This window comes from Gouania willdenowi, unplaced genomic scaffold (genome assembly GCF_900634775.1).
Source record: "Gouania willdenowi unplaced genomic scaffold, fGouWil2.1 scaffold_346_arrow_ctg1, whole genome shotgun sequence".
NCBI lineage: Eukaryota > Metazoa > Chordata > Actinopteri > Blenniiformes > Gobiesocidae > Gouania > Gouania willdenowi.
The window spans coordinates 3,869-75,957 of record NW_021145109.1 but is presented as its reverse complement, the minus strand read 5'-3'; the positions used below and the strand labels follow the sequence as shown (position 1 = coordinate 75,957).

Below are 72,089 nucleotides of genomic sequence, written 5' to 3'. Positions count from 1 at the left end.
AGCTTAGCCTCTGCTAACTAGATTTGTTTCTGCTAACTAGCTTTGCCTCTGCAAACTAGCTTAGTATCTGCTAACTAGCTTAGCCTCTGCTAACTAGCTTAGTCTCTGCTAACTAGCTTAGCCTCTGCTAAATAGCTTAGTCTCTGCTAACTAGCTTAATCTCTGCTAAATGGCTTAGCTTCTGCTAGCTACCTTAGTCTCTGTTAACTAGCGTAGGCTCTGCTAATTAGCTTAGTCTCTGCTAACTAGCTTAGTCTATGCTAAATAACTTAGCCTCTGCTAACTAGATTTGTCTCTGCTAACTAGCTTTGCCTCTGCAAACTAGCTTAGCCTCTGCTAACTAGCTTAGCCTCTGCTAACTAGCTTAGTCTTTGCTAACTAGCTTAGTCTCTGCTAAATAGCTTAGTCTCTGCTAACTAGCTTAAGTTCTGCTAAATGGCTTAGCTTCTGCTAACTAGCTTAGTCTCTGTTAACTAGCTTAGCCTCTGCTAAATAGATTAGTCTCTGCTAACTAGCTTAGTCTCTGTTAACTAGCGTAGGCTCTGCTAATTAGCTTAATCTCTGCTAACTAGCTTAGTCTATGCTAAATAGCTTAACCTCTGCTAACTAGATTTGTTTCTGCTAAATGGCTTAGCTTCTGCTAACTAGCTTAGTCTCTGCTAACTAGCTTAGCTTCTGCTAACTAGCTTAGCCTCTGCTAACTACCTTAGCCTCTGCTAACTAGCTTAATCTCTGCTAACTAGTTTAGCCTTTGATAACTAGCTTAGTCTCTGCTAAATAGCTTAGCCTCATAGTTGTCTTTGTCACATTTTATTTGACATTAATAATTAATTATGCACATTGATAAATATTGTACATGATTTGAGTGATAACACGTGTTATACAATAGATGTACCTTAATATTTTTACATGTCCTTTGGTGTACCATGGGTACATAAAGTTAGTGAACCACTGTCCTAAGGTACCGAGGTTTCATTTTTAGAATTAATGTAAAATTAATGGTTCTCACACAAACTACATTATGTTCTGGGTTTTTATAATTTCAATTAAACATTTATTTTGTGTTTTTCTATGTAATAAGTAAAGTGATTAACTATAAAATAAATAGTTTTTATAAAACTTTTTCCTGTTTCACTTTGCACAGTTTAGACGTTTTCTAACATAATGTCACTAATTAGTGAGGATGCAATGGCATCATCACTATTGTATTCCGTGACCTTTATTATTCTTATATGTTTTTCTTCTTCCGTCAGAAGCTTCTACTCCTACACTGTTTTTCCGATTTTGACATGTAAGATGTCAAACTGTTCAGAAAATTCCGGACTCGTATGCTATCGCTTTTATAATTTGTAACTTGTCAACTTTTTGAGTTATTGCCCTGGCAACTTTTTGCTCCCATCCACTTACATTGGAAATGTCCCTCACCAGCCATTCTTTAACTGATCCAAACCATTCAACCTTTAACATGTTCAGCTTCTCCCTCCAACCCATTTACACTTCTTTCAACCTTTTCAACCCATTTTAACTTTTTCAACCCATTTTAACTTTTTTCAACCTTTTCAACCCATTTTAACTTTTTCAACCCATTTGAACTTTTTCAACCCATTTTAACTTTTTTCAACATTTTCAACCCATTTTAACTTTTTTCAACATTTTCAAGCCATTTTAACTTTTTCAAGCCATTTTAACTTTTTCAACCCATTTCAACCTTTTCAGCCCATTTTAACTTTTTTCAACCTTTTCAACCCATTTCAACCTTTTCAACCCATTTTAACTTTTTTCAACCTTTTCAACCCATTTTAACTTTTTCAACCCATTTCAACCTTTTCAACCCATTGCAACCTTTTCAACCCATTAAAACTTTTTTCAACCTTTTCAACCCATTTTAACTTTTTCAACCCATTTCAACTTTTTCAACCTTTTCAACCCATTTTAACTTTTTTCAACCCATTTTAACTTTTTCAACCCATTTCAACCTTTTCAACCTTTTCAACCTTTTCAACCCATTTTAACTTTTTTCAACCTTTTCAACCTTTTCAACCTTTTTCAAACTTTTCAACCTTTTCAACCTTTTTCAAATTTTTTCAAACTTTTCAACTAATGTTAGCACAATGTTAATGCGAGTGAAATGCTAATGCTAGCGAAATGCTAATGCTAGCACAATGTTAATGCTACCCAAACGGGAATGCTAGCACAATGTTAATGCTACCCAAACGGTAATGCTAGCACAATGTTAATGTTAGCGCAATGCTAACACAATGCTTATGCTAGCGCAATGCTATTGCTAGCGCAATGCTATTGCTAGCGCAATGCTAATGCTACCCAAACGGTAATGCTAGCACAATGTTAATGTTAGCGCAATGCTAACACAATGCTTATGCTAGCGCAATGCTATTGCTAGCGCAATGCTAATGCTACCGCAATGCTAATGCTAGCACAATGCTACTGCTAGTGCAATGCTAATGCTAGCACAATGTTAAGGCTAGCGTAATAATAATGCTAACACAATGCTATTGTTAGCACAATGCTAATGCTAACACAATGCTTATGCTAGCGCAATGTTATTGCTAGCGCAATGCTAATGCTACCGCAATGCTAATGCTAGCGCAATGTTAATGCTAGCATAATGCTAATGCTAGCACAATGCTACTGCTAGTGCAATGCTAATGCTAGGACAATGTTAATGCTAGCGCAATAACAATGCTAACACAATGCTATTGTTAGCACAATGCTAATGCTAACACAATAATAATTCTAATCCTAATGCTAATACTAATGCTAATGCTAATGCTAACGCAATGCCAATGCTAACTTTTTTCAACCTTTTTAACCTTTTTAACCTTGTTAACCTTTTCAACCTTTTTCAACTTTTTCAACCCATTTCAACTTTTTCAACCTATTTCAACTCATTTCAATTTTTTTCATATTTTCAGCAAATTCAACTTTTTTTCAAATTGCGGTGCGACGGGGGCAAGCACATGCATCCTCACTTGCATTTTCTGCAGGAAATGCAAATATTCTAGTTTAATGTTGTCTTTCTATTATTACACTTACAGCCAATACATGTTGTTCTCTAACTAACGTGCTATTGTTAACAGATTGTGCTCAGGGATTCAAACCAGTGAAGATTCAGAGATACCAGTACACCTGTGTAGCAGGTACAGCCTTGTGCAACCACGTGGCAGCTCTACCGTACCAGACGGCCCACTACTCCCAGCTGAGGATTACATCTGTTCTCCCAGTGTTCAGCTGTACACAGACTGAACAGAAGTGGTACAAAGCAGTTACCATGGTAACCAACCTTTTAATGACACGTGTTTATTATTTATGACATGACTTGTTTGTGTGTTGTTTGTTGTTTTTCACAGAACTAACTTGTATAAAGGCATCAACTACACTCTACCAGACATCTCTACGCTGAAAGTTCAGGACGTGTATCATGGACTCACTGCTGATGAAGCTCCATGATCACTACGATGGACGTCTCCAGTGATGTTCTTCTGGTATAATCCATGTTTGGTCAGGTGTAAGAGGTAAGTGTGCTGTCATACCAGCTGCCAACAAGGACAGTCCCCAGGACCCGCCCACATACAGTAGCCCCTCCTCTCCCACAGCTGCCACTCTCTGATTATAGGCTGGGACCCTCTACCTGTGCATTCATCTGCTCTGAACATCAACACCATCATATGGCGTCTCTTGAAACATCTTTGGTGACATCACACAAAACTGAGAACATCACACTAGAGCAGAGTTCCAGTGCTGAGTGGCACCAACTAAGGAGGTGCTGCATTACCCCCACCATATTCAGAGAGGTCTGTCACACCAGGGGGGAAAGCTCTGCTGAAAACCTCACCAAAAGGCTTCTGAGACCATCCAGTCAGACTGCTGACGTGTGGTGGGGGCTTGACCTGGAGCCTATAGCAGTAGAGGAGTACTGTGGGGTAAGGGAGGTCAATCATGTATGTAATGTTTTACCAACATGTATAAATAAATGATTAGGATCAAAGTATTATGGTGTTCTGTACAGCTTAAGTCATTAGTTTTAAAAGGGAATTGACAGGAACTAAAAAATCAGTGACCAAACAAAAGCAGAGCACGACTTAAATTAACACAACAAACATTTTAATAAGGTAGCATTCAAAGGCTTGAACTGTATGTAAACATATTTCATACAATTATAAACACTGATAATATTTAGAATAAAGGGGTTGTGAAAGTGGACAGATGAATGTTGACTACTGCTACAATTTAACTATTTTTAAAAGTGATTTAGATTTAAAGTACAAACAAAAACAGGTTTAATGCACACTTAGATCTGAGCAACTCTTTTTATATTCACCAAGGTTTCGGTCCGACAACTTTCATCAGGTCATTGCAAAGAACATACACACAGTGGAGGCCGACCAATAGAGGGCGGTAGTGCGCCGCCCGCCCCCCATCTTTTTTTAAAAATAATTATTATTTTTTTAAATACATAATCAATTATTTTAAACACAATGTGTTTTTATATTTGCAATGTAATGTCATATACAAGATATAAAAGATCATTTTCAGGGGAAATGGTTTCCTCAGTGCAGCAGCTTCCTGCTAATGGCTGCCTGGAGACGATCAGACACGTATAGAGAGAGAGGTGTGTCCTCCTATCTCCTTTCCTATCCACTTTTCCTTAACCCTCATAGATGTTGTCACAGGGTTAAGGAAAGGTGTTAGGAGAGGAGTTAGGAAAAGGCCATCACGTTTGTTTTGACAATCAGACACACTTCTACTAGGTGACGTAATAATCTGACGGTGGTGAAGGTTAGTGACGTCTGTCGCGGTGAAAAAACTACACATTTCCTAAAATGGACTAAAAGCTCATTTCTAACACTTTTCACTGATATAATGTCATAAATCACAGGTTTGAATGTAAATCAAAGGAAAAGAGGTTACCATGGCTACGAGGAACTAAAGGTAAACTAAAGAACGTCACATTGAGAATAGTTGATCACACTCACCTTCTACTCACTAATATGAATTATGTTGAATAAAACATCATGTGGATAAAAATGTCTCTGATCCTTTTTCTAGAACCACAGAGTGTCTGTTTTATGTCAGTTATAATCTGATAACATGTCTACATATAATAATATATGGGATTTAGATGATTTATTTAAAGTTGTTCATATTATTGCATTCGTAACTTACATGATCTATGTTACTTTTCGGTCATCGTGAGTTTCCGTAAACGCCCTGGTGTGTGTTTCTTTTTTCCTGAGCTTAAAGAGAACTTGGAAGCTCTTTATCATGGCCACGACTTAAACACTTCCAGGGGTGAAGGAACAGTGGATAGGAAAGGAGATAGGAAAGGAGATAGGAGGAAACACTAGGACACAACCAGAGAGTAGCAACAACTTCGTTCACTCCAATGGTTGTTTTATTTACAGCAATGGCGGCTCATTGAGCCTCACATTTAGTCCCTGAAGTGATCAGTTTATCATTGTAGCACATTGAAGCTACAGTAGATTAGACAGTCTGTGATGCACTTTAGAACTTTTGAGATTGAAATCACACAGAAGTTTAAAATAGAACAACAATGTTGAAATTAAATTATACTAAACTTAACGAGGAACTATACTTAATACTATAAGTAATATAGGCTATTACTGTATTATACAAGTTGTTATACTAATCATGTAATATTGTTAGAGTGTAAGTGACCTACTGTAGGAGCACAGGGAGCAGTGATGTCACAGGACTGGTTTCATATGATGGAGCATCAACAGACCATGATGAGTCATGAATACATGACATGGTGTGTTTCAAATGTGTATTATACTGTGATATTACATTAGATATCATACTAATCATTTTATATGAATTATATTAGTAATCACACCTATTCTATGTAATAATTTCACACTACTACTGTTGTGATGCTGCATGGTGAGGACCAATGATGCTGCACGATGAGGACCTATGATGCTGCATGATGAGGACCAATGATGCTGCATGGTGAGGACCAATGATGCTGCATAGTGAGGACCAATGCTGCTGCATGGTGAGGACCAATGATGCTGCACGGTGAGGACCAATGATGCTGCACGGTGAGGACCAATGATGCTGCACGGTGAGGACCAATGCTGCTGCATGGTGAGGACCAATGATGCTGCACGGTGAGGACCAATGATGCTGCACGGTGAGGACCAATGATGCTGCACGGTGAGGACCAATGATGCTGCATGATGAGGACCAATTATGCTGTGTGTGTCCTGTCTGGATGTGATGTTTTTTAATGACCCCTTATTTAAAGAAAATTAAAGAAAATTCAAAGCAATACATACTGTACACAATACAAATAAACATACTTTTTAACATTTTTTTCATTAATACAAATTTACATTTGGGAAAAAACCTGTTTAGGGAACTACATAAACATCTATATATATATATATATATATATATATATACACATACATATGACGGTGTACAGTATAAATATTGTCAATTAATGCAGTTATTGATGACAGATTACCAAAACTCCCAGTTATGTCAATGTATTTCAATTACCCGCCACTAACTTCCAGATCAAACTGAGTTTACATGAATCATGTGATGGTCAAGCATTTTGGACTTTGTCGTACCAAAGTAGTGACCTTCAACAGAATATGTATCCCCTGCTGTGGGAGCACGCATGAAGGGCGGAGCTACAATTCTATGTTTAGCTTATTATAAAACTAAATGTGGATTGTTACAATCATGCTTTGATTGTCAAGAAGATGGATTATTATTCATGGTTTCTTTTTCAACATACAATAATTAAATTTTATTTTCAGAACATCTAATTTCATCTTAATCTAAATCTAACAATAAAACCATGTGCGTAAGCAGAGACAAAACTGATATAATTCAGACAGTAAGATTAACATTAAAAAGACAGTTTGAGCTAAATACACACAATAATAATAATAATAATAATAATAATAATAATAATAATAATAATAATAATAATGCTATTCTGTACATTACGTGTTGCTCAAGTTAATAGTAATCATAGCTCTGCTTGACAATATATTCTCCATTTTCTATGACAGTGTAATGTTGCTAGGCGACCAGCCTGCTAACTAAACGTTAGCTAAATACTCTCTGGGTTCTAGACTCAAACACGCTGTAATTCAGTCTTTAGATCAATGTGTCCAACTTGTGATACAGTAAAATCAACACCACTGTGAACATTTGAACACACTGTCAGACTCAGATCCACCTTTTTCACTCAATGACGTTCTGATGAACTTACTGCAGCACTGCCAACAGTAGTTGTTGATGTAACTCACTTTCCTTTACAAAGGAGATCTGATCTTTACATATTGGTGTATTTTTTTATTCAGCCTCTGTTGATCATCATAACTTCATAGCATTTATTCAGACATTCTCAACACAGACACATGGTGATACAGGACTGTGGACCAGAACATGTTATCAGGAGATACAAATGATTTCAGCCTGTCTCACTGTGCCTGATAGAAAATGTATCCCCTCTATAATCCTCAGGTGATGGACTAACATCATCTGCTTTATTCTGTACACATTTATCATCATTCATAAAAAAACTTGTGAATTAGGAACAGTTTCACTTTTGTGGAGAAGAAGAACATGAGACAGATGTGACCTCATGCTTTGTGTTCTCAGAGGGTTCCACTTTTAGTAGCGTCTGACGCTAACAGCTCTAGCAGAAAGACAATATGTCATGTTGACTTCAAAATAGTGTTGGATGAATCTTATAAGATGGGTGATGAAGAAAAAACAGGCTGTGATCAGTGGGAGGGGCCTATAATGTCACTGGAAATTCCTTCACAATCTAAATGCTGTATCTTGGCTAATTTTCAGTTGATTCACATCAAATTTACATGTATTATTGACCCCAAGATGACCAAAAAGTTACTTTATGACCACGCCCAAAACCAAACAGGAAGTCAGTCATCTAGTCTGTCAGTCTCACAGAGGACTCATAGACATGTCTGTCTGTCTCTTTGTCTGTGTGTCTGTCTGTTTTGGCTGTGTGTCTGTGTGTGTCTGTTTGTGTAGCTGTGTGTGTGTCTGTCTGTCTGTATTTGTGTGTGTGTGTGTGTGTGTGTGTGTGTGTGTGTGTGTGTGTGTGTGTGTGTGTGTGTGTGTGTGTGTGTGTGTGTGTGTGTGTTTGTCTGTCTGTCTTTGTAGCTGAGTCTGGCTGCCTGCCTGTCTGTCTGTGGTTGTCTGCCTGTCTGTCTGTCAGCCTGCCTGTCTTTCTGTGTAGCTGTGTGTGTGTGTCTGTATGTCTGTCTGTCTGTGTCTGTCAGTATGTGTGACTGTATGTCTGTGTAGCTGTGTGTGTCTGTCTGTTTGTCGATGTCTTTGTGTGTGAGTGTGTGTGTGAGTGTGTGTGTGAGTGTGTGTGTGTGTGTGTGTGTGTGTGTGTGTGTCTGTCTGTCTGTCTGTCTGTCTGTCTGTCTGTCTGTCTGTTTATCTGTCTGCGTGTCTGTCTGTGTGTCTGTTTGTTTGTCTAAGTGTCTGTCTGTCTGTCTGTCTGTCTGTAGCTGTGTCTTTCTGTCTGCCTGTCTGTCTCTGTGTCTGTCAGTCTATGTTGTATGTGTTGTCTGTGTGTCTGTTTGTCTGCGTTTCTGTCTGTGTAGCTGTCTGTCTGTCTGTGTGGCTGTCTGTCTGTCTGTCTGTCGGTGTGTGTGTCTGTCTGTGTAGCTGTGTTTGTCTGTCTGTGTTTGTCTGTCTCTGTGTGTGTGGGTGTGTGTTTGTCTGTCTGTCTGTCCATGTGTGTGTCTGTTTGTCTGTCTAAGTGTATGTCTGTCTGTCTGTCTGTGTGTGTAGCTGTGTCTGTCTGTCTTCTGTCTGTCTGTCTGTCTGTCTGTCTGTCTGCCTGTGTGTCTCTGTGTCTGTCAGTCTATGTGTCTGACTGTTTGTCTGTCTGTCTGTCTGCGTGTCTGTCTGTGTAGCTGTCTGTCTGTCTGTCTGTCTCTCTGTCTGTGTGGCTGTGTCTGTCTGTCTGTTTGTCTGTCTGTCGGTGTGTCTGTGTTTGAATGTCTGTCTTTCTCTGTGTGTTTGTCTGTCTGTCTGTCCATGTGTCTGTCTAAGTGTATGTCTATCTGTGTGTCTGTCTGTCTATGTGTCTGTCTGTGTGTTTGTTTGTCTAAGTGTCTGTCTGTATGTCTATGTGGCTGTGTCTGTCTGTCTGTGTTTGTCTGTCTGTCTGTCTGCCTGTGTTTGTCTGCCTGTCTGCCTGTCTGTCTGTCTGTCTGTCTGTCTGTGTGTGTAGCTGTGTCTGTCTGTCTGTCTGTCTGTCTGCCTGTGTGTCTCTGTGTCTGTCAGTCTATGTGTCTGACTGTTTGTCTGTCTGTCTGTGTGTCTGTCTGTGTAGCTGTCTGTCTGTCTGTCTGTCTGTCTGTCTGTCTGGCTGTGTCTGTCTGTCTGTTTGTCTGTCTGTCGGTGTGTCTGTCTGTCTGTGTAGCTGTGTTTGAATGTCTGTCTTTCTCTGTGTGTTTGTCTGTCTGTCTGTCCATGTGTCTGTCTAAGTGTATGTCTATCTGTGTGTCTGTCTGTCTATGTGTCTGTCTGTGTGTTTGTTTGTCTAAGTGTCTGTCTGTATGTTTATGTGGCTGTGTCTGTCTGTCTGTGTTTGTCTGTCTGTCTGTCTGTCTGCCTGTGTTTGTCTGCCTGTCTGTCTGTCTGTTTGTCTGGCTGTGTCTGTCTGTGTGTTTGTTTGTCTAAGTGTCTGTCTGTCTGTCTGTCTGTCTGTCTGTCTGTCTGTCTGTCTGTCTGTCTGTCTGTCTGTCTGTCTGTCTGTCTGTCTGTCTGTCTCTCTGTCTGTGTGGCTGTCTGTTTGTCTGTCTGTCTGTGTAGCTGTGTTTGAATGTCTGTCTTTCTCTGTGTGTTTGTCTGTCTGTCTGTCCATGTGTCTGTCTAAGTGTATGTCTATCTGTGTGTCTGTCTGTCTATGTGTCTGTCTGTGTGTTTGTTTGTCTAAGTGTCTGTCTGTATGTCTGTGTGTTTGTTTGTCTAAGTGTCTGTCTGTATGTCTGAGTGTGTGTCTGTCTGTCTGTCTGTCTGCCTGTTTATCTGTCTGCGTGTCTGTCTGTGTGTCTGTTTGTTTGTCTAAGTGTCTGTCTGTCTCTGTGTGTTTGTCTGTCTGCCTGCCTGTCTGTCTGTCTGTAGCTGTGTCTTTCTGTCTGCCTGTCTGTCTCTGTGTCTGTCAGTCTATGTTGTATGTGTTGTCTGTGTGTCTGTGTAGCTGTCTGTCTGTCTGTGTAGCTGTCTGTCTGTCTGTGTGGCTGTCTGTCTGTGTAGCTGTGTTTGTCTGTCTGTGTTTGTCTGTCTCTGTGTGTGTGGGTGTGTGTTTGTCTGTCTGTCTGTCCATGTGTGTGTCTGTTTGTCTGTCTGTCTGTGTGTGTAGCTGTGTCTGTGTGTCTCTGTGTCTGTCAGTCTGCGTGTCTGACTGTTTGTCTGTCAGTCTGCGTGTCTGTCTGTGTAGCTGTCAGTCTGCGTGTCTGTCTGTGTAGCTGTCAGTCTGCGTGTCTGTCTGTGTAGCTGTCAGTCTGCGTGTCTGTCTGTGTAGCTGTCAGTCTATGTGTCTGTCTGTCTGTCTGTGTCTGTCTGTCTGTGTCTGTCTGGCTGTGTCTGTCTGGCTGTGTCTGTCTGGCTGTGTCTGTCTGGCTGTGTCTGTCTGTCTGTCTGTCTGTCTGTCTGTCTGTCTGTCTGTCTGTCTGTCTGTCTGTCTGTCTGTCTGTCTGTCTGTCTGTCTGTCTGTCTGTCTGTCTGTCTGTCTGTCTGTCTGTCTGTCTGTCTGTCTGTCTGTCTGTCTGTCTGTCTGTCTGTCTGTCTGTCTGTCTGTCTGTCTGTCTGTCTGTCTGTCTGTCTGTCTGTCTGTCTGTCTGTCTGTCTGTCTGTCTGTCTGTCTGTCTGTCTGTCTGTCTGTCTGTCTGTCTGTCTGTCTGTCTGTCTGTCTGTCTGTCTGTCTGTCTGTCTGTCTGTCTGTCTGTCTGTCTGTCTGTCTGTGTGTGTAGCTGTGTCTGTCTGTCTTCTGTCTGTCTGTCTGTCTGCCTGTGTGTCTCTGTGTCTGTCAGTCTATGTGTCTGACTGTTTGTCTGTCTGTCTGTCTGTGTGTCTGTCTGTGTAGCTGTCTGTCTGTCTGTCTGTCTGTCTGTCTGTCTGTCTGTCTGTCTGTCTGTGTGGCTGTGTCTGTCTGTCTGTTTGTCTGTCTGTCGGTGTGTCTGTCTGTCTGTGTAGCTGTGTTTGAATGTCTGTCTTTCTCTGTGTGTTTGTCTGTCTGTCTGTCCATGTGTCTGTCTAAGTGTATGTCTATCTGTGTGTCTGTCTGTCTATGTGTCTGTCTGTGTGTTTGTTTGTCTAAGTGTCTGTCTGTATGTTTATGTGGCTGTGTCTGTCTGTCTGTGTTTGTCTGTCTGTCTGTCTGCCTGTGTTTGTCTGCCTGTCTGTCTGTCTGTCTGTCTGTCTGGCTGTGTCTGTCTGTGTGTTTGTTTGTCTAAGTGTCTGTCTGTCTGTCTGTCTGTCTCTCTGTCTGTGTGGCTGTCTGTCTGTCTGTTTGTCTGTCTGTCGGTGTGTCTGTCTGTCTGTGTAGCTGTGTTTGAATGTCTGTCTTTCTCTGTGTGTTTGTCTGTCTGTCTGTCCATGTGTCTGTCTAAGTGTATGTCTATCTGTGTGTCTGTCTGTCTATGTGTCTGTCTGTGTGTTTGTTTGTCTAAGTGTCTGTCTGTATGTCTGTGTGGCTGTGTCTGTCGGTGTGTCTGTCTGTCTGTCTGTCTGTCTGTCTGCCTGTGTTTGTCTGCCTGTCTGTCTGTCTGTCTGTCTGTCTGTTTGTGTGTCTGTGTTTGTCGGTGTGTCTGACTGTCTGTCGTTGTAGCTGTGTCTGTCTGTCCGTCTGTCTGTCTGTCTTCTGTCTGTCTGTCTCTGTGTCTGTTAGTCTATGTGTCTGACTGTCTGTCTGTGTTGTCTGTGTGTCTGTCGGTCTGTCTGTTTGTCTGTGTAGCTGTGTCTGTCTGTCTCTGTGTCCGTCAGTCTATGTGTCTGTCTGTCTGTGTGACTGTCTCTCTGTCTGTCTGTATATCTGTGTCTGTCTGTCTGTCTGTCTGTCTGTCTGTCTGTCTCACAGAGGACTCAGAGACACTGAGGAACCAAACCAAAACCCAAACCCAGGATACAGAGTGTCAGTGAAGGAGGTACAGACGGTGTGGATGAGTGTCAGAGAGTCAGAGGAGACTTCATAGAAGGACAGACGTCCATCAGGACAGTCCACATACACTCCTACTCTACCAGAGGAACCACAGGGACAGGAGGTACGTGTGATTATGTTATTGTGTCTGAAGATGTAAAAACCTCTGAAACATTCCAGACTCCAGGACTGATTATTAAATCCAAACACACAATCATAACTCTTTCCTTTCCTACTGATTCCTCTGTAACTCACTGCTATAGAAACATTTCCATTCCACTCCACCTCCCAGTAACAGCGACCAGTCAGACCAGTACTACACAGAACCTGACAGTGATCAAATCTGTCCTGATGATCAGGATAAAGCTCCTCCTCCTCCTTCACACATGTCACCATCCTGTTGTTGTCAGACAGTCTGAGGTTTCTGTTGATGGAGTTTGTGTCGAGGTGAATGTGACAGAAATCTGATGAGACACAAAGAAACAACAGTTGATCATGTGATGCTTCATTCTCTCTGTATCACTGACATGTTCATTCACTCAGAGCTTCATGAGGACACTTTGAATGAACACACACACACACACTTACACTTCCTCACACCAGCTTTGATCCACTGCTCTCCTCCATGGTCCGCCCTGCAGGAGCAAACACAGGCAGTGATTTACACACCTAAAGAGTCCAAAGTGCTGCTCAGAAACCTGATGCCATCTCCATCAAGCTCTCCATGTTTCTACTGGTTTGTCTTCAACAGCTTCACCTTCTTCATCTCCTTCAAAGTGTTCCTCTCTTCATCCTCACTGATTGGTTCCACCTCCTCTGATCTTAACTATACACTATTATATATATGTATATATACACTATTTGGTCACCTAGGCTGAAATCCAATCAGAACTCATGTGATCATGTGATCTAACGTATTGATCACATCTAATCTGTCTGTGTTTACAAACATTAATACCATCATAAATCAGGTTGATCAACAGTAACTGAATATTCAGCAGGGCCACAGGAAGTAGGGGTGCTGGGGGTGCTGCAGCTCCCCCTATTGGTGAGAATGTAGGTGTTTAAATGTAGTCTATGAAAAATATTTAGCACAATTTATAAATTCATTATGAATATTTAGGGAATGATTTTGACACACGTAGGCTATTACGTGTATTTTGTATTTGAATATAATTATTTTTAGGCCTAATCAACACAGGTTCACGTTGACTTTTGAAGACATGGGTACGCAGCACCATGACCCAGAAAAGACTCACACACCATTCTCTGATACACACCCACACACAGATTCTGAACTCTCTGAACATTCGTCCCCTCATGAGAGACTTTATCTCCACGCCCCCAGAGCACACCTCCACATCTGGACACCTGTAACCATGGCAACCCTCCCTGCAGCTCAAAGTAAGAGCATGTGCCACCGTACACTTTCATATCTATTCAGACAGTTTAACGTCACACTACAGTATTTTTACAAGGTGGTGGTGATGGAGATGGAGTGTGTTATTATGATTGTGTGTTCTGTGTGTAATGGATGTGGAGAGTTGTTAAATAATGTTTAAATAGTCAGATTATTTCCTTGTGGTGTGCATAAAAGGATTTTGGAGTCACGTGACATAAACATAGATGGTGCAGTGACTCAGGTTCATGTCAGCTGATCTAATCTATTGCATTGTTATAGTGTTATTGTGAAGTTTAGCTAATAGTGCATACAGTATATTCATCTGAGAACTGATGATGTCTGTGCGTTACAGACCCTGGCTGTGAGTGTGCACCAGGGGCGTAGCACCACATTTTGGGCCCTGGGTACAAACCATCTTGTTGGGCCCCTCCTGTAACTTTTAATATCTACACTTTTTTTCACCTAGTATTCTGATAAAAACTTTATTTTTTTTGAATTTTATTTGAACTAGATTTATATATTTCAGAAAGTTAAAGTATAAGATACAGTTATTTGATATTTATTGTATTTGTAATGTGTATTTGAAAAACAATAATTCCAAAAACTTTAAAAAATAGAATTTTAATCAGTTTTTACCTACTTTTTAACCAATTACGAGACATTTAAACCCCGTTTTAGTTCCAGGCTGACCCCACATGGGTTAAACAAGTACTTAAATAACTCAATAAAAAAATAAATAAATAAGTTGATCTCCAAAGCCTCCAAATATGACAACACAAAATACTTTTGTTTTAATGATAATTTACCAAAAACCTCTTGGGTAATGCTAAAATAAAATAAAAAATCAGGACAACTTTGTTTTTTGAAAATAGCCAAACACAGACACATTATAAAAACATATAGACACAAGCACCAAAACATCAGCCTATTGCAAAAGAGAAATACAACAATAATAATAATATGAATAATAATATAACAATAAACATAAAAATAAGAGTAAGAAAAATGAAAATATTAACAACAATAATAATATCAATATAAATTTGAAATAAGAATAATAAGAAAAATGATAATCTAAATGAGAATGATCTGGGACATGTCATCTACCAGTGGCTGTTAGTGATTGGTAGATGACCGTTGCTATGGATACTATGGACAAATACAGAATGAACTCTCCCTCAAAAGGAAACACTCTGAAAAAACTCTGCTGCTGGGAAAAGACTAAACTAAAGTGTTCTAATCATTCCCTCCTGATAAAACAAGTAAAGACTGAAGGACACGTCACAGAAAACAATAATGCTGATGCTGCTAAAATATGTTGGTGTATGTTAACATGAAACACATCAGTTTAGAAATCATTAAATCAAAACTATATGTTCAATCCCATAAGGTTTTATAGATAACGCTAATAATTCTGTAATTTGTCTCATGTTTAATTAAAAAACGAAAACATTAATGAAATAAGATAAAAATACTAATTATTGAACAAACTAAAAAACTGTTGTAAAATTGTAAAATCAAATTAGGAAAATAAACTAAAATACATTTTGGTTAAGAAAGTTTTTTATAAAAGTTCAGCCTTTGTTTCAAAGTTAGATTTGAAACATTTCACATATAAACATCTCCTCCATAGACCAGTAATTATTTTATTTTTAAACCTAAAATATATAAAGACTAAGAAAAAAATAGGAACCACAACAATATTTATGTTTTAGTTTGATTTTGAATATTTCATTTAAAATCACTAATGTCCTAAAAAGTCACAACTTTCACATTATTCCATTATTTAATAATAATAAACATAGAAACAAAACACACATCAAACAAATGTTTTTCTAATCTTAAATCAGAAATGTCCAAATCAACATATATTAAATTAAAACAGCTTTAATAGATAAACCAGTAATCAATTTCTCTTCTTTTTGACATGAATGAAATGAATGATTATGAAACTATATCTTGTGTGAACTGCAGTGAACTGGTAGAAAGAACATTAGATAACACACAACACAACTTGTTCACAACTGATACAGAAAGATTATAAAAATAACATTGTTTGACCTAGAAAATAAACACTTACACAACAGAATAATTACAACATATAAACATTGATTAAATAAGATATTTTGGAAACAACACACACACACACACACACACACACACACACAGATATATATGTATGTGTGGGTGAATGAATAAGGATGATGTCATGCTGTATGCATGGGAGAAACGTGTTGTGAGTGTGAGTGTGCTAGTGGGCGTGTCATAGAGTGATTGATTGATGGATGATGACACTTTATGTATGTCTGAGAGAAACGTGTTGTGAGTGAAAAATGTACCAGGGCGTGTCTTTGAGTGAGTGATCATGTGATAGAAGGATAGCTGTTTGCACACATATATACATACACACATATATACAGACTTACACACATACCATTTTTTGTTTAATTCTTTAAATATTTATAATTTAAGATGGGTTAGGATCTTTTTTTTTAAGGAATTACTAAAAACTTTTTCTTGTTGATCATACGTTGATATTTTTGAAATGACAAGTAGAATAACTTTTGGATATCATATTTATAGATTTCATACTGTTTTCTTTCTCTTGATGAATAGAGAAAGACTTTTATTTTTTTGTAACACTCCCCAACACTTTACAGTTGTAGCTTGAATAAAAGTCATATTTTTTAGTTAAAAGGTAAATAAACAAATTATCTTAATAACAGACATGGATAACATTATTTCATATATTGAGGAATCATATATACTGTATAGACCCTGGCCCAGAATGCAGAACAGTGGCTGATCACCTGAGGTTATAAAAACAACCTCACCACCTAAAACGTCTAATCAAAGGTGGGGGGGCTGAACTGTACATGGTACGTGGTCCATAGATTTAACTAGGACTCTTTAGAGAGATAATAAAGACATAAATACAATCAAAAATCTGTTCCCTTGTAATCTATATAAATATTAGTAGAGGCATAAATTAATATAACACCTGGTTACATTTGTGTTTTGTTCTAATTACTGTTTTATTCTAATGATTTGATTTACTTTACAGTTCTTTGAGTTATTTTCTTACTTATTTCTTTAATAATCTCTGTCAGTTTGAATATTCTGTTACAACTGTGTAAAATATTGTCATTTACCTCTATTTATGTTCTAAAAATCTCACAATGATGATCATGTATTCCAGTTATTGTTTGTACGGATAAATATAAGTGGCTAATTTCAAGTTTACTATGTATATTCAATTTAAACACAAATCATGTTTGTATTCTGTTCTGTTCTACTTATCACTTTTTTCTTATATTAAAACATAGTCTAACAGTAAATCCAAATAAATGTAATAAAGTTAAATGAAAGTTTTTGGCCCATTTTAACAATGGTAAACAAAATAGGAATATAACTTGAAATAAAATTAAAGGAAAAATTACTTTAAAATAAATTAACAACCTTACTTTAAGAAACCTGATAACATAATTTCCAAATAAAGTTAATATAACATATTAAACATAGTCTGAATTAAATATTTTGTCTTATTCATAATTTTACATAGTCACACTGTTAAACAGTGTGAAGAGAGGAAATGTTAGAATGGATTATTATTCATTGTTTCTTTTTGTGTGTAATACTATAATTATATATCTTTATACTCAATAAATCTATTCATAAAATATATTCAGATCAACTTGTTAGCTGTCATTTTCAGAACAAGGACAGTTTCAGAACATCTGATTTTAACTTAATCTAAATCTAAAAATAACACAACCATGTAAGTAAACGAAGAGACAAATCAGATATAAACAAGACAATCAGATTAACACTAAAATGTCAGTTTGACCCGAAATGCACAAAGTCTAAATCATTAACAAATAAGAATAATTATATTTTAAAATTAAACTTAATACACATTAAACAACTTATGTTCTATATATCTAAATAAATTAAATAAACAGACACCATCGACCCCTAAATGATCAATAATAATGAATAAATCAATAAATCTTAAACATAATTTGTATTGCTTTAAATCACCAGTAAATGACATCTTTAACTAATTACAAGGAGCTGATCATTTGATTTCTAAATGTATAAAAACACTGATAAATCTATGTTTGGGGCCCAGGGAGTGAGCAGACCCTGAGGACCACAGCTGTGTTTTAGATGAGTGTCTGTTCTTCTATTGACTTGTTATGACTTGTTGATTCATTTTCTGTTCATCTCTAATACATTGATTGATTGATTCAGCAAAACCTCTGACTATGTCTCTCTGTATGAAATCTCAGGTACTGAACACCAGAGTTAGCTCGAAAACTCTAACAATTGTTAAACAATAATATTTGTAACATAAGTCTACAGTTTGAAATAAATGTAAAATGTTTTAAAAACATACATATTTCTGTTTTGATAATTGTATGAATGGGTCAAGTTAAACATTTTATTATTTTATTTTATATTATGCATTGTTGGAATGTCTGTGGTAAATAAATATTTTCATATTTTAAAGGCAGGTTTGGTGATTTTTGAAAGCTAGCATGATTTTGAATGTAGCTTACCCCCCTCCCCTCTGTGCTCCGTCTCACTGACATGCATTAGCACTGCTGCTGCAGAGGTGGATCTAAGCTCATCGTTTGTATTGTGTAGAAACTACGTCGTCTCATTCAGCAGTAAGTTAACACTAAACTTTATCATTATATACTGTATGTTAAAAAACGTGACTAAAAACTCTGTTGTAAGTCCGTCACTAATGACGCACTTTGAGTGTGGGCTCGTGCACGTGAGGGGTGGAGAACGAGCAGGGACACAGAGAGACGTGATTGGTTAATAAAAAAAACAAACCGTCTTTTTTCTATGGTCAAAGTTTTTACAGGTTTACAGCTGCTACACATGATGGATTTTCTTTGTTTCTTTTTTCAGAGCACATAAGATCTTAATTTCTGTCAGAACATTAAGACAATTTCAATCAAAAAAAATCCCCCACCCTTCTTTTAATTGATTGATTATTTGAATCATTGGTTTTGATTTATACATTTGCAATGTTTGAATTTTAGTAGTTTGTAACATTCAGAGCTAGAAATGCAATAATTTATTTCGGTTTTCGGCTAGTAATTTACATTTCGGTTCATCCCTAATTTTTTGACTTGATAACTTGTGTCAGAAAAAATATTAAAATATAATTTCACAAGATATATTTATATTTTGTATGAACACAATCCTCACTGATTGGTTCCACCTCCTCTGATCTTCTCTCTCTTATTCCTTCATCAGCTCCTCATAGTTCTCCATCAGCCTCTCCTCACTCCTCACTACCTTCTTATCTCTGTCCTTCATCCCTCTAACCTGTCCCAGTCCTCCTCCTTTAGTGTCCCACCTCTCACACCTTCATCACATTCCTCTGATACAGCTCTCTGTCACACATGTGATGGGGATTGATGTGAACGTGTGATGAGCTGCTGTGATGTGTCTCACCTCAGAGTGTTCAGTCTCTGAGAGAGCAGCTTCACTGCTGAGTCTCCTGGATGGTTGTAGCTCAGGTCCAGCTCTCTCACACTGGAGGAGTTGGAGCTCAAAGCTGCTGCCAGAGAAGCCCCACCCACCTCTGTGATGACACAACCTGACAGACTGGATTCAGAAAAACATCCACAACTCAGGAAACAAGTGAGGAGACGAGGAACAGGACAATGTTGATGGAACATGTGATCCACTGACCTGAGATAGTCCAGTTTACAGTGATGACTCTTCAGTCCTTCACACAGCAGCTTCACTCCTGAATCCTGCAGATCATTGTTACTCAGGTCCAGATGTTTCACACTGGAGGACTGAGAGCTGAGGACTGAGGACAGAGCTGCACAGCTTCTCTCTGAGAGACCACAGGAACTCAGTCTGTGGGAGAAAGACATTCACTTATTATTAATAATAATAATAATCATCACATTATTGACAGGATTCAAACCTCTGCCGTACACTTCATCTGTTTTATTACCTCCACCAAGGAGGAAAGATTTCAGCTTCCGGAGGGACTCCTGATCAATAAACTGATTCTGATCAGTTTCAAAGATAAAAATGCCTATCTCTCATCATCATATAAATTTATTTCTGGGTTTGTAATTGATGGATCTGTATAAAATGTGACTCAGATATAATGGGTTGGTTAATCAATGTTCCCACTGAGTTTCATCCTGATCAGAGCCAGATTGTTTATTTCATTGATTTATTTTCTTTTTTTAAAGTGTGTCCATACATTGTGACCTACTGGATGTTTATTAATGGGATATAAATGTGGTTCCAAGCCTTTACAGTGTGAATGATCATGGTACCATGATCAGGATCATTGATCATTGATAACTGATAATATCTGTGAAAAGGAGGTTCAGAGCTTGGTGGAGGTTTGCACTTTCCACTGTTTATTTAGTCGACTAAACATTTTCATCATAGTTTGTGTTGATTAAAGTTTTTCAAGTGACAATAACTAAACTACGACTAATTTAAAAAAAAAAACATGTTAACAAAAATTATATCAACTTATATTTATGTTTTCACTGACTGATAAAAACTAAACTATACACAATTATATATATATACACTGTTTTAAAACATGTATTTTCTTTTAAAATGATAATGATAAAACTGATGATAATGATGGTGATTTTAACATGAACTATAATGATAAAGGTCAAAAAGCGCCTTCGGCTAAAGATGCAGAAGAAAAAAGCTGAATCACAGAAATCCAGACAGTTCCATGAGGAGTACGTTGGGATGGGCTTCACCTGCACTTCACAGGACCCTCCATTAGCCCAGTGCTTTTTATGTGGCTAGCTGCTTGCTAACAGAACCATGAAGCCATCCCATCTCCAACGGCATCTCTGGACTAAACACCAACCATATGCCGGGAACATAATGGAGTTTTTCTGAAGAAAACTGACTGAATTCAGCAGGGCCACAGGAAGTAGGGGTGCTGGAGTGTTGCAGCTCCACCTATTGGCAAGAATATAGGCATATAAATGTAGCCTATGAAAAATATTTAGCACAATTTATAAATTTCTTATGAATATTTAGGGAAATGATTTTGATACACGTAGGCTATTACGTGTATTTTGTATTTTAATGTAATTAGTTTGAATCAACACAGGTTCACGTTGACTATTGAAGACATGGGTACGCAGCACCATGACCCAGAAATGACTCACCCCCAATTTCCACTGGATGCGGCTCCGCTGCGGAACGTCACCGCCGCGTCACCAGAGCTGATAGGTTTCCACTTTAGTCTATGTGTTAATTTCCACCAGGTCCGCTGCGGTGCGTGTCTGCTCCTTCCCAGATGCGGTAGTCCGGTGCCCTCCACCAGATATACGCAGGACTTCTATTTCTGGCGGACACCGGAGCACGACGCATCAAGCAGCACAGAGCAAATGAAGCTAAACAGGAAATTAAGCACGTACTCCGCAATAAAATATCGGGTTACTTTTCAAAATAAAACACTTCAGATTATATTTCAAGTAAATACATCACCAAAACGTCATAATGTGTAAAAACAAATTCACATTCACTATATTGATTCCTCTCATACTGTTACTACACTGTAAACTGCAGCAACTTTGATTTAGTTCATGTTTTAATGGTGCAGTTTTATCTCTTCTCTGTTGGCTGTTGATAAAAAATGTGTCAATGACAAATCCAGAGTCCAACCTTCTTGTTCTCCTTTGTTAGGAACACTGACCTGTTTATCTGTTTATTGTTGTGTTTATAACACATACATTTAACTGCATTCTCGTGCGATTATATAAATATCATGAGAACTGCTCTGTCTCGTGACGTCACAGTCGCTCAAACGGAGAGCACCGCGGCGCACTCAAAACGCAACCGGTGTGAATTACCGGACGGCGGACAGCGGTGAAATACCGGATTGGTGCCGTGGCACAGCGGAGACGTATCCAGTGGAAACCCCGGGGACTCACACACCTTTCTCTGATGCACGCCCACACACAGATTCTGAACTCCCTGGACATTCGTCCTCATATGAGAGACTTTATCTCCACGCCCCCAGAGCACACCTCCACATTTCGACACCTGTAACCATGGCAACCCTCCCTGCAGCTCAAAGTAAGAGCATGGTGCCACCGTACACTTTCATATCTATTCATACAGTTTAACGTCACACTACAGTATTTTTACAAGGTGGTGGGGATGGAGATGGAGTGTGTTATTATGATTGTGTGTTCTGTGTGTAATGGATGTGGAGAGTTGTTAAATAACGTTTAAATAGTCAGATTATTTCCTTGTGGTGTGCATAAAAGGATTTTGGAGTCACGTGACATAAACATAGATGGTGCAGTGACTCAGGTTCATGTCAGCTGATCTAATCTATTGCATTGTTATAGTGTTATTGTGAAGTTTAGCTAATAGTGCATATATTCATCTGAGAACTGATGATGTCTGTGCGTTACAGACCCTGGCTGTGAGTGTGCACCAGGGGCGTAGCACCACATTTTGGGCCCTGGGTACAAACCATCTTGTTGGGCCCCTCCTGTAACTTTTAATATGTACACTTTTTTTCACCTGGAAACTATACTAATATTCTGATATAAACTTTATTTTTTCTTCTCATTAACCCTGGAAGTTCCCAACCTTTTTTGAGTCATGACCCAATTTTAAATTCACAAATGTACAGCGACTCAGGAGACATTTTTTTTTCTAGAATTTGTTTTTGATCATGTTTATTAAAGTGTGTTTCAGATACAGAGTAGCCAGGATTAGATATTTATATACTGTATTTTATTTGAACTAGATGTATTTATTAGAGAAAGTTAAAGTACAGGATACAGTTATTTGATATTTACTGTATTTGTATTGTGTATTTGAAAAACAATAATTCAAAAAACGTTAAAAATGAAATATTAATCAGTTTTTAGCTACTTTTTAACAAATTACTAGACGTTTAAACCCATTTTAATTCCAGTCTGACCCCATGACCCCATGTAGGGTCAGACTGTATGTATGTGTGGGTGAATGAATAAGGATGATGTCATGCTGTTGTGAGTGTGAGTGTGCCAGTGGGCGTGTCATAGAGTGATTGATTGATGGATGATGACACTTTATGTATAACTGAGAGAAACGTGTTGTGAATGAAAAATGTACCAGGGCGTGTCTTTGAGTGAGTGATCATGTGATAGAAGGATAGCTGTTTGCACACATATATACATACACACATACATACACACGTACATACAGACTTACACACATACCAGTTATTGTTTAATTATTTAAATAGTTGTAATTTAAGATGGGTTAGGATCTTTCTTTTTAAGGAATTACTAAAAACTTTTTCTTGTTGGTCATACTTTGATATTTTTGAAATGACAATTAGAATAACTTTTGGATATCATAAATACAGATTTCATACTGTTTTCTTTCTCTTGATGAATAGAGTTGATTGACTTTGTTTTTTTTTGTAACACTCCCCAACACTTTACAGTTGTAGCTTGAATAAACGTCATATTTTTAGTTAAAAGGTAAATGAACAAATGATCTTAATAACAGACATGGATAACATTATTTCATATATTGAGGAATCATTTATACTGTATAGACCCTGGCCCAGAATGCAGAACAGTTGCTGATCACCTGAGGTTATAAAAACAACCTTACCACCTAAAACCTCTAATCAAAGGTGGGGGGCTGAACTGTACATGGTACGTGGTCTATAGATTTAACTAGGACTCTTTATAGAGATAATAAAGACATTAATACAATCAAAAATCTGTTCCCTTGTAATCTATATAAATATTAGTAGAAGCATAAATTAACATAACACCTGGTTACATTTCTGTTTTGTTCTAATTACTGTTTTATTCTAATGATTTGATTTACTTTTCAGTTCTTTGGGTTCTTTTCTTACTTTTTTATTCACTTCTTTAATAATCTCTGTCAGTTTGAATATTCTGTTACAACTGTGTGGAATAATGTAATTTTCTTCTCTTCATGTTCTAAAAATTTCACAACTAAAACCCTTATGTGTATTTATATCCTCAGATAGATAAATAAATATGTAGACATGGATAGAATTAGATAGAAATTATAACTTGAAATATTTAAAAAATTATAATCAACCTTTGAAATGTATATAAATGTAGTTTTTTGTTCACAGGATACAGACATTACCAGCTGAGAACAGAAACCATTGGATAAGTATTTGATTTAGTCTATTTATAATTATGATTTATTTATTTTTAATAAATACAATAAGTTACAATAAAGGGCAATGATGAATTACTTTAAATGTAAAATAAAATAATCTGAAACAAACCACCTGCTCAGTTAGGAAATAGAACAGCTGATAGAATAACACTTATTAACTAATATAGATTCATATAATTGTAATTTAAATGAGTAAGCGATATCACTGTGCTTTAATTGATTTTTATTCAACAAAAGTTTCTATATTATATTGATGGATTATTTTTACACAGTTTATATTAGAGGGTGATCACGTGTTTTTGTCGTTTGTGCTTCAAAAGCTTCCATATAAATTTGATAAAGATTGATAGTAATTTCTGAAAGTCATTTCCTGACTGGTCGCTGTGGGCAGGCAGGACCGTGAATGTATTTTTCCTCACTAAGAAATAAGAATCAATCAATCAATCAGTTAAGGTTCCTGCTGTGGGTTTTGACATTCACATGGAAAGAGAAGTGATATTAAAATAAAATACACAAACACTACATAGCAATCATCGACTCACCACACTATGTGGTTGTATGTAATAAAGAAATTATACAATATGTATTGAATAATTCTTACAACACCTTTTGTAATCATGTGATGTTTTATAAGATTGATTTTGATGAGCATGTATTCCAGTTATTGTTTGTACAGATAAATATAAGTGGCTTATTTCAAGTTTACTGTGTATATTAATTTAAACACAAATCATGTTTGTATTCTGTTCTGTTCTACTTATAACTTTTTTCTTATATTAAAACATAGTCTAACAGTAAATCCAAATAAATGTAATAAAGTTAAATAAAAGTTTTTGGCCCACTCTAACAATGGTAAACAAAATAGGAATGTAACTTGAAATAAAATTAAAGGAAAAAAAACATTTAAATAAATTAACAAGCTTACTTTAATAACCTGATATTATAATTTCCAAATAACGTTAATATAACATATCAAAACATAGTCTGAATTAAATATTTTGTCTAATTCATAATTTTATATAGTCACACTGTTAAACAGTGTGAAGAAAGGGAATGGTAGAATGGATTATTATTCATGGTTTCTTTTTGTGTGTAATGCTATAATTATGAATCTTTATACTCAATAAATCTATTCATAAAATATATTCAGATCAGCTTGTTAGCTGTCATTTTCAGAACAAGGACAAACAGTTTCAGAACACCTGATTTCAACTTAATCTAAATCTAAAAACAACACAACCATGTACGTAAACAAAGAGACAAATCAGATATAAACAAGACAATCAGATTAACAATAAAATGTCAGTTTGACCCAAAATGCACAAAGTGTAAATTATTTACAAATAAGAATAATTATATTTTAAAATTAAACTTAAAACATGTTAAACAACTCATGTTCTATATATCTAAATAAATCAAATAAACAACATAGACCCTTAAATGATCAATAATATTGAATAAATCATTAAATCTTAAACATAATTTGTATTGCTTTAAATCACCATTAAATGACATCTTTAACTAATTACAAGGAGCTGATCATTTGATTTTCTAAATATATAAAAACACTGATAAATCTATGTTTGGGTATGTTTGGGGCCCAGGGAGTGAGCAGACCCTGACGACCACAGCTGTGTTTTAGATGAGTGTCTGTTATTCTATTGACTTGTTATGACTTGTTGATTCATTTTCTGTTCATCTCTAATAAATTGATTGATTGATTCAGCAAAACCTTTGACTATGTCTCTCTGTATGAAATCTCAGGTACTGAACACCAGAGTTAGCTCGAAAACTCTAACAATTGTTAAAAAAATGATATTTATAACGAAAGTCTACAGTTTGAAATAGATTTAAAAACATACATATTTCTGTTTTAATAATTGTATGAGTGGGTCAAGTTAAACATTTTATTATTTTATTTTATATTATGCATTATTGGAATGTCAGCGCTAAATAAATATTTTCATATTTTAAAGGCAGGGTAGGTGATTTTAGAAAGCTAGCATGATTTTTAATGTAGCTTACCCCCCTCCCCTCTGTGCTCCGTCTCACTCACATGCATTAGCACCGCTGCTGCAGAAGTGGATCTAAGCTCATTGTTTGTATTGTGTAGAAACTACGTCGTCTCATTCAGCAATAAGTAAACATTAAACTTTATCATTATATAATGTATGTTAAAAAACATAACTGAAAACTCTGTTTTAAGTCCGTCACCAATGACGCACTTTGAGTGTGGGCTCGTACAAACGAGGGGCGGAGAACGAGCAGGGAGACAGAGAGACGTGATTGGTTAATAAGAAAATAAACCATCTATTTTAATAATAATAATGCATCAATTTTATATAGCGCTTTATCATAGACACTCAAAGTCACTTTACAGAATTAAGGCATTACTCTTTCACTCCAGACTTAGTGGTGGTAAGCAACTATTGTAGCCACAGCTGCCCTGGGGCAGACTGACGGAAGCGAGGCTGCCATAGTGCGCCATCGGCCCCTCCGACCACCACCAACACTCACTCACACACTGCATTCATACTAGGCAATGTAGGTGAAGTGCCTTGCCCAAGGACACATTGACAGATACCACTGGGGTGACTGCCACCCCACTGTGGCACCTGGAATTCTCTGTGGTCTCCCATCCAACTATTAACGAGACCCAGACGTGCTGAGCTTCCGAGATCAAACGGGATCGGGCAATGACAGGCCGGTGTGGCCACGTTTTCATTGGTCAAAGTTTTCACAGGTTTACAGCTGCTACACATGATGAATTTTCTTTGTTCCTTTTTCAGAGCACATAAGATCTTAATTTCTGTCAGAACATTAGGAAAATTTCAACCAAAAACTTAAAAAGAGTATCTGGAAAAAATCCCCTACCCTACCTTTAATCGATTGATTATTTGAAACATTGGTATTCATTTATACAATTGCAATGTTTTAATTTTAGTGGTTTGTAACATTTAGAGCTAAAAATGCAATCATTTATTTGGGTTTTCGACCAGTAATTTACATTTCGGTTCATCCCTAATTTTTTGACTTGATAACTTGTGACATAGAAAAAAATTAAAATATAATTTCATAAGATATATTTATATTTTTGTATGAACACAATCCTCACTGATTGGTTCCACCTCCTCTGATCTTCTCTCTCATTCCTTCATCAGCTCCTAATAGTTCTCCATCAGCCTCTCCTCACTCCTCACTACCTTCTTATCTCTGTCCTTCATCCCTCTAACCTGTCCCAGTCTTCCTCCTTTAGTGTCCCACCTCTCACACCTTCATCACATTCCTCTGATACAGCTCTCTGTCACACATGTGATGGGGATTGATGTGAACATGTGATGAGCTGCTGTGATGTGTCTCACCTCAGAGTGTTCAGTCTCTGAGAGAGCAGCTTCACTGCTGAGTCTCCTGGATGGTTGTAGCTCAGGTCCAGCTCTCTCACACTGGAGGAGTTGGAGCTCAAAGCTGCTGCCAGAGAAGCCCCGCCCACCTCTGTGATGACACAACCTGACAGACTGGATTCAGAAAAAACATCCACAACTCAGGAAACAAGTGAGGAGACGAGGAAAAGGACAATGTTGATGGAACATGTGATCCACTGACCTGAGAGAGTCCAGTTTACAGTGAGGACTCTTCAGTCCTTCACACAGCAGCTTCACTCCTGAATCCTGCAGATCATTGTTACTCAGGTCCAGATGTTTCACGCTGGAGGACTGAGAGCTGAGGACTGAGGACAGAGCTGCACAGCTTCTCTCTGAGAGACCACAGGAACTCAGTCTGTGGGAGAAAGACATTCACTTATTAATAATAATATTCATCATCACATTATTGACAGGATTCAAACCTCTGCCGTACACTTCATCTGCTTTATTACCTCCACCAAGGAGGAAAGATTTCAGCTGCCGGAGGGACTCCTGATCAATGAGCTGATTCTGATCAGTTTCAAAGATAAAAATGTCTATCTCTCATCATCATATAAATTTATATCTGGGTTTGTAATTGATGGATCTGTATAAAATGTGACTCAGTTATAATGGGTTGGTTAATCAATAATCCCACTGAGTTTAATCCAGATCAGATCCAGATTGTTTATTTCATTGATTTATTTTCTTTTTTTAAAGTGTGTGTCCATACATTGTGACCTACTGGATGTTTATTAATAGGATATAAATGTGGTTCCAAGCCTTTACAGTGTGAATGATCATGGTACCATGATCAGGATCATTGATCATTGATAACTGATAATATCTGTGAAAAGGAGGTTCAGAGCTTGGTGGAGGTTTGCACTTTCCACTGTTTATTTAGTCGATTAAACATTTTCATCATAGTTTGTGTTGATTAAAGTTTTTCAAGTGACAATAACTAAACTATGACTAATTTAAAAAAATACATGTTAACAAAAACTATATCAACATATATTTATATCTTCACTGACTAATAAAAACTTAAATATACACTATTATATATATATATATATATATATATACACTATTTGGTCACCTAGGCTGAAATCCAATTAGAACTCATGTGATCATGTGATCTAACGTATTGATAACATCTAATCTGTTTGTGTTTACAAACATTAATACCATCATAAATCAGGTTGATCAACAGTAACTGAATATTTATAAAATATGTAAAATCTAATGCTTCATAGTTTAGTCGTTTATATCTGTAAAAGATTTATTCGACTGAAATACTTATGTCATTTAAATCAGCGTTTCTCAAATTGGGTACGTGAACTCCTAGGGTAAGTAACAGCACTGCAGGGGTGCGTGAGAGATTGAGTGTGGAAAATGTACAAATAAAAGCATGAAAAATATTTTTCTTTTAAAAATGATAATGATAAAAATGATGATAACATGAACTAAAATAATAAAGTTCAAAAAGCGCTTTCGGCTAAAGATGCAGAAGAAAAAAGCTGAATCACAGAAATCCAGACAGTTCCATGAGGAGTACGTTGGGATGGGCTTCACCTGCACTTCACAGGACCCTCCGTTAGACCAGTGCTTTTTATGTGGCTAGCTGCTAGCTAACAGCGCCATAAAGCCCTCCCATTTCCAGCAGCATCTCCGGACTAAACACCAACCATATGCCGGGAACACGATGGAGTTTTTCTGAAGAAAACTGACTTAATTCAGCAGGGCCACGGGAAGAAGGGGTGCTGGGGGTGTTGCAGCAGCCCCTATTGGCCAGAATGTAGAATGAAAAACATTTAGCACAATCTATAAATTCCTTATGAATATTTAGGGAAATGATTTTGACACACGTAGGCTATTACGTGTATTTTGTATTTGAATGTAATTATTTTTAGGCCTAATCAACACAGGTTCACGTTGACTTTTGAAGACATGGGTACGCAGCACCATGACCCAGAAAAGACTCACACACCTTTCTCTGATACACACCCACACACAGATTCTGAACTCCCTGGACATTCGTCCCCTCATGAGAGACTTTATCTCCATGCCCCCAGAGCACACATCCACATCTGGACACCTGTAACCATGGCAACCCTCCCTGCAGCTCAAAGTAAGAGCATGGTGCCACCGTACACTTTCATATCTATTCATACAGTTTAACGTCACACTACAGTATTTTTACAAGGTGGTGGTGATGGAGATGGAGTGTGTTATTGTGATTGTGTGTTCTGTGTGTAATGGATGTGGAGAGTTGTTAAATAACGTTTAAATAGTCAGATTATTTTCTTGTGGTGTGCATAAAAGGATTTTGGAGTCACGTGACGTAAACATAGATGGTGCAGTGACTCAGGTTCATGTCAGCTGATCTAATCTATTGCATTGTTATAGCGTTATTGTGAAGTTTAGCTAATAGTGCATATATTCATCTGAGAACTGATGATGTCTGTGCGTTACAGACCCTGGTTGTGAGTGTGCACCAGGGGCGTAGCACCAAATTTTGGGCCCTGGGTACAAACCATCTTGTTGGGCCCCTCCTGTAATATTCAATATGTATACTTTTTTTCACCCGGAAGCTATACTAGTATTATTATATAAGCTTTATTTTGTCTTCACATTAACCCAGAAGTTCCCAACCTTTTTTAGGTCGTGACCCCATTTTAATATCACAAATGTACAGCGACTCAGGAGACATTTTTTTTCTAGACTTAGTTTTTGATCATGTTTATTAAAGTGTGTTACAGATACAGAGTAGCCAGGATTTGATATTTATATACTATTTTTTTATGAACTAGATTTATTTATTTAAGAAAGTTAAAGTACAGGATACAGTTATTTGATATTTACTGTATAGGTATTTGTATTGTGTACAATTCTCGACCGGAAAAAGGTGGAGTGCCTTCTCCGGGTTGGAGATGAGGTTCTGCCCCAGGTGGAGGAGTTCAAGTACCTCGGGGTCTTGTTCACGAGTGAGGGAAGGATGGAGCGAGAGATCGACAGGCGGATTGGTGCGGCGTCTGCAGTGATGCAGAGTCTGCACCAGTCCGTCATTGTGAAAAGGGAGCTGAGCCAAAAAGCAAAGCTCTCGATTTCCAGGTCGGTCTACGTTCCAACCCTCACCTATGGTCATGAACTTTGGGTCATGACCGAAAGAACAAGATCACGGGTACAAGCGGCCGAAATGAGTTTCCTCCGTAGGGTGGCTGGGCTCTCCCTTAGAGATAGGGTGAGAAGCTCAGTCATTCGGGAGGGGCTCAAAGTAGAGTCGCTGCTCCTCCACATCGAGAAGAGCGAGATGAGGTGGCTCGGGCACCTAATTAGGATGCCCCCTGAACGCCTCCCTAGTGAGGCGTTCAGGGCACGTCCCTCCGGAAGGAGGCCCCGGGGAAGACCCAGGACACGCTGGAGAGACTATGTCTCTCGGCTGGCCTGGGAACGTCTCGGGGTCCCCCCGGAAGAGCTGGAGGAAGTGGCCGGGGAGAGGGAAGTCTGGGCCTCCCTACTGAGGATGCTGCCCCCGCGACCCGGAAATGGCTAAGCGGGAGAAGATGGATGGATGGATGGATGTATTTGTATTTGTATTGTGTATTTGAAAAACAATAATTCAAAAGACTTTTAAAATAAAATCTTAATGAGTTTTACCTACTTTTTAACCAATTACTAGATGTTTAAACCCTTTTTAATTCCAGTCTGACCCCATGACCCCATGTAGGGTCAGACTGTATGTATGTGTGGGTGAATGAATAAGGATGATGACATGCTGTATGTATGGGAGAAACGTGTTGTGAGTGTGAGTGTGCCAGTGGGCGTGTCATAGAGTGATTGATTGATGGATGATGACACTTTATGTATAACTGAGAGAAACGTGTTGTGAATGAAAAATGTACCAGGGCGCGTCTTTGAGTGAGTGATCATGTGATAGAAGGATAGTTGTTTGCACACATACTGTATATACATACACACATACATACACATATACACACATACATACACACATACCAGTTATTGTTTAATTCTTTAAATAGTTGTCATTTAAGATGGGTTAGGATCTTTCTATTTAAGGAATTACTAAAAACCTTTTCTTGTTGGTCATACGTTGATATTTTTGAATTTACAAGTAGAATAACTTTTGGATATCATAAATACAGATTTCATACTGTTTTCTATCTTTTGATGATTAGAGTTGATTGACTTTATTTTTTTTGTAACACTCCCCAACACTTTACAGTTGCAGCTTGAATAAAAGTCATATTTTTTAGTTAAAAGGTAAATGAACAAATGATCTTAATAACAGACATGGATAACATTATTTCATATATTGAGGAATCATATATACTGTATAGACCCTGGCCCAGAATGCAGAACAGTGGCTGATCACCTGAGGTTATAAAAACAACCTCACCACCTAAAACGTCTAATCAAAGGTTGGGGGGCTGAACTGTACATGGTACGTGGTCCATAGATTTAACTAGGACTCTTTAGAGAGATAATAAAGACATAAATACAATCAAAAATCTGTTCCCTTGTAATCTATATAAATATCAGTAGAGATGGAAAGAATTAGATAGAAATTATTACTTGAAATATTTAAAAAAAAATCATAATCAACCTTTGAAATGTATATAAATGTTGTAGTTTCTTGTTCACAGGATACAGACATCACCAGCTGAGAACAGAAACCATTGGATAAGTATTTGATTTAGTCTATGTTTCACTTTAATTATGATTTATTTATTTTTTAATAAATATAATAAGTTACAAGAGAGGGCAATGATAAATTACTTTAAATATAAATTAAAATAATCTGAAACAAACCACCTGCTCAGTTAGGAAATAGAACAGCTGATAGAATAACACTCATTAACTAATATGGATTCATATAATTGTAATTTAAATGAGTAAGCAATATCACTGTGCTTGAATTGATTTTTATTCAACAAAAGTTTCTATATTTTATTGATATATTATTTCTGCACAGTTTATATAAGAGGGTGATCACGTGTTTTTGTCGTTTGTGCTTCAAAAGCTTCCATATAAACTTTATAAAGATTGATATTAATTTCTGAAAGTCATTTCCTGACTGGTCGCTGTGGGCAGGCAGGACCGTGAATGCATTTTTCCTCACTAAGAAATAAGAATCAATCAATCAATCAGTTAAGGTTCCTGCTGTGGGTTTTCACATTCACATGGAAAGAGAAGTGATATTAAAATAAAATACACACACACTACATAGCAATCATAGACTCACCTCACTATGTGGTTGTATGTAATAAAGAAATTATACAATCTGTGTTGAATAATTCTTACAACACCTTTTGTAATCATGTGATGTTTTATAAGATTGATTTTGATGAGCATGTTTTCCAGTTATTGTTTGTACAGATAAATATAAGTGGCTTATTCCAAGTTTACTATGTCTATTCAATTTAAACACAAATCATGTTTGTATTCTGTTCTGTTCTACTTATAACTTTTTTCTTATATTAAAACATAGTCGAACAGTAAATCCAAATAAATGTAATAAAGTTAAATAAAAGTTTTTGTCCCACTCTAACAATGGTAAACAAAATAAGAATATAACTTGAAATAAAATTACGTTCAAATAAATTAACGAGCTTACATTAGGTAACCTGATATTATAATTTCTAAAAAAAAAACGTTAATATAACATATTAAGACATAGTCTGAATTAAATATTTTGTCTTATTCATAATTTTATATTGTCACACTGTTAAACAGTGTGACGAGAGGAAATGTTAGAATGGATTATTATTCATGTTTTCTTTTGTGTGTAATACTATAATTATATATCTTTATACTCAATAAATCTATTCATAAAATATATTCAGATCAACTTGTTAGCTGTCATTTTCAGAACAAGGACAAACAGTTTCAGAACATCTGATTTCAACTTAATCTAAATCTAATAACAACACAACCATGTACGTAAACGAAGAGACAAATCAGATATAAACAAGACAAATCAGATTAACACTAAAATGTCAGTTTGACCCAAAATGCACGAAGTCTAAATCATTAACAAATAAGAATAATTATATTTTAAAATTAAACTTAATACATGTTAAACAACTTATGTTCTATATACCTAAATAAATCAAATAAACAGACACCATAGACCCCTAAATGATCAATAATAATGAATAAATAAATAAATCTTAAACATAATTTGTATTGCTTTAAATCACCAGTAAATGACATTTTTAACTATTTACAAGGAGCTGATCATTTGATTTCTATATATAGTATAAAAACACTGATAAATCTATGTTTGGGGCCCAGGGAGTGAGCAGACCCTGAGGACCACAGCTGTGTTTTAGATGAGTGTCTGTTCTTCTATTGCTTGTTATGACTTGTTGATTCATTTTCTGTTCATCTCTAATAAATTGATTGATTGATTCAGCAAAACCTCTGACTATGTCTCTCTGTATGAAATCTCAGGTACTGAACACGAGAGTTAGCTCGAATACTCAATTGTTAAACAATGATATTTATAACATAAGTCTACAGTTTGAAATAGATTTAAAATGTTTTCAAAACATGCATATTTCTGTTTTAATAATTGTATGTGGGGTCAAGTTAAACATTTTATTATTTTATTTTATATTATGCATTGTTGGAATATCAGTGCTAAATAAATATTTTCATATTTTAAAGGCAGGGTAGGTGATTTTTGAAATCTAGCATGATTTTGAATGGAGCTTACCCCCCTCCCCCTCCCCTCTGTGATCTGTCTCACTCACATGCATTAGCACAGCTGCTGCAGAAGTGGATCTAAGCTCATTGTTTGTATTGTGTAGAAACTACGTCGTCTCATTCAGCAGTAAGTAAACACTAAACTTTATCATTATATACTGTATGTTCAAAAATTTAACTAAAGACTTTAAGTTCGTCACCACTTTTAGTGTGGGCTTGTGCACGCGAGGGGTGGAGAACCAGCACGAAGACAGAAAGACGTGATTGGTTAATAAAAAAATTATTTTTATATAATTTAATTTATAATTTTATTACTGGTCGAAGTTTTTACAGGTTTACAGCTGCTACACTTTTTCTTTGTTCCTTTTTCAGAGCACATAAGAACTTAATTTCTGTCAGAACATTAAGACAATTTCAACCAAAAATCCCCTCCCCTACCTCTTAATTGATTGATTATGTGAAACATTGGTAATAATTTAGACAATTGCAATGTTTTAATTTTAGAGGTTAGTAACATTTAGAGCTGGAAATGTAATGTTATTTAGGTTTTCGACCAGTAATTTACATTTTAGTTCATCCCTAACTTTTGTTGTGTCAGAGAAAAGATTTAAATGTAATTCCACAAGATATATTTATATTTTTGTATGAACACAATCCTCACTGATTGGGTCCACCTCCTCTGATCTTCTCTCTTATTCTTTCATCAGCTCCTCATAGTTCTCCATCAGCCTCTCCTCACTCCTCACTACCTTCTTATCTCTGTCCTTCATCCCTCTAACCTGTCCCAGTCCTCCTCCTTTAGTGTCCCACCTCTCACACCTTCATCACATTCCTCTGATACAGCTCTCTGTCACACATGTGATGGGGATTGATGTGAACATGTGATGAGCTGCTGTGATGTGTCTCACCTCAGAGTGTTCAGTCTCTGAGAGAGCAGCTTCACTGCTGAGTCTCCTGGATGGTTGTAGCTCAGGTCCAGCTCTCTCACACTGGAGGAGTTGGAGCTCAAAGCTGCTGCCAGAGAAGCCCCGCCCACCTCTGTGATGACACAACCTGACAGACTGGATTCAGAAAAAACATCCACAACTCAGGAAACAAGTGAGGAGATGAGGAACAGGACAATATTGATGGAACATGTGATTAACTGACCTGAGATAGTCCAGTTTACAGTGAGGACTCTTCAGTCCTTCACACAGCAGCTTCACTCCTGAATCCTGCAGATCATTGTTACTCAGGTCCAGATGTTTCACACTGGAGGACTGAGAGCTGAGGACTGAGGACAGAGCTGCACAGATTCTCTTTGAGAGACCACAGAAACTCAACCTGATGAAGAATCAGAGAAACCTTACAGATGTTTGTCTGTGACAGAATTAAAGACATGTTCTAAAGTCACATACTCCACTTTCTTGGAGGCTTTGATCACTGGGAGTAGCTTCAGAAAAGTATCCTCTGAAGGAGAGAATCTCTTCAGGTCAAAGACATCCAGATGTTCTTGTGATGACAGTAAGATGAAGACCAGAGCTGACCACTGAGCAGGAGAAAGTTTCTCTGTGGAGAGACATCCTGATCTCATGGACTGTTGGATCTGCTCCAGCAGAGAGTGATCATTCACTTCATTCAGACAGTGGAACAGGTTGATGCTTCTCTCTGTGGACAAACTCTCACTCAGCTTCTTCTTGATGTATTTAACTGTTTTCTGATTGTTCTGTGAGTCACTTCCTGTTTGTGTCAGCAGGCCTTGTAGGAGCCTCTGATTGGTCGGCAGTGAAAGACCCAGCAAAAAGCGGAGGAACAAGTCCAAGTGTCCGTTTGGACTCTGTAAGGCCTCGTCCACAGCACTCTGGTGGAGAAGGTTCAGAGTTGGTTTTTGAATTGTAGACATCTTGAAGCTCTTCTTCTTCTGTGGTTGATGTTCCAGCAGGTTGACTTTAGAGCTGATGAAGGTCTGATGGACGTGAAGAGCAGCCAGAAACTCCTGAAGGCTCAGGTGGATGAAGGTGAACACCTTGTCCTGGTACAGGCTGCTCTCCTCTCTGAAGACCTGTGTGAACACTCCTGAGCACACTGAGGCTGCTCTGAGGTCCATGCCACACTCTGTCAGGTCACTCTCATAGAAAATCAGCTTTCCTTTCTGCAGCTGCTCAAAAGCCAGTTTTCTCAGAGACTCCATCATCTTCCTGCTCTGTGGACTCCAGTGTTGATCTGTGGCAGCTCCTCCATTAAACTTCACCATCTTGACTTTGTTCTGAAGGACCACATAGTGGCTGTAGATCTGAGTCAGAGTCCTGGGCAGCTCTCCCTCCTCTCTGCTCTTCAACATGTCCTCCAGAACTGTAGCAGTGATCCAGCAGAAGAGCGGGATGTGGCACATGATGTGGAGGCTACGACACGTCGTGATGTGGGACATGATCCTGCTGACCTGCTCTTTATCTGTGGACCTCCTCCTGAAGTACTCCTCCTTATGAAGGTCAGTGAACCCTCTGACCTCTGTCACCATGTCCACACACTCAGGAGGGATCTGATTGGCTGCTGCAGGCCGTGTGGTTATCCAGAGGAGGGCTGATGGAAGCAGTTCTCCTCTGATGAGGTTTATTAGCAGAACCTCCACTGAGGTGGACTCTGAGACATCAGTCAGGGTCTGAGTGCTGAGGAAGTCCAGAGGGAGCCGACACTCATCCAGACCATCCAAGATGAACAAAACCAGGAAGTCCTGGAAGCTGCAAATTCCTGCTTCTTTGCTTCCAGAGAAGAAGTGATCAACAAGTCCCACCAAGCTGAAGCTCCTCCCCCTCAGCACGTTCAGCTCTCTGAAGGTTAGTGGGAATGTGAAGTGGACCTCCTGCTGGGCTTTGTCTTCAGCCCAGTCCACAGTGAACTTGTGTGTTAAGAGTGTTTTCCCAATGCCAGCCACGCCCTTTGTCATCACTGTCCTGATTGGTCGAGGTCTTCCAGGAGGGGCTTTAAAGAGCTCTTCTAGTGTGATGGCTCTTTCTGCTGTGTTTGATCTCCTGGATGCTGTTTCTATCTGTATAACCTCGTGTTCCTGGTTGACCTCTCCACCCCCTCCCTCTGTGATGTAGAGCTCTGTGAAAATCTCCTTCAGGAGGGTTGGACTTCCTGCTTTAGCTACGCCCTCAGACACACACTGGAATTTCTTCTTCAGCTTGGACTTCAGCTCACGTTGGTATTGATGAGCCTTTGTTCCTGAATGAAGACAAACTTAATGTTAGAGTGGAGAAGTCAGAGCAGGTTTGGACATTGGAGATCAAAGTGTGTGATGTTCTCAGTCTGGATGGTTCCTCAGATTAAATGTGACTGATTGAATTGTGCTTTGAAAAAGAAAAGCCAGCTTTGTGTCCTTCATGTGATGTTCCTCACAGTGAAGATGTTCACATGCTCTTACTGCTCTGCAGACGCTCAGCCAGCTCCTCCTGCTTCATCCTCTTCAGGAAATACAGTGTGATGTTCAGAAAGGCCTCCCTGCTCCTCCTCTGCTCCTCATCTTCATCCTCCATCTGACTCTCTGAGCACTCTGGATCATCTCCATCCACAATCTTCTGCATGTGTTTGAGTTCAGCCTTAACAAAGCTGATGATGTTGTCCTCCAGCAGCTGGAACACAAACACATTAAAGGTGATGAGTGAAGCCCTGCTCCAATCATCTGTGTGTGTGTGTGTGTGTGTGTACAGTAGTTTGATCACAGACTGACACAGGTTTAGTGTCTTTGTAGACGTACACACCGTAAAGAGGGAGTCAGGCTCAGCTCCAGAGGAACCATCCACACCCTCCAAGCTGCTGTGGAGAAGACACAGACACTCAGACATGCTGAGGAGCAGCTGGAGGAAAGCACAGGAAGCTTTGCTAACATCATGTGAACATCAGTAACAGTGGGTGATGTCCTGCAGAGCCTCAGTGCAGTGAGTGTAGAGCAGCCTTTGGAGCTCAGCTCACGTGTGGAACATCTCAGCATGTTTCCACTGAACAGGAGAACAAGTCTGTTGGACTGAGGCTTTATTTGGATTCAATCCTTCACTAATCTGAAGATCACACACTGTCTAAGACTCACCTACACACTGGAGACCATTCCTACAAAGCCTTTTCTCTTTCACCTTCCACTGTTTGCTGAGATTTACATCAACACCACTTCAAATAACAAACATAGTCCATCAAAATTGATGAGTCATGTTTACTGATGCTTTATCAGTGTGGAGTGTGAAGAACCTGGACCATCAGGAAGAAAACAAACAACCTTATGTCACGGGCATGTGTGGGTGCAGACCCAAATGCAGGGACGGAGGCGAAGCTCAGGTGCATTTTACCAGAATTTATTGTAGTCACAGGCATGGTCAGTCCAGGGAGGCAAACGAGAAACACAACAAAAAGTAAAACCAAGAACCATAGTCACAGCCAGAAGCAAGTAGCAATGTCCCAGCATTGAAGTGAACCCAAGCCTCCACATTTATACCCAGCTAATCAATTGCAGCTGGAGGCCAATCAGCAGGAGAAAGCTGCTGGAAGGGAGTCCACGATCTCCTGCCTGCCCTCCAAAATAAAACCCCATCGTGACACCTTATTTATGTTCACTTACTGTGGGTCAGTCAATTGTCGTCCTTTGAAGTCAATGGGTCTGCCCATGGACTTGTTACTTCTAAAGGACACACAACTGGGTTCAGGTCCAGGTCCACTTAGTCTGGGCTCAGTTCTGGTTCAAACACATACAGAGTTGTGAGTGTGAAGAATCTGAAGCCTCATTTATTACATGTTGATAAGCACAGATCATTCAAATCAAAATATGTTATTGATAAAGTTGTGTGTGAGTGTAGAAACAGGTGTAAATCTAAATATAATATAAACACCTAGTGGTAAAACAGTGAATTGGGGCTATTTTTGCAACAAAACTATTTATGTGTTTTATCCAATCTGTGTGTCTGTATTTTGATCTCTGTGTCTGTGTTTCAATCCGAGTGTAGAATAAGTATTTGTAAACATAGTTGTCTGTATGTAATCTATTCTGTGTCTGTATCAACATCCGTATGTGTGTGTCATCAAACCAGGACATTCTATTGGCTGTCTCTGTGCATGTGACTTTTGGAACACATTTGGAGAATGCAATGTGTAATATTTAAACTTGTAACTTGTACAATACCGTTAACATCCAACAATTGTTGCTGGTACCAAGTGACCCTCAAATTGGAAACAAACTTCATAATACTTAAAAAAAAAAAAATAATTGAAACTAAATAACCAAAGAACAATCAGTACATGGATTGGTGTCATATGTGTTTGCCTGTTTCGTCTTTGATGTAATATATTATTATTATTATTATTATTATTATTATTATTATTATTATATGTCTCACTGTCACAAGGAGCCGAGGCAACGCTTTATCAATTTATCATATTTATAAATAGATTTGATGGTTTTGTAAAAAAAAAAAAAAAGAATTATTAACATATAGGTAGTTTGGTTTCAGGAATAATTGATCAACAGCACAAGCACTAACAGATTTAATAAAAAAAATAACCTGGTATTGAGTGTTCTCAGATCTAAAGAAGGCGTTTGATACAGTTTACTACAATATACTGTACTTATAAGAAAAAAGGAAAAGGGGTAATGTAATGTAATGTTTTGGACTGGATAAAAAGTTATTTATGCAACAGAAAACAGTTTGTACAGATATAACAGAACACATCATGTTGTTTAAATATTAAATGTGGGGTACCACAGGGGTCAGTTTTGGGGCAAAAAATTTTCATAATGTATATGAATGTAATTTGTAAAGTAAGTGAAAAACTAAAATATGTGTTATTTGCAGATGATACCAATATGCTTTGTACTGATGTGGACTGATGGCAGCTCTTGAGGATGGTCACTATGGAGATGTGTAAACTAAAGAAATAATAAATTACCATTAAACCTAAAAAACTAATTTTATGTTATTTGGAAATCAGAAAAAAAAAATATATAGATGTAAAAGTAAATACAGACAATATTAACATAGAAAGAGTGAACAAAGTCACATTTTTTGGTGTGATCTTGGACCACGGGATCTACTGGAAGTCACACATTAAATACATTAAAGGGAAGATGGTGAGGAGTATTTCTATTGCTGTTCTGGGCAAAACAAGGCTAATTCTTAATAAAAAAAAAAAAAAAAACATTGCACACTCTTTATTGTACACTTGTTTTACCATATTTAATTTACTATCTTGAAGTTTGAGGAAATACATACATGACGAACATCCAACCATTATTCACAATGTAAAAAGATCCATCAGACTGACACATAACGCAGGATACAGAGAACACACACATGGATTATTGTTAAAAACACCAGATTTAAAACTCCAGATCTCATCAAACTCTAAACTGTCCAAATGATTTATAAAACAAGTAAAGGTTCACTTCCAAAAGGGTTGAGAAAAGATTTTTAGAGAGAGAAGGAGAATATAATTTAAGAGTAAAACTACATGTAAACATACAATATGCTAGAACAACATTGAAAAAGATGAGTATAACAATATCAAGGGTTAAATTATGGAACTGTCTAAAGGATGAAATAAAACAAAGCACCAACATAAACCAGTTTAAAAAGCTTTTTAAATCATATATCGTATAGTATAAAGAAAGAAGAACAATTATTTTACCTAGGACAGCATTAATATATAATATGTACATCCATCCATCCATTTTCATCCAATTTAGAGACTCCAATCAACCTTACAGTCATGTTTTTGGATTGTGGATTGTGGATTGCCAGAGTACCTGGAGGAAACCCACGCAGCACAGGGAGAACATGCAAACTCTACACAGAAAGGACCCAGGTGTCCACCCCAGGGCTTGAACCCAGAACCTTCTTGCTGTGAGGCGGACGTGCTAACCACTATATATTGCCACTCTAAAAGTATTTGATGACATTTGTGTCATAAATATAAAATACTTTCATATTAATATGATGTACATGTCATATACATACAAATTGTTTTTAAGCACAACTATACTGATAACCTGATAAACCATTTGCTGGTAACTTTAACCACCAACATGAGTAGTTTTCACTCATTGTTTGGTCACATGTTGGGACTCTAACACACCCTCATTACTTCACTGTAGAAAATATGTAGAACCAGTACACACACACACACACACACACACACACACACACACACATATTTATAGCTTTGGTCGTGTCAGAATCCACTGTTCACTCATTCTTAAAGTGATGCTGCTACCATATATGGTCAATTAGAGGCATGTCTTGTTGCTAACAATCATTGGTGCAAAGTGAAGTCACATGATCTGAACTCTAACACATGTCCATCATGATCTCAGATCAACAGTTAATCTCATCATCAACTAAACACTTCATACACGTCTCAACAGAAGCTCATTGAACCACAACACTAACACATAGTGTTACCATGGAAACACACACTGAACTACACAATACTAACAACAAAGAGCATTACATTAAATACATCTGATCTTTAACTTTGAATGATTTATGTCAGGTTTGATTATAAAATAAGATCTTTGATGGTTCTACATGATTGTATATGATGTAATAAAAACTAAATCAGTCATTTACAGTAATTAACAACATTTGTGCTTTGGACAGATGGACATGTGTTAGAGTTTAGATCATGTGACTTCACTTTCCACCAATGATTGTTATCAATAAAAAACTGTAAAGTATCCTGTACTTTTTATGGAGATGATCACAGCCTCCATGTGTTTAAACCATCAGTAATAATATGTTTATATAAATATACGTGTTTATCTCCTCTGTTTACCACACAGTATATGATCCATTCATTGATCAGAGATTAATACAGTTTATTTTATATTGTTAACAAGCATTGGTCCTAAAGTGTGTTAGTGTTTGAAAAATGTGCTGTAAAAGTTTAGTGTTTATCAGGTGGTGAATTAATTATAATAATGTATAATTATTAATAATAATAACTAGTGACTGAGGAAATACGTAGTTGGTGACTGTATTTAGTGTGAAAACAAAGAAAAGTGATTGACACTTTAGTCCACATGGACTGAGAGATGAATCAACACTGCTGTGTGTACGACCTCTGTCCACACGCTTCATAAATACTGATTCTTTTTGTACTGGTGCACATTCTACATTTCATTGGTCTGAACGTATTTAGAACCAGTTCTATGAACGGATCAATAAATGAGGCCCCTGGACCATCAGGAAGTCAACCAGCAACCTTCTTTATGTGGACTCACTGTGGGTCAGTAGATGGACCTCCTTTGAAGTCAAGGTGTCTGTCCATGGACTGGTCACTTCTAAAGGACACACAGCTGGGTCCAGGTCCAGGTCCAGGTGTGAGCTGCGTCCTGGTTCTTGAAAACACACACACACACACACACACACACACACACACACACACACACACACACACACACACACACACACACACACACACACACACACACACACACACACACACACACACACAGTGTAACACTGATGTACAGAGGTGTGAGTGCTGAGCTCTGACGTGGTCTCACCTCTGAGCTTCAGTCTGGATCTCATGTTGTTCCTTCACCGTGTCCTGATCCATAGCAGAAACACACCTACACCTACCTACACACACACACACACACACACACACACACACACACACACACACACACACACACACACACACACACACACACACACACACACACACACACACACACACACACACACACACTAGTTTACGTTGCCAAACCAAGTGTGACATAGAACGATGTTCACACAAACAGAATAAATATTAAAAATAGAGATTCACTATACATACTGTATCTATAACAAAATGTACAATTATGTTCTAAGTGTTATAAAAGGAGAAACAGTTATGTACAGGGTTTTACATATATCCATATATATACTATCCTCATTAACTAGAAATGTAAAAAGTACAAACAAATCATCCACTGGAAGAACCTTCTGTCAGATCACATTGCTTTGGAAAAAAATACCAGCTGTTTTTTTCCCCTTAATTTTTCCTCTCACTACATATGTGTTTAAGTGTGTACAGTATGTGTGTAGGTACTGTATGTATTTATATACTATTTGCAGAATAGGGGAGTAACGGATTACAATTCACGGCATTAAGGAATATGGATACAAAAAACATGTAATGGTAATCCATTACAGTATATTAAAAAACATGTAATCAGATTACAGGTTTTTTTTTAATAAAAATAGAGATTACTTTGGTGGATTACAGTTGAAAAGCAAGAGGAATATACATCAGTGTATCATACACAGTGCACACATTACGACACTTCATGGCAGTTCACCACAACAAATGAAAATGTGAAACAAGCTAATGATGTGATGATGGGAGAAAACACCGTGGTCAGCGCGCGCTTGTCTAGAAACTGACCAACTTGTCCGTGGACTCACAGAGCGTCTGTATTTAATACATCTGAGCACTAAAGAGTTTTCTGAGCAGAGTTGATGGAGCAGTAAGTGTGTTTTATGTTTGTGTGTCACGTAGGCACTGTAGTTGTATGTAGTTGTATGTACGTATTTATGCATATGTGTGTATCCATAAAATGAAGAGTCCGTCCCTAAGACTGCTCTACTGTAAAGTGCCTTGAGATACCATTGGTTATGATTTGGCGCTATACAAATAAAGATTGATTGATTGATTGATTGATTGTAGTTACATGTATCTACCGTTAACGAAGACCCCTACACACTACACAGACCACTACACACTACACAGACCCCTACACACTACACAGACCCCTACACACTACACAGACCCCTACACACTACACAGACCCCTACACACTACACAGACCCCTACACACTACACAGACCCCTACACACCACACAGACCCCTACACACTACACAGACCACTACACAGCAATCTGGAACATGGCAGCACGTCAATAGCATCTGGTTTTATACGACATTATATTTGTGACACAATTCTGCTGTCAGTGCATGTCTGAACTTTATCACGACTGTACATGGTCCACGTTTTAAAGATCATTAAAATTAAACCAGCATGCACAAGAAATGTACACAGAGCTGTGTGTGCGTCTAAAGAATATGTTTAAATAATAAATAAAACCAATAGAAGCTGATTTTCATCAAGAACTTCAATCCACTTTATGTTTTAATTATATAACATATTTAATGTGACTCTCTGTTGCGTGTTCAGCCTCGTTGCTCATTCTTTCAGTGAACCACACGTTTCTCGTTTGAGTAGTCTTTATTCTCAACTTAGTTCTGGCATCCTCATCAGAACATAACGGAAGTAAACTAAAACATCTTCCCGCTCAAACGGAACCGGAAATACTCACAAAACAAAGGAAGTAAAAACACACTCAGCAGGATCTAGAACCACGTTCCGTGCCTATCAAAATAAAGTGCTAAAAGAAACATATAACATCACACAGACAAGGCTGATTGAGAACATACTCCAACACTCCCCCTTGTTCTCATCATCCTTGCTTCACAGTATTTAGTGTCCAAAGAACCATTTTTTGAATTTAACAAACTTAGCTTTGGGTGCAGGTTTGGTAAGGATGTCGGCAACCATGTTTTCAGATGGACAGTACATCACATTGATTTTCCCTTCTTTCAACGCATCACGTATGAAATGGTACTTTACATCAATATGTTTAGATCTCTGTCTGTTCACAGGATTTTTACACAATGCGATTGCCCCTTGATTATCACCATGGATTTTTGTACAGCTGTACTTTTTGTTGTCAATGCCATTTAACAGTTGGGTTAGATACATGCTTTCTTGAGTAGTGGCTGTCAAAGCAATGTACTCAGCCTCACATGTGGAAAGAGCTACAGTTGGCTGTTTCCTGGATTTCCAAGAAATAGCTGGACCTTGTGATGTTAAGCTAAAACAATAGCCTGTGGTGCTGCGTCTGTCCTCAACTGAGGATGCCCAGTCCGAGTCACTGTATGCAATGAGGTTCAAGTCTTCGTTGTTTTTCTTGAATGTTAGCTCATAGTCACATGTACCTTTGAGGTATCTTAAAACATGTTTAGCATTCACCAGGTCTTCTGTCGCAGGTTTAGCTAATGTTTGGGATAGTTTACTCACTACCCAACTGATGTCTGGTCTGGTGCAGGTCATTGCATAAATCAGACTACCTACTATCTCACGATAGTGTGTAGGATTTACAGTGTTTGTTTTGTCATCCCCATTATTTTCATTTAAATTAGCACTTTGCTCACATGGGGTGGATCTCGGTTTGGAATCTGACATTCTGTATTTTTCCAACACTTTCAGGACGTATTTCTTTTGGCTCATTTTAATTTCATCTTCTTCTTGCTTAAAATGTATACCTAAAAAATAATTTATTTTGCCCAAATCTTTCATGTTAAATTTGGATCTCATCGTTTCTTTGAAATTGTTCAAAAAATCAATGCTGCTTGCAGCAATGATCAAATCATCCACCCAAATGAGAACAATAACACTGGCATTTTCTGTTTGTTTTCTGTAAACACAATGATCAGCAGGATTCCTTTCAAAATCGTTTTGTTCGAGATGGTCATTTAAAAGTTTGTACCAGTTTCTTCCTGATTGTTTTAACCCATACAGGGATTTCTTTAATTTGTACACATACTTCTCTCCTGTTCCTGTGTGTTCTTCATAGCCCTCTGGCTGTTCTATGTAAATTTCTTCATCAATTGGAGCGTGCAAGAAAGCTGTTTTGACATCCATCTGATGTACTTTAAGGTTGTTTTGAACTGCTAACTGCATTAACACTCTCACAGATGTGATGTTTGCTGTTGGTGCAAAGGTTTCGTGGTAATCTATACCTTCTGTTTGGCTGTAGCCCTTTGCTACATATCTAGCTTTGAAGATCTTTTCTTTCTCTTCATTTTCTTTGATGGTATAAACCCACTTTCCTCCCACTGTGTTTCTACCTTTTGGTAAAATGCTCAGTTCAAATGTATCATTTTCTTTAAGTGAGTTTATCTCTTCTGTCATTGCTTGTTTCCATCTTTCTGATTGTGTTGATTTTTGAGCCTCACTGAATGTTTGAGGGATACCGCACACAGCCCTGTAACAAAAATCAACAGTTATTTGTGTTACATCTTTGATTTTGGAATCTGGTACGTAATCCTCAAAGTATTTTGGTGGTCTTTTCTCTCTTTTCGGATACCGGTCATTTTGTTTTGTTTTGTTTTCCTCATCTTCATTTTTATTTCCTATCATGTTATCAGAAAAATTCTCATTTTGTGTTTCATCTAGAGTGTTTTCCTCATCTTCACCTGCATTGATGTTTTCAGTGATGCCTTGGATTAACAGAGTCTCAACGTGTCTTTTGTCTGTCTGTTTTTCCTGGGTTTCTACTTCCCACTCATTTGTCTGTGTTTGTTGATTAACGCCATTTTCTTTAATGAACTTCACTAGTCTGTGTCTGGACACTTTTCTTGTCTGTGGGTGATACACTAAGTAGGCTGGGCTGTTTTTGCTGTATCCTACAAACATTCCTTTTTCCCCTTTTGAGTCTAATTTCTTGTGATTGTCATTGTAAGTGTAACAGTTTGATCCAAAAATCCACATTTTAGACAGATTAGGTTTTCTTCCAGTCATCATGTAATATGGGGTACTTTTAGTTCGGTTATTGTAGCACCTGTTGCGAATGTGGGCAGCGCACTGTACTGCATAAGGCCATAGTTCTTTTGGCAAACCCTTTTCTAACAACATGCACCTTCCCATCTCAAATAGCGTCCTCCACTGTCTTTCTGCTGTTCCATTTTGATGTGGGGAGTATGGTGATGAGGTCTCGTGTCTGATACCCTTTTCTCTGAGCAGTGTTTGAAATGAATCACTTGTGTATTCAGTACCGTTGTCCGATCTAATGCACTTAACATTGCCATAAGGTGCACAGTCAGCTAGAAATTTCTGTGTTGCTTTAGTTGTATCACTCTTGTTTTTCAGAAAATAGACAGTCGCTAATCCAGAGAAATCATCAGTAAAACAAATTGCATATCTGTGTCCCTCTAAGCCTGCAGGATCAATGGGGCCTGATAAGTCCGTATGGACTAACTGTAGTGGTGCTCCAGCTTTAACATCTGATTCTTTGTTTCTGCTGTTAATGAATTTTCCTTCTGTGCATATGTCACACTCTATTTTACTGTTGTCAGTGACTTTCATGCCCTCAACGACATTTTGTAAGTTCAGAACATCATTTACATTACAGTGTCCTAATATTTGATGCCATGTTTTGACATCACAGGCTAGTTTAACTTTATCATCACAGATCACATCAGTAAAATGCCTCTCAATGCATTTTTCATTGTTATTTTTCAGATAATACAGTCTCTCATGTACCTCGATTGGGAACACAGTTCCATCCTTACACAGGAGTTCATTTTGTCCTTCCATGAAGGTCACACTGGCTCCATGGGCTGTAGCTGCTTGCACTGAAAAAATGCTCTGTGGATAGGATGGGATTAGCAAAGCATTTTTAAGAGTGACTCTAACATACTTCCCCTCAGAGTTCAGCAGCTTAATCTGTGCATCACCCCGCTTCAGTGCAACATTGTTCATCTTGCTTCCATCCGCCAACTCCATAAAGTGCTTATTTGGGTCGAAGGTCTTGTCAAATTGTGTGAACTGCTCCTCATCTGTAATGATATGTGATGTGGCTCCACAGTCCACCATGATGCCATTAAGTTTGATGTTATCAGGTAGAAGATCCTGGCTGGCTTTGAATACCATCGTCTGATCCTCCTCGTAGTTGTCCTGCTTCTCTGAAGTCTGCTTGGCGTCGTCCTTCCGTTTGGCTCTTCTTCTGCATGTCTCATCACTGTGGGTTGTGCTTCTGTGGTAGTTACACCATTTTGGTGTACTCTTTTGACGGCAGTCTCTCGCCATATGCCCACGATTTCCACAATTGTAGCAGGTTACAGCTGTCATGTCTACTTTCATCACATTGTCTGACTTCAGTTTGTTTTCAAACTTTTCTGTCTCTTCGTAGCTTCTCAGTCTGCTTTTAAACTGGATAAATGTTAATTCTTCACTGCTCTGAGTTGTGTGAATAGCAAAAGGCTTGTATGACTCCGGAAGCCCCTTTAGGATCATTGCTATGATCAGTCCGTCACTTATCACCTCATTTGCATTTCTCAGAGACGTTGCTGCTTTTTCAGCACGTAAAATATAATCTGTCACTGTTTCCCCAGGGTCTTTTAACAGGGAGGTGAGCTCTGTGTAAAGAGCGATGATTCTCGGTTTACCGTGGCTGGCGTAATGGCCGCGTAGTATATGGAGCGCTTTCCGGCCGTTATCTGCAGCATCTCTCATCACCAACGACAGGCTTTTATCGTCGAGGAACTGTATTAGCTCTGCATAGCACTCCTCGTTTTTCTCTCGGTCTGGGTTATCAGCCGATAGGATGGTATCTTTTAATCCCAGCGTTCTCAAGTAAGCAAGGAATTTTACCTCCCATATTTCGTAGTGGTTTTCGTCTCCGTCGAAAACCAGTCTGTGCCATCGGCCTCCTGTGCTGTGCCTGGGCCCATAACCTGTTGCGTGTTCAGCCTCGTTGCTCATTCTTTCAGTGAACCACACGTTTCTCGTTTGAGTAGTCTTTATTCTCAACTTAGTTCTGGCATCCTCATCAGAACATAACGGAAGTAAACTAAAACATCTTCCCGCTCAAACGGAACCGGAAATACTCACAAAACAAAGGAAGTAAAAACACACTCAGCAGGATCTAGAACCACGTTCCGTGCCTATCAAAATAAAGTGCTAAAAGAAACATATAACATCACACAGACAAGGCTGATTGAGAACATACTCCAACACTCTCTTTCATCAGTTATAGGCCTGTACAATATTATTTAATGTATGAGTGGGGTCAGGTTAAACATTTTATTATTTTATTTTATATTGGAATTTCAGTGCTAAATAAATATGTTCATATGTTTAATTGTTTATTCTTTGAAGCATTAATATTAATTTATACAATTGCAATGTTTTAATTAAAGTGGTTAGTAACATTCAGAGCCAGAAATGCAATGGCTCTAATAATTTACATAATAATTTCTTTCAGTGTTTCGGTCAAACCATTTCATTTGGGTGCATCCCTAATGGAAACTCCAGCATATTGTTTCATTTAAATCTGAAAAAAGAAACAATATCACATTATAATATGAATGATCTCTGCCTGCTGTTAAAATGTTGTCATCATCCAATGAACTTTGCTTTTACTCTATTATTTTAGTAAAGCTGGTTGTGAAGGTTTGAGGTCAGAGGTTTAGCTCAGTGGTAGGTTTCTTGCCTCCTGTGAGGGAGACCTGAGCTCTAATCCTGGTTCATATACTAAACTTTGTTCCTTCTGGGAGATTAATAAAGGTCTATTCTATTTTATTTTATTCTATTCTATGATAAACTTTAAAAAAAAAGTATGTTAGAATAATATGAAACCTTTCAGTTCCAACAGTACAGGATCCATTTTCTTAAAGGTAGGTAAAAACTGATTAAAATTGTGTTTTTGGAGTTATTGTTTTTCAAATACACATCACACACAATAAATATCAAATAACTGTACCCTATACATAATCTTTCTCAAATATATACATCTAGTTCAAATAAAATACAGTATATAAATATATAATCCTGGCTACTCTGTATCTGTAACACACTTCAATAAACATGATCAAAAACTAACTCTAGAAATAAAAATGTCTCAGGGGTCACTGGACATTTATGATATTAAAATGGGGTCACGACCCAAAGAAGGTTGAGAACTCCTGGGTTAATGTGAAGAAAAAACGAAAGTTTATATCAGAATACTAGTTTAGTTTCCAGGTGAAAAAAAAGTTACAGGAGGGGCCCAACAATATGGTTTGTACCCAGGGCCCAAAATGTGGAGCTACGCCCCTGCATTTCACCCACATATTAGTCTATTATTAACTTGTTGTTGTCTCCTCCCCTCACCCTCTAATAGCACAATACCATTATTATAATTATTATAATATCACACACTTACTGTATTATAATATCTACAATTTGTAAAAACTTTCTATGATCTATAGTATTTTATCTGTAATTGTCTCTGTCTTTGTGTTGTATGTGACAAAAAAATAAAAACATGTATACATATAGACACACATGTACATCCGTACATACATTTATACATACAGTACATGTACATATGTATATATACATACATGCATGGACATAATATCTATATATACATAAATGTATCTCTCTCTCACACAGACTCAAACCTTTTCTCTGCAGAGTTTGTTCCTGGAGGTCTGCTGTCCTTCCTGTTTCAGATGTTGGTCAGTTCTTCATCAGTGTGTGTGTGTGTGTGTGTGTGTGTGTGTGTGTGTGTGCGTGTGTGTGTGTGTGTGTGTGTGACGTAAGAACTCTTCCACGCCCTCATTCCTTCCCAGTATAAAATATGTGAAACCAGTCCAACCTGAAGCTGCTCCCAGAGTCCATGACGTTTTTACATTTTAATTATTATAATTATTGTTATTGTTTAGTTTTGTTCTTTACTTCAAATGTGTTTGTTTTTAATCTTTGTGGCGTCCAGTATGGACAGTAAAGTAAGAGTTTCATTGTTCAGGAAAACATGTTTCCTTACTGTGTACATGACAATAAACACTGTGAATCTAGAAATAGATGCTCTAAAGGACCAGATTTGGCCCCCGGGCCTTAAAGGGGACATATCATGCTAAATCCACTTTTTTAGCCCTTAAATGCATTTTGTTGTATATTTAGAGTGCTTAGAAGTACAGAAAAAAATCAAATTTGTCTCTTCAGGTGCTCCGTAGATATCTTTATATTCTGTTTTGCTCATATTTTTCAATCTGTTTTGATTTTTCTATTCTCTATTACGTTTTTTGAACTATTACATCACAGTATTTGCAGCGGAAGTGCCAAATAAGTACATCAACTCCAGGCCCAACACTTCGAGCAATCCACCATTTTTATTTCTCGCTTTTATTTTGTAGTCCAAGCTCAAGGATGCAGAAGTTACGAGAGGATAAGTCAAAATGTTTGGTTGTTTGATGTAGTAACCCACACGCTTCATTACACCGTCTCCCAGCATCAGAACCTTTTCAAAGTGCCTGGTTGAGTTTTATTTTTCACAGAAATGTACCCACATCTGTGGGTAAGGTCATTTTTGTGTGCTCGAAGCACTTCAAGGATGACCGCTTCGCCGGTATAAAGAAGGATTTACAGAAAGACTTTGTCTGATTGAGGGTTCAATTCCTTCTATCTTTGGAGACGATGAACAGAGCACTTCGGTAAGCTGTAAATAACGCTAAAAAGTGATGATAAGACGTCCCTGTCATTGTTTTGTTAGCATTAGCAGTTGCACCGTCTTCATATGTTAGTGCTGTGTGCTCGTTTTAGATCCTTGATGATATGGCCTACGTGATTTAATTTAAGTCTAAAGTTTTCATTAGTCATTTCATTTTGCCGTTTTTGTCTTTGAAAAGACTGTATTAAAATGCATTTCGTGACGTTAGCTTGGCACTAGCGTTAGCTCGGTGCTTGTGTTAGCTCACTTGTTAGGGTTATGCAGGTTCATCATCTTCATTTTCATCTCGCTCCGCCGGGTCAGACTCTGGCTGGAACATGTAAGGCTGGATGGACAAGTCTTCTGTTGTTGACATTTTGTAAATAACCTCTGAATAAAAAGTTTATGCGCCGCTACATAGCCGTATCTCTTCTATCAAACTACAAAAATGGCCGAGCAGGGTGGAGTTCAACCGAGTGTCACCTGAAGAGGGGGCGGGGTATGGAGTGTCTCATTTGCATTTAAAGAGACCGCACCAAAACGAGTTGCTCTCAGAAGCACATCAGAAAAGGGGTAGAAAAGGGGTGGAGCTGTAATAATGAGGAATTCAGACCCAAGCATTGCAGTTCCGCTTTATATAGACCACAACTGTATGATTTATATGTAAAAAGGAAGGATTTAAAACCATGATTTGTCTCCTTTAAGTTTGACACCTGTGCTTTAGATGCTTTAGAAAGCCTTTGATCAGTTAGTGTATTTATGTATTTATATATTTAAGTGTAGCTATTTATGAAGTGGGTCCTTTACAGTATATTAAAAAACATGTAATCAGATTACAGGTTTTTTTTTAATAAAAATAGAGATTACTTTGGTGGATTACAGTTGAAAAGCAAGAAGAATATACATCAGTGCATCAGACACAGTGCACACATTACGACACTTCATGGCAGTTCACCACAACAAATGAACATGTGAAACAAGCTAATGATGTGATGATGGGAGAAAACACCGTGGTCAGCGCGCGCTTGTCTAGAAACTGACCAACTTGTCCGTGGACTCACAGAGCGTCTGTATTTAATACATTTGAGCACTAAAGAGTTTTCTGAGCAGAGTTGATGCAGCAGTAAGTGTGTTTTATGTTTGTGTGTCACGTAGACACTGTAGTTACATGTATCTACCATTAACAAAGACCCCTACACACTACACAGACCACTACACAGCAATCTGGAACATGGCAGCATGTCAATAGCATCTGGTTTTATATGACGTTATATTTGTGACACAATTCCGCTGTCAGTGCATGTCTGAACTTCATCACGACTGTACATGGTCCACGTTTTAAAGACCATTAAAATTAAACCAGCATGCACAAGAAATGTACACAGAGCTGTGTGTGCGTCTAAAGAATATGTTTGAATAATAAATAAAACCAATAGAAGCTGATTTTCATCAAGAACTTCAATGCACTTTATGTTTTAATTATATAACATATTTAATGTGACTCTCTTCCATCAGTTATAGGCCTGTACAATATTATTTAATGTATGAGTGGGGTCAGGTTAAACATTTTATTATTTTATTTTATATTCGAATTTCAGTGCTAAATAAATATGTTCATATGTTTATTCTTTGAAGCATTAATATTAATTTATACAATTGCAATGTTTTAATTAAAGTGGTTAGTAACATTCAGAGCCAGAAATGCAATGGCTCTAATAATTTACATAATAATTTCTTTCAGTGTTTCGGTCAAACCATTTCATTTGGGTGCATCCCTAATGGAAACTCCAGCATATTGTTTCATTTAAATCTGAAAAAAGAAACAATATCACATTATAATATGAATGATCTCTGCCTGCTGTTAAAATGTTGTCATCATACAATGAACTTTGCTTTTACTCTATTATTTTAGTAAAGCTGGTTGGGAAGGTTTGAGGTCAGTGGTTTAGCTCAGTGGTAGGTTTCTTGCCTCCTGTGAGGGGGACCTGAGCTCTAATCCTGGTTCATATACTAAACTTTGTTCCTTCTGGGAGATTAATAAAGGTCTATTCTGTTCTATTCTATGATAAACTTTTAAAAAAAAAGTATGTTAGAATAATATGAAACCTTTCAGTTCCAACAGCACAGGATCCATTTTCTTAAAGGTAGGTAAAAACTGATTAAAATTGTGTTTTTGGAGTTATTGTTTTTCAAATACACATCACACACAATAAATATCAAATAACTGTACCCTATACATAATCGTTCTCAAATATATACATCTAGTTCAAATAAAATACAGTATATAAATATATAATCCTGGCTACTCTGTATCTGTAACACACTTCAATAAACATGATCAAAAACTAACTCTAGAAATAAAAATGTCTCAGGGGTCACTGGACATTTGTGATATTAAAATGGGGTCACGACCCAAAGAAGGTTGAGAACTCCTGGGTTAATGTGAAGAAAAAATGAAAGTTTATATCAGAATACTAGTTTAGTTTCCAGGTGAAAAAAAAGTTACAGGAGGGGCCCAACAATATGGTTTGTACCCAGGGCCCAAAATGTGGAGCTACGCCCCTGCCTTTCCCCCACATATTAGTCTATTATTAACTTGTTGTTGGCTCCTCCCCTCACCCTCTAATAGCACAATACCATTATTATAATATCACACACACTTACTGTATTATAATATCTACGATTTGTAAAAACTTTCTATGATCTATAGTATTTTATCTGTAATTGTCTCTGTCTTTGTGTTGTATGTGACAAAAAAATAAAAACATATATCCATATAGACACACATGTACATCCGTACATACATATATACATACAGTACATGTACATATATATATACATACATGCATGGACATATCTATATATACATAAATGTATCTCTCTCTCACACAGACTCAAACCTTTTCTCTGCAGAGTTTGTTCCTGGAGGTCTGCTGTCCTTCCTGTTTCAGATGTTGGTCAGTTCTTCATCAATGTGTGTGTGTGTGTGTGTGCGTCTGCTCTGTGACTGTGTGTGTGTGTGTGACGTGAGAACTCTTCCACGCCCTCATTCCTTCCTAGTATAAAATATGTGAAGCCAGTCCAACCTGAAGCTGCTCCCAGAGTCCATGACGTTTTTACTTTTTAATTATTATAATTATTGTTATTAATCTTTTCTTTGTCTTGTTCTTTACGTCAAATGTGTTTGTTTCTAATCTTTGTGGCGTCCAGTGTAGACAGTAAAGTAAGAGTTTCATTGTTCAGGAAAACATGTTTCCTTACTGTGTACATGACAATAAACACTGTGAATCTAGAAATAGATGCTCTAAAGGACCAGATTTGGCCCCCGGGCCTTAAAGGGGACATATCATGCTAAATCCACTTTTTTAGCCCTTAAATGCATTTTGTTGTATATTTAGAGTGCATAGAAGTACAGAAAAAATCAAATTAGTCTCTTCAGGTGCTCCGTAGATATGTTTATATTCTGTTTTGCTCATATTTTTCAATCTGTTTTGATTTTTCTATTCTCTATTACGTTTTTTGAACTACTACATCACAGTATTTGCAGCGGAACTGCCAAATTAGTACATCAACTCCAGGCCCAACACTTCGAGCAATCCACCATTTTTATTTCTCGCTTTTATTTTGTAGTCCACGCTCAAGGATGCTGAAATTACGAGAGGATAAGTCAAAATGTTTGGTTGTTTGATGTAGTAACCCACACGCTTCATTACACCGTCTCCCAGCATCAGAACCTTTTCAAAGTGCCTGGTTGAGTTTTATTTTTCACAGAAATGTACCCACATCTGTGGGTAAGGTCATTTTTGTGTGCTCGAAGCACTTCAAGGATGACCGCTTCGCCGGTATAAAGAAGGATTTACAGAAAGACTTTGTCTGATTGAGGGTTCAATTCCTTCTATCTTTGGAGACGATGAACAGAGCACTTCGCTAAGCTGTAAATAACGCTAAAAAGTGATAAGACGTCCCTGTCATTGTTTTGTTAGTATTAGCAGTTGCACCGTCTTCATATGTTAGCGCTGTGTGCTCATTTTAGACCCTTGATGATATGGCCTACGTGATTTAATTTAAGGCTAAAGTTTTCATTCGTCATTTCATTTTGCCGTTTTTGTCTTTGAAAAGACTGTATTAAAATGCATTTCGTGACGTTAGCTTGGCACTAGCGTTAGCTCGGTGCTTGTGTTAGCTCACTTGTTAGGGTTCTGCAGGTTCATCATCTTCATTTTCATCTCGCTCCGCTGGGTCAGACTCTGGCTGGAACATGTAAGGCTGGATGGACAAGTCTTCTGTTGTTGACATTTTGTAAATAACCTCTGAATAAAAAGTTTATGCGCCGCTACATAGCCGTATCTCTTCTATCAAACTACAAAAATGGCCGAGCAGGGTGGAGTTCAACCGAGTGTCACCTGAAGAGGGGGCGGGGTATGGAGTGTCTCATTTGCATTTAAAGAGACCGCACCAAAACGAGTTGCTCTCAGAAGCACATCAGAAAAGGGGTAGAAAAGGGGTGGAGCTATAATAATGAGGAATTCAGACCCAAGCATTGCAGTTCCGCTTTATATAGACCACAACTCTATGATTTATATGTAAAAAGGAAGGATTTAAAACCATGATTTGTCCCCTTTAAGTTTGACACCTGTGCTTTAGATGCTTTAGAAAGCCTTTGATCAGTTAGTGTATTCATGTATTTGTTACAGGTCCCAGAGTGGAGACCATATATACAGTTAATAATTTTCTGTTTATTTCTGTCTCTGAACCCAGACGACACTGAAATGCTGTTAAACAGTTTAAAAGAGGAGAGACAGAGACGGGATTTCAGTGAGTTGGTAGTCACAAACACAATGTTCCTTTATTTCATACAATTTCTCCTTATGATTAATTTATCTGCATTACTATGCTCTTTTAACCAATGCCGTTATGACATGAATGTAGAAAACATTTCTCACATATATATAAACAAAAACACATTTTCACCCTATATGTCCCACAGGTTTACCTCCAAACATCCACACTGAAACACCCAGACATATTCTTGCTTAGAAAACCATTTCTTACTAAAACCCTGCTGGTTTATTGTATTAACCATTGGAGAAAACAATTTAACTATTTAACTTAACCAAATATATGTACTCGTGTGTGTGTGTGTGTGTGTGTGCGCGTGCACGTGTCAGCCTGTGCACGTGTGCAACAATGAACTCTGCAGGCCCATATATTAGGCTCAAATAACATAAAGTACATCTTTCAGGACCTTTAAATTGTAATCGCAGGATCAAAACACTTTTAATACTTAACTAACTAAACAACATACATATACTCTTATAACTTATCACACAAAGCCTAAAGCTAATGAGTTAGCATTCCGGACTTTGCACTAGTTTAACATACTGAACAGTTACTCAACAAACATCATAGTTCCATTCATAACAACCCAACCTACATGTCTGTAACTTATTGGTTTATATATACAGTGTTCCTTGAACTGCCTCTATATTTTACATACCTGTTAAACAGTTTAAAAGCAGAGAGACAGAGACGGTATTTCAGTGAGTTGGTAGTCACAAACACAATGGGGAAAGGTGGCGCCCCACACTGTATAAGTGCGATACAACAGCTGAGCCCATGTAATACTGCCCCTACTGTTCGGGAGGCATACAACAGGTTTCTGTTTACAGATTGGAACAATGTTTCACAGGGAAAATAAATGAATAAATTAAATTAAATTAAAAAAATGTATGTATAATACCCTACATGTGACCACACATTAGTGGGCGTCACAGACATGTTGTCCTAACCAACAGAACAGAGGAGTTCATCTATTGACCAATATCATAGTTAATGTTGTTGTGGACTGTCCCAGAAAAGCTGCTGCTCTCTATTTGATCTTAAAACAAAGCCTTTGCTGCAAATAAGGATAAATAAAATAGAAAAAACACTACATTTGAGGAGAATTCTTAAAACAAGAGACATTATCTGTCCATGCAGCAAGTTAATCTTAAAATAAGAAGGTCCTGATAAGTATTCTAAAGGGTTAAAATTAGCAGAAACTTAAAATCAAACTTCCTACAGCACAATAACAAGTGAAATACACTGACTATAAACAAATAATTCTTGTTAAAAAATTTTTTTTTTAATGTTTTTTTTATTTTGGCAAATGAAAGCTTCGGAACAAGAAGAAAACGACTAATCTCAGTAAAAAATGACTCAGTATTAATGAAAAATGATTAAGCTGTTTCTTGATACAAGTTGACTCATCTTGAAATAAACCTAAATCTATATTAAAACTAAAACCAGTTTTTGTTCTTAGAATAAACATCTTATCAGAATCACAACCAGGAGTATGAGTACCATCAACATTTATTAACAGTATGAACCGTACACCAGAAACAGTGGTTGCTGCACACTTTTTATGTCAAATTTAAGACAATTTAAGACTTTTATTTAAAGCAAAACAAACAGCAATGAACAAAACACATAATATGCTGCTGTATAAAGTGCTGTGATTTGTCACGTGAAGAAGGCAAAAACAAAATGATCAAACATTTGTGCAACACTACAATGTAAAGTATTCAAACATGTCTCAGTTCAAGGTCCATCTAACATGTGAGACCTAAGGACACTGAGGGAAAACTTGTGGCGTAGCTAGCCAAGTCAGGCACAAAACAACTTATTCAAAGGCATTGCAAACAAAAACAAACACAACAGACCTGACAAAATGCTGCTTGACATTCACCTATTTTTCAACCAATGATTTCCAAAAACAGGAAAACGTAAAAGCCAAATACAGATAAAAACGGTGTATTTCTGATTGGTTTTAAAATCACAATAATCCAAATAACAATGGTAACATATTTTATTGTTTAGTTTGTTTGTCTTTTTTAGGTGACGACAGTTGCAAACACTGCAGCTTCTCTGTGAACTTGTAATAGAGAATAAGAACGCTACGTCAACTGTATAAACTATGGAAGTATATCTGTACCATAATTCAATTTAAAATCCATTAACAGAAATGCTTTTTTCATTTTCAGAATGTAGCTGCATTTTTAACTCATAAATAAAATGAATAATAAATCATCCATTTTCATTTTCTTCTTCCCTTAAACATGACGCTCTGGTGGGAGGAGTCAATGCAGACTGGAGAAGAATTACAAACGGTGGAAAATCAGATGATTTCAGGTCAAAATAATATGAGCAGCTGTTTTCTGAGGGTGCACAGATCCTAGATGACTAAGATAGTTTATAAATGTGATGACTGGACTACAATAGAGTTACACATAAGTAGTTTGATATTTGCAACCACTGTTTATTTGTCAAAGGTCACAGATTAATTCAATGAAACTTTATTTATACAGGGACAATTCCAACAATAGTCACCTCGTAGCGTGAGATAACAGGCAACACATTGTGTGAACTTTTACAAGCTCCATAATATATATTAGTCAAAATCAGCAAAAACAGTAAATGTATCAGATCATTTAACAGATTTCTTACACTCACACAAACACACACTCACACCATAATAAAAAGAATAATGCATCCAAAACCATTAAGCCAAGGTTCCCTGAATTACCGATTATATTTCAAGTAAGCCTTGATTTATGTTTTTGATCTTTTCATGTAATTAGTTATAGAATATCATTTTACCAACAGCTTTAATATTTTTATGATTTTTTTTTTTTTGTACAAATAAAATGGGAACAACATTTATATTGGCAGGTAGTAATCTATGTAATTTATTTTATGTCTTTACAAGGCTTTAGGAGGGAAAGGAAGCTCTGGGAGTGTTGCAGGCACTAAAAGAGAAGCCTGAGCGGCAACAAACCCAGAAACAACTCAGAAAAAAGACGATGAATGAAGATGTTCTGGTGAAAAAAACAAAGAACTGGTGTAAATACGCTGTAAAATGTGACAGAGTGTTTATCTTCCTAAAGACCATCAGGATGGGACACAGTTACACATTCTGTTATATTAATAACTGAGATTTTAACGTCTCCCACAGCGGAAGGAACGACATAAGTCACCATGAAAAATCAAGCGCCATAAATATATACACTCCTTTCAAAAAGTTTAAAAAGATGTAAAGTCTGCAACAAATGTGTCTAATAAGTCATTAGTGAATACCAGAGAACCACATGAGTGAGTATGAGAAATTATAATAAAATATATAATGAAAATAAAATGTAAATGTCTAACTTAAAGACAAGCAACGTGAAATGAACAGTAAATGTACAACATGTTGACTTGTATGTGAACTGTATGTATATTAAATAAACACATGTGCTTCATATACACATGTTTTTATTTGAACTGTTTTATAATTTAGGAATTAGAGCTGGGCGATATATCGAGATTTAAGATGTATCGAGTTTTCTATTCAGGTGATATAGAAAACTATATTTCATATATCAATATATACAGTATGTATATATATATATATATATATATATATATATATATATATATATTACATTATGTATCAAAATACTAGTTTTAGGAGTTTTACTTCTCAGAAAAACATGTAAAGCTTAGATGATTAATGAGTGTCACATATTGATCATCTGTTTGTTAATAAATGTCCCTGTGTAGCATTTTGCATCAGCAAATTTAACCCAGAATTGTCTTTCTGATCAGACTTTATTTGATAAAATTATCTAGATTTATATCATATTTCACCATTTAGAGAACATATAATGAGATATGTGTGTTGGTCCATATCACCAGCCCTAGTAGGAATGTTCACAGTATTTTAATGTTAATAAAGGTCAACCTACCAGATTCTAATCACATCATTGTATTTAGTAAGTGGTTGACAAGTGGATATTTTAGATTTCTTGTACATCTATCTTAAAATATAAAGGATACTGGAGCTTGGTTGGGCGGGTGGGACGGCTCGTAGTGGGCGCCAGAAAATTTCCCTTATTTTCAAATCCAAAACTTGATAGGTAACATGTGATTTTCATCCTTTAAGTGATCACATGATCATATGCATGTGTTATTATATTATAAAATGCTTTATAAGCACCACTTCAGTCCACATAAAGCTACAATCTGGAATAACAGCTGTATTTTATACAAGAGGAAAACTTTATTCTTTAAAGATTGGAATGAAAAGGGACAATAATACATTTAATGGATGACAATGGTAATATTTACAATCATTGTGATTTTAAAGATAAATGTTCTCAGAAACAACATTCATTAGTAGTCAGGGATATTCCTATTGCCTTGATTCATTTAATTAAAGGAATATTACAGTATTCATCAGTATCCACAAAGATCAATAAACTATTCATTGGAAGTTATTGTTTTTAGACACTGTTATTTATTAAACAATGTTTTCATCTTCAAGTAAAGAGACAAATATTATCTTCAAACTATTAGAAAACATATATTATAAAAATTAAGACAAATATTTATCATTTCCTTTATTTCCTAAAATGAAATAGATTAATTTTAAAACAATGAATGATGTTTATCCATGTAAATATCTTTTTAATGATTAGGTTTAATATGGATGATTACAGCTGCATGTTTAGTCAAACTAATAATGAAAGTCAACAACACGTCTTTTTCCTGTTCTGTGGTGAAGAGGTTTTAGGAAAGAGTTGATGATTGGCTGCTCACACACACTGTGATACCTGGCTTTGATTAGCATTTGGTTACATTTGCTTTTATTTTGAAGGACAAGGATGTGGAATTTGTATGTAGCAATTTGATGATATTTAGAAAAAATAATTTTTTTAAATATCCCAAATTTGAAAGCTTTTAAAACTGATCTCATGAATGTATTGAAGTCATTGAAACATTACAAAACAAAAGCGGTATCAGATTGTCCACAGTTGTAATGAACCCTTCAATAATAATAATAATAATAATAATAATAATAATAATAATAATTATTATTATTATTATTATTATTATTATTATTATTATTATTATTATTATTGCTGCTTGGGTATGTGGATTGGTGTAATGTTTGTATATTAATGTAGACTGTATAAACTGATCAAAAGACAATACACAACATTAACAATAATGAAATAAACAGAACATTTCATTAACTAAAATAATTAATTGAACAAAAGGTTTAGAGCAAACACATTTTACATTGTTTATAAATATTTTCAACTCATTTATAAAATGTGAAAACAGCTTCATTTTGAGATATCTAAATTTGTGTTTTACCAAAAAATGACTTTTTTTCCTTAAATTTCAAACTTAATCTGAAAACCAGAATCCAGAACCAAAATATAATCCTGTAATGAAATCCATAACATAATTGTGTATTTATAAGTACAAAAAACAAAAAAAAACAAAGCGATGAATACAAATATCACAAAACCAACAGTTACCCAAATGTTAAACATTTGATGTAAGAAATCATTACATGTGTAGATATTATTTAACATTTTAAAATGACTTTCTTTAGCCTTCAGCAAACATAAATTTATCATCAGAATATTTTTACTAAAATCAGAGTTAATAACTTTTAAAATATAATTTATTTTCAAAGGAAGAGGAAGAAAAACATTATGGTTCAATGCTTAAATAATTTATTTTTCTTAAAAAAAAAACAAATTAAAAAAAAAAAAACTTTTTTTTTTTTAACAAATTGTTTCAGAGAACAAACCATCATAATTTAATCATAAAATAATTTCTACTCAAATTTCCTCTGGAATCCATTAAATCATCCACAGACCAAATCCTTCAGGCTGTAACTACTTTATTCACTCTTAAATCACCATTAAACACATTCATTATGACTGGTTTGTCACTAAAGTTTATAAGAAGTTGGTTGTGACGTCAGCGCAAAAGTTGTAAGTGGTTGCCAGGTTGAATATTTTCCCGCTGATTGTGAGATTATAAAAAAACTAACTTTTAGTGAGTTTAACGTTTAACAGTTTAACGTAGGTTAAAGGTGATATTTATGTTTTATTTGGATGATGAACGGATGGTTTTTAGGGCATTTCTGTGGATATTCAACATATTTCATGCGGGGAATCGTCGGTTGTATCTGGCAACCAGCTAGAGTCAGGAACAAAGCAGTAAAATGGAGGACGGACAGAGCTGGATGATGACTACCGTTAAACTAGAAGAAGAAGAAGAAGAAATATTATGGAGGGAAGTGAAGCTGAGTATGAGTGAGACGGACAGTGATGATGATGATGATGATGATGAAGGCTGCAGGAGGAAAGCTGTGCTGGAGGAGCTTCGTCATCCCGACCATGTGTGGGACGGAATGTTTGCTCCAAAGATGGAGAAAAGCGGAGAAGAAGAAACGGAGGAGTTTTCAGATGTGTGCTCTGTGAAGGAAGAGGTTAGAACACTCCGTGTGTTTCCATTCATTCATTCACTCACTCACTCACCACATTCATCCGCTGTTACACACACACTGGAGACTAGTTTAACTGGTGACCCACTTCATTCACACTCACATTTCTCTATCAATATGTGACGATGTAAAGGTGGAACAACCTGTGTGTACTCAGTGGAACACAGAGAACAAACTACGGAAAACACACACGTTGTGTTAATAAGCTAAGGAGTGGGCAGGGACCGTCTACAAAGTCACACCCCCAAAGGAAGCGTCAACAATAACACCAATAACCCTGTGGGCAGTCTTTATTAGGGCTCTCTATTTACTACAGCAAATATAGTTAAGAAGATATGTTATTTGATTTATGTTTTCATAAATATCCAGTATTAATGTCATTAATTAGTAATAACTTTAAAAATAACTGTAGTACCCTGAAAACAACAATATCTAAGTACTACAGAGGTTTATTCCATACAGCAGGTTATGTTCAAACTCTGAGTATGTTCAGGCTGAAATGAGGGAAACTCTGAGTATCTCATTCCTAAACGCGAGGTATGTTATTCTCTGAGTATGTTACCATAGCAACATTGTCCGTGAACTAAACCTGGTCGCTGGCAGGTTTTATCAAAGAAACCCTGGGTTTCTACCTGGCTCCGCCCACCTGAACACCATTTCTGAACACTTTAATGAACCTTAACACTTTTCTCTGAAACACATTAGTAACATCACACACCACAGACGTGCTCACATCATTACTAGTGTTGTGTTGCTTTATGTTTATTTTATTTTTTTTTTGTGATAACGGTAGTTTTCTTTCTAACATTGTGGATACAGATCATTAAGTGAAACACAATGAGAGGTTGATCTACATTAAAACATCTACTGACGTCTATAGTAAAGTTCTCTGAATACAAACCTGTGGATAATATAAAGGAGGAGATTTTAAATGAATCCACTTTTAAGGCTCGATTGTTGTTTTATATTGTTATACAGTTAAATCTATAGTTCACACATCTTTGAAGGTATGATGCAGTGAGTTGTGACGCTGCTTTTAGAAGCGATGGGTCGCGGGTTCGCGTCCCGCTTCAGTGTTTTTTTATGACATTTTTTAGGACGTCGACATGACTCTGGCGACAATATTACATTAAAAATGAATATAAATGATGTGATTTGAAGCAGCAGTCACTGTCTTTATATCCAGTGTAACAGGAGGACTCTCTATGCAGACATCCTATGCTGCTGACACGTCTCTTCAGACACACTTTATTCATATTATTCACCGCTTGTCACGTCACTGAAGCAATAAAGTGATGAAGCGACCAAAAAGTGTGACTAATCATGGGTGATTTAAGCCACTATAGTCACTGAAGACTGAACACACCTTTAGAACAGGCTCACATTCCTCAAACACCGGCTTATTTCACCATCAGGGTGAATAAATCACTCTCTTCCGTTTGGTTGACATGGCAGTTTGAGTAATCTCTGATCCATTGATGATGGCTTTTTATCGCGTGCCTGCACGTCAGTAACCCAAGGTTTACATACTCAGGGTTGATTAACCCACTTCATACCAGCTGTAATGGAATCAGATACCCAGAGTTTTCCATCGCAGGGTATGTTGACCCAGAGTTTATGGATCGACTCAGAGTTTGTTAACCCTCCTTTATGGAATACACCTCAGAAGAAATATTAACAAAAATACTGTTAATTTATTATTATTTTATTTAAAGTTTGTAAATAACCATTACTGTAATTAAATAGTAATTCCATCTATTATCCTGTAAACCAGGTTCTCAACTGGTCTCACCCTGGGACCCACATTTTGCCAAAGTCATTAAATCACGGCTCACTTTTTTTTTAGAATTCAACCAACCAAATGTAGTCTTTCAAAAATAGCTGCCAACAACACAGACACATATATTTTTAAAAATATAAATCTATATTTTCCTGTGCAACATGCATTTCACAGCATGCCTATCAAAAGAAAAGTTTTTTTCAAAATAAAAGTCCAACATGAGAGACATTAACTTAAGTATTTATTTATGTTGACCAGCTGTTCGCGACCCACTTTTGGATCCTGACCCAGGGTTTGCCCCAGAAAACGTGCTAAGTCTGGGGGTAGTGAATCCCACCGTGTTTTTGTAAAAAAAAAAAAGCCATTGCTGGTCACATTTCAAAGTAAAATAAATGAACATAAATAAAATCGTGTTAACATGGCCAAGGGGTAAAACCAGGAAACTCAGAGGCTTCAGTGATTGACAGCCTACATCACGAAAAACATGAAAGTTATTAGTTATTTTATCATATATAATTCATTTTAGTCAGTGTACTGTATTTACATTATTTATTGGTTACTTTAGCTTGCTGCCATCTCAATGCTAGTGCCATGGTGTAGAGTCTAGGGCTGCAACTAATGACTATTTTAATAGTCGACTTGTCATTGATTATTGAAACAACCGACTAATCGGATGATAAATAGTACAATTATTTGCTCTATATTGCTACAATCTTTTACATTTGGCTTTGGTCAAAGTACGATAAATAAAAACAATAAATAAATGAATAAAACAATTCTCAACTTAAAGTGTAAACAGGTTCCTTACAAACACAAATTAAACTGAATAAATCATCACCAGAATGTGCTTCATTAATAACATTTATTCATTAAAAACAGCTACAATATCTGCTGACTCATAGAGCTGATATTTTATGGAAGATGTTTGTAGATATGGGTCACTCAATTAGTGTTATTGTATATCATCTATTTATTTCCTCATTTATAATAAAATTATTTTTGAAAAAATAAAAATAATAAAGCACATGAAAAGCAAAAATAACTACAATAGTGTTTTTATTGCTGCTGAATCTAGTTTATTTTATATCTGATAATGATTTACATAAAGTTATGGTTGATAAACATCTCACTGATTTACTATAAATAAACTAGATCAGACTTGATTATTTAATCATTAATATACTGAGATTATTACTAATGGGATATTCTGGTGTAATAATCACAATATTTACATTACTGTCTAATGGGAGCAGCTTTGTCTGTAAACACGTGAAATATAATTAAAAACATTGCATTTCAAGTTGGGACGGATGAATAGTGATGATAGTTTTATGCCAAAATTTATTTCATACGTGTGAGGTGAGCTTTTATCCTTCCATAAAAGTGTTAAATCTGACCATTAATAAATATGTGGCTCTCTGTGGTTTAATGATAGTAAGATGTGTAGTTTTTACTATAGTCTCTTCCTTTTATGAAGTGGTTAGCATTAGCGCTTAGCCCAGTCGTATGTGTCGGTCACATCGTTGTTACTGGGAGCTCCCGGTAAGAGCGCTGAGCTCCCGGTAACACGGACATATTCTTACCTAGGGTTGTCACAATACTAGAATTTCAAACTCGATATCGATACTCGATACCATTTTCGATGCCACTGGGCAAAAAAAGACAAAAATTTAGAAGCATAATTTCCTTTATTAAAATGTTGAGAATACAAACTATGAACCGTATACAAAGTATGTTTAAATTAAGTGAAATGTAGTGCAACATTTAACAACACTTGTAAACAATATAAACTACTACACTTTTTTGAGGAAGTAGAACAAAATGTAGCAAATATTCCCTTCTCATTTTTGACTAAAACTGGTTGCTCAGGCCCCCCAGCAGCAGCACTAGCCATGCTGCAGCCGTGCTGACATCAGCTAACTTAGTGTTATGATGAGGGCACTATGAAATCCATTTTATTTTTTCCCAAATTACATTTTATTTTTTTCCAAGTTCCATGTTTTCCACTTTCATTTTTTAAAATTTCGTTTTTTTTAGAAATATATATTTTTTTATTTCAGAAAAAAATTATATAATACAAAACAAATACTAAAAAAAAAAAAAAAACGTAATTATAAAAAATGTATGTCAAAAATAAAATAAGATACATTTAAAAGGCAGATTTAAGTTGTAATGACAATGATTATTCTGACTGCTCGATTTTAATTATTTATGTCATATAAAAATGTATGAGAACAACATTATTGTCACAGTCACCATATTTCCCCTCAGGGATCAATGGTTTACTGAATCTGATCAGGTTTATTGATTAAGTTTTGATCAACTTAATTTAAATTAACCTAATTTAAATGATCCTGATGACATCATTCCAGACCGTAATGATTAAACAAAAAAAAATGTGCAAGACATCACGTGTAAGAAGTGTTTTTTTTACCACTAGAGGCTAGAATATTTTACAGTATCAGAAGTTATCAATAATCTACATGTTTCAGACTCTACAATCACTGGTATCGATGGTTTAGTCCACAACAACAGAACAACTTCATCCAGATCTTCTGGAGCTGAGCAGGTGAAGCTTATTAAAACTGAGTCATGGGGCGGGGAAGGCCGCTCTGGGCCGGTGGGGATCGCCTCCTGGACCGCTGGCTGCACCTGGGGGGTGGGGGGTCCCGCCGTGCTCTGTGTGGCCGGCATGGTTAGGGGGGTGCCGCGGGGTGGGTCTCCGGCTGTGCTGCTCAGCGCGTCCCTGTGGCTCGCAGTGCCGCGTGCCCGTCTGCGCCATCTACCCTCTCTGGTGATACCAGACAGGCCTCCTACATGGACACTTCACATCACTCACTCCCAGCTTGTCTGGCTCACCCACTTGTTGCATCACACTCACATACCCAACCCTTGGGGTGCTGGATGATGTGGCTAGGGGTGGAGGGGGCTGCCGCCTGTGCTACTAAGTAGTGGTGCGGGGGTGGCACTCCCACCTCTGGCTGCCCTACTAATCTCTCCAATTTTAATTACACCTCAACACACCACCCCCCGGAGGGTGGGACCACCACTTCCAGCCTCTGAAGCTATTGCACCACATACACATATATACACATAGGTTGGATGGGGAGCACCTACCATGCCTGTGGGTGCGGTGCTGGATGGCCCCGGCTTGGGCGGCACCCTGTGAGCCAAGCTCTGCGGTGTGGCTGGGCCTTTTGGTGGGGGGGGGGTCTGTCTAGGGCCCATCGCGCGGGCGGCATCAAAGAAAGGCGATCTGGCGGACTCTGGGGCGCTTGGTCGGTGCGCCTGGGGGCTGGCGGGGCGACTTGCAGCGTCCCCTTAATGCCCTAGTATGGGCATGGTCGTCGTCCCTGGGGGGCTGCTCTTGGTGCTGTTTCCGTTCTGGCTCTTTCTGGCCTGGGGTCCGGTCCCTGCTGGCTGCCCGTTTGGCGTGGCTCTAGCCATCTGCTGGGCGTGGGCCTTTGCTCCTCTGCTGGGGTCTCGGGCGGGGGACTCTCTGGGCCCTCCCCTCGGGGGGTTGGGTGCTTGGGTGTGGTTGATGGGGGGGCCTTGGGGTTGGAGGTTGGGGTCCGTGGAGGGATGCGCTGGGTGCTCGGTGCTTGGGGCTTCCTCGGATGTGTGTGTGGGGGCGGTGGCTGCTTCTCGGCCTGGAATCTCGGGGGCGTCTTGGGGGCTGCTCGGCCATAGGGGGGTGGTTAACTCTAAGTTAACTCTACAGCCAAAGTGTTTGGCTTTACCAATTTGTTTGCCTAGTGACATCTTAGTGAAAATCATTAAGGTACTATTTGATCCAATTGATATATGTATCATACCTGTCAAGTAGGGATGTAACGATTAATCGTAAGGCAGTTAAAAATCGATTCATAGGTACCACGGTTCACATCGATGCTCTGAAAATTGAATCGCAGTACTTTGTTTAACCAGCAGAGGGCGCTATATATTAATCATTCCAGAAGCGGACGTGACGGGCGGAATCTGCTACTATTTTCTTTCTGGCCGCCATTTACTGTTAAACATGCTCATAAATGATTCTTTACTCCTTTAGCATCGAAAGAATATCTGTAATATTACGTGAATATCTGTAAAAGTCAGGTTTTTCTATTAACTCTGTCTGCTAGCATAGCTTCTCTTCTTCACTGGTGGAATAACTGCATGCCAACCGACCACTGGGTTACTAGCGCCCTCTGCTGGTCACAACAAATATCTGACGTAAATACAGTTAAATGACTGTTTTTTTTTTTTTTAAAGTCCAATTGTTAAGGCACAAAATACATTTTCAGTTGCACTTTTAAAAAGAAAAAGAACTATTATGCAGTTTTGAATTGTTTATTATAGAACCAGAATTTAAATTAATAGGCTTCTTCATTTGTATCATTCCTTTATTTATTTCATTCAAGATTTATTTTTAGTTAAATTGCATCATTTTGAATAGTTTATCAAGGGATTCTTTTGACAATGAAAAATAAAAGGAAAATAGTATAGTATTTTCCCCCAAAAAATAAAGGAATATTTTTCAGTCATTTGTCAACATTCCCATTTTGTAAAATAAATCGCGAGAAAATCGTATCGTGAACCCAGTATCGTGAATCGAATCGTATCGGGAGTTGAGTGAATCGTTACATCCCTACTGTCAAGTATCCCGTTTTGGCCGGGAAACTCCTGTATTTTACCCCTCTTTCCCGCCATTGTCCCGTATTAGTATTTTCCCGTAAATATTCCGTATTTTACTGTAGTAATAATTAAAAGATGCCTTACTAAACTGAATGCCGTCACTGGCCTCGCGAGGACTGCCATCTGTAATGGTCTGAGTGGCAGTTCTCGCGAGATGTATGCTGACAGCAGCAACAAACCAGGAAATAACTCAGAACAGAGATGATGAATGAAGACGTTTCGATGAAAAAAAACAAAGAACTGGTGTATATACGTTGTAAAATGTGACAGAGTTTAACTTCCTAAAGAGCAGCAGGATGGGACACAGTTAGACGTTCTGTTAGATTAATAACTGAGATTTTAACGTCTACCACAGCGGAAGGAACGACGTAAGTCACCATCATCAGCCAATCACAAGCGCCACTAACATTCACTGCTTTAAAAAGTGTTAAAGAATGTAAAGTCTGCAACAAATGTCTATAATAAGTCATTAGTGAATACCAGAGAACCACATGAGTGAGCATGAGAAATTATAATAAAATATATAATGAAAATAAAATGTTATTGTTTAACTTAAAGACAAGCAACGTGAAATTAACCGTAAATATGTAATGTGTTGACTTGTATATAAAATAAACACATGTGCTTCATATACCTTTATGTTTTTATTTAAGCTGTTTTATAATTTAGGAATTAGGGCTGGGCAATATATCAAGATTTAAGATGTATTGAGTTTTCTATTTTGGCGATATAGAAAACTATAATATTTCATATATATATATATGTATGTACTGTATATATTATAGCGTATTATGTATCAAAATACTAGTTTTAGGAGTCGCTGCTTTTACTTCTCAGAACAACATGTAAAGCTCAGTTAGATGATTAATGATTGTCACATATTGATCATCTGTTTGTTAATAAATGTCACTGTGTAGCATTTTGCATCAGCAAATTTAACCCAGAATTTTCTTTCTGATCAGACTTTATTTGATAAAATTATTTAGATTTATATCATATTTCACCATTTAGAGAAAATATATTGATATGAGTTTTGGTTCATATCACCAGCTCTAGTAGGAATGTTCACAGCATTTTAATGTTAATAAAGGTCGACCTATCAGATTCTAATCACATTATTGTATTTAGTAAGTGGTTGACAAGTGGCTATTTTAGATTTCTTGTACATCTATATTAAAATACTGGAGCTTGGTTGGGTGGGTGGGACGGCTCGGAGAAAATTTCCCTTATTTTCAAATCCAAAACTTGACAGGTATAATATATATATATATAGTGATTTCATAGTGTAATTTAGGGTAAAACGATGAAGAATAAAATCACAGACATGTTAAGAATAATAAATATTGGTTAAGAGCTTCAGATAAATACATTTACATAAATACTCAAATTAATAAATACGTTTATGGGTAAAATACATTGTTAAAAAGTTAAACTTTAATTAAAATGGTTAAAATTTGTACACCAAAGCACATGATTTCATTTTACAAATAGAAATAGTTAAACATTGTTGGTTGATTTAAAAACATTAATTATTAAATAGCAGAAAAATTGATTTATTTAATAAATAAAATATTTAAAATAGGAAAAGCTCAGGTGGTTCATTCTTTTAAAAACATTTGATTAGAACTCATTCTTCCTTTCTCTCTTTTTCATCCTTTTCTTTAAGGTTTTCAACCTGCTACAAAACCTACAACAAAACTGAATAAACTTTTAAAAGCTGAGTTGATCTCACGTCTTACTTGTTCTCCATCCATGTTCTTTCAAGCTGGACAATGTTAAGGTGGAAAAAGAGGAAGGTTACCTCGTTTTGGCTGTATGACACCCTCTGCGTTGGGAAGTGATGAAAACCAGACTGAAGAGTTGGTGAATTAATAAAAATGATTTTATTCTAAACTAAATAAAAGAATACAAAGTGGAAACAAAAATGGTGACCCCCTGGCCAGGCGATCCAAAGACAGAGTGACGAGACACAATATTAAAGCCACGTATATCTCCCCTTAGTTCCCCCCTCCCTCCTCCCCCCGAGAGATAGGCATAGAGACAGTGGGAAGGAGGGAGGACAAGAGATGGAAAGAGAGACAGTTTTACTCTTTGAGTCAAAACAGTTCGCTCCTCGTTATCTGGTTGCTATGGAAACTGAGGTGTGTGCGAACTATGTGTTTGTGTGTATGAATGAATGTGTATGGGGTGTGCTATGTGAGTGTGTGCGTCTGTCCTTGTGGTTGTTTTGAAACTTTGGACAGGTTGTTCTGACCCAGAGTGAAGACAAGTTAAAGTTGAAGACATGAGAAATCACACAATGAAAAGTTACACCCCAAGGCTTAAGGATTAAAATATAAGTAATTATATTATTAAGCATAACTAATTATTCTGCCCCAACAACAAGCATTGTAGAAAATAAGCTTAACAAGTATCTCGTATGGTATTATGCAAATTAAATACAATTTAAAATTAGATTTAAATTAATTAATTGATAAAAGAAGTAAAGGAAGTTTCTCACTTTCTACATTCATAAAAAAATAATTTAATAAAAAGCGTGTGTGATTTCCCTTGTTTAATTCTATGGAACATGTGCATGATAAATGTGTTTGTTGTTTTTTACTAATTTTTATATTTTATTTTGTTTGGTGTATTTTTCTGTAATGTATGTTTTTTAGAGTAATTTTGTGTATTTGAAAAAAAAAAAGAAAAAATTTCACGGCTCCGCCCTGCAAACACCGTAAAACTTAACAAAAATCCATGGATCTCTTTTGGTGTCCCACTTCTCTAGATGATCTGCAGTGACTTTAAACCCTGTCCGTGAAACGCCCTAGGAAAAGTGTGTTAAAATAGGACTTTTGTCTCATATTAAATTCTCTTCACTCTGCTGGGGGCGCTAACGCGCCAATGTCCATTTTTCCACATTGAGCTGGTTTAGGGCTGGAGGTTTAACAACTGATTCACAAATGTTTGTTTGGTTCCTTCTCTGTGTTTAATCTCTACCTGTTCTACAGGACTCTGGAAGCCAGAACAAAGTGACACCTCAACGTTCTCAGGACCATGAAGCTCAACCACAACAAAGAAACAAATCCAAGAGAAAAACTTCAGAGCAAAGAGTTCAACAGCAGAGCCAAGCTGGAGTTA

At 37.1% G+C, this 72,089-nt stretch overlaps 2 protein-coding genes and 2 long non-coding RNA genes across 4 annotated transcripts; all 4 read right to left on the bottom strand.

Moving 5' to 3' along the window:
- Positions 1–34,977: 34,977 nt before the first annotated feature.
- On the bottom strand, positions 34,978–37,440 carry LOC114459793 (NLR family CARD domain-containing protein 3-like). Its single transcript, XM_028441944.1, has 3 exons — positions 37,329–37,440; positions 35,323–37,129; positions 34,978–35,248 (listed from the first exon to the last, which is right to left on the bottom strand). Exons 1-3 carry the CDS (start codon positions 37,438–37,440, stop codon positions 34,993–34,995), a joined length of 2,175 nt encoding a protein of 724 aa, XP_028297745.1. The 3' UTR covers positions 34,978–34,992.
- Positions 37,441–37,662: 222 nt separating this feature from the next.
- Positions 37,663–42,226, bottom strand: LOC114459796 (uncharacterized). The gene is made up of 3 exons (XR_003673467.1): positions 42,168–42,226; positions 38,514–38,627; positions 37,663–37,720 (listed from the first exon to the last, which is right to left on the bottom strand). It is a non-coding gene; the product is annotated as an uncharacterized LOC114459796 (long non-coding RNA).
- Positions 42,221–54,210, bottom strand: LOC114459795 (uncharacterized). Its single transcript, XR_003673466.1, has 3 exons — positions 54,087–54,210; positions 42,453–42,528; positions 42,221–42,284 (listed from the first exon to the last, which is right to left on the bottom strand). It is a non-coding gene; the product is annotated as an uncharacterized LOC114459795 (long non-coding RNA).
- On the bottom strand, positions 44,275–48,553 carry LOC114459794 (uncharacterized). The gene is made up of 2 exons (XM_028441945.1): positions 47,256–48,553; positions 44,275–45,978 (listed from the first exon to the last, which is right to left on the bottom strand). The coding sequence occupies exons 1-2, from the start codon at positions 48,474–48,476 to the stop codon at positions 45,946–45,948; spliced, it is 1,254 nt and encodes a 417-aa protein (XP_028297746.1). The 5' UTR covers positions 48,477–48,553; the 3' UTR covers positions 44,275–45,945.
- Positions 54,211–72,089: the final 17,879 nt, after the last annotated feature.

What these genes read in the sequence shown, in the direction of transcription:
- LOC114459793 (XM_028441944.1), bottom strand. Translation starts at nt 37,440, where the DNA reads ATGGAGGATGAAGATGAGGAGCAGAGGAGGAGCAGGGAGGCCTTTCTG. An exon ending in GGCTGAGCGTCTGCAGAGCA is followed by an intron (nt 37,130 to 37,328) that starts GTAAGAGCATGT and finishes GTCTTCATTCAG; the next exon opens with GAACAAAGGCTCATCAATAC. An exon ending in AAAGCCTCCAAGAAAGTGGA is followed by an intron (nt 35,249 to 35,322) that starts GTATGTGACTTT and finishes ATTCTTCATCAG; the next exon opens with GTTGAGTTTCTGTGGTCTCT.
- LOC114459794 (XM_028441945.1), bottom strand. Translation starts at nt 48,476, where the DNA reads ATGAGCAACGAGGCTGAACACGCAACAGGTTATGGGCCCAGGCACAGC. An exon ending in GAACTGTGTTCCCAATCGAG is followed by an intron (nt 45,979 to 47,255) that starts GTACATGAGAGA and finishes TTTTTGTTACAG; the next exon opens with GGCTGTGTGCGGTATCCCTC.